Below are 72,089 nucleotides of genomic sequence, written 5' to 3'. Positions count from 1 at the left end.
TCAGCAAAACTGGCCGGATCACTTTACGCAGCAGTTCACTACTTCCATCTCCACACCTCTTCTCAACAGGCCGACTCAACAATTCAATAATGAATATGAAATGTCTCATAATTGGCGGCTGAAAATATGGGGCTATTGGACATGTGCTTGACTTGATTAAGTTTTTGTTTCACGTTAAAAAAAGAAAATCTCTGATCAGCAGTAGCAAAGCCGGTCCTGATCGAATTAGCTTTGCACTAAGAGCTCCATTGATCTTGGCACTCATCTGTGCAGATGAGACCCGGAAAGGCATCTGGTAATCCAATAGCAGGGATGGGAAGTGCTTCAAGGACTCTGCTGTGTTTACCCACCTATTTCCTACACAAAGAGGCAAGATGTTAGAGCACGCCACTCACTGGACTGATTGGAAGGTACGGGGCCTTGGGAGCTCCAGTGAAATGAGTAAGAGTCGCAGTGTGACCAAAAGCAAGGTACTTGAATGCTGAAAGTAATTGCTTTTGCCATAGCTATCATGTAATGAGTAAACAGGATGAATCAAGCAGAGCCAAGATCAGTGTTTAAATGAGCTGTGCGGTAGCATTCAAATCCTAATACAGGCTTCACTTCGTAATCCGAGCCAGAAATCTAAAAGCAAGGCTGACATCAGTTTAAAGGTTCTATTCACTCGAGTGTGAAAGTGTACGTTTTGAAGAATAAATGTCGGGGAAATCTTTCTTAACACCGTGATAACTTCATTGCAGCGAGCATTTATGCAAGACTTCGCAATCAATTTTGCATGACATGAATGACATCAAACAAGAACCCAGAGGGCAGGGAGCATGGGAAATGAAACAGAGCAAGACTAAGGTAGTAAAGGGCAAAGCATACAGCTGTTTTGCTTGTAGAAATAGTTCAAGTGAAGTGCGCCTCAATAGTATCGGTGCATTAGCGCCGTTTCTAACACACACGCAGCCGTAATCCATCAAGGGTTCACGAGTGAATGCCCAACAAACTGAGTGCGATTCTCTCTGTTGTATCACTGCAGTAACAAAAGAGTGAGAAGTCTTCAGCGAGCCAGAGACACACCACAAACACACACTCCTCTCATACCACACTAATAACCTTGGGCTGTCTACCAATGCCACAACTTTATGGAACAGTATGGGCTCTAAATAGAAGCTCCATTTCTCACCAGCAGCCAGTAACAGCTCTATTTCAGCCACCCGGTCATTAAATATTTATCTTAGCAGAGTTGCCGATCATACCAAGGTGATAACCATTAAATAAATCTAAACCGGGGGCTTCTGTCTGCCCCTCACCCAGCTCCACCACTGCCACAATAAAGACCCCTTTTTCAAAAGGATTATCTACAAGTGTCCCTTTAATCAGCGCATGGCAGGACTATATCCCTCAACAACAGTCTCAGAGGAATACCTTTCTCTGAAGCCCTATCTGGCCAAGGATCTCCTTCCCTGACAGCAGACTGAGTGAGTGGGAGCGGATGAAAAGATGTGCTGCTACCTTGCTATGATGTCCTCTCCAACCACCTCAGAACAAAGGCCTCCATTTTGAAGTGGAGTTATGATGGCACAGCGCTCTTAAGGCCCTCTGTTGCCGTGTGTCCTATCGCTTTCTATTCTCTTTGTTAGGCCGGTGTTTGTTATGCTAGTGAGATAAGCCACTGTTGTGGGTGGCTGGGTGTACTACAGCAACCGGTGTACTGCTTGAGTGCCAAAGCCGACAGTCTGTGGGAGGGATTGTGGGCGTTATAGATCACTAGGAGACAGATGTCCAGTCTTGCCCCGGCGCTGACTCAAGCACTAACCCCAAAAAACGTGTGTTTGCAAACTGCTTCCTGGTGGGTTTTCAGTTGATCTCTATCTGGCCAATAGAGTTAGCTTTCTTTATCGGAGCAACCTTCCTCCTTTACTGGCACAGGGCTGAGCGGCGTTGTTCTTTATGAAACATAAGAGGTGGAAGTGTACTCTGCATCAGCCTGATAAACATTACAAGCTGTCTTGCAAACAAGCAACCTGATTCTGAAAAAAAGAAAAACACAACACCAGGCTCAAGCAAACAAAGAAATGTGAGGTTTGAGTGAATGCAAAAAAAAAAAACATTAAGTGGATATTGCAAATGCCTCTGGAGAAACAAATGACTGACAGGGCATTGGCAAGACACAGCATCATTGTCTACCATGAACGCAATGAGATTCTCTTCTGCACTACATACGTGTCATGCTCCAATAAGCAGAATCAAACCCTTTGAGCATCTGTTGTCTTTAACTTGCCCTCTCTTTGTTTTATGGTGCGCCGTCACAGTTCATGATTTCGCCAAGATTTTTCACATATGATTTACATAGTTTGAGTTGCAAAATTGAGCAGACACAAGTCGGTAAAGCAAATTGAATCCAAATTGAAAGGAAGGAGTGTCTCGGCAGAGCTTGAGAATTTAAACTCAAACGCAAGGTTGATCGGACAAGGTATCAGCATATTGCCTTTAAGTATCCTCTGGTTTACATATCTGGATTGTGCAGTCATCCCTTCCAGCGAGAACCACCGCCAGCAAAAACAATTATACGCCCCCACCATCCCCACCCCACCCGAGCACAAGCCTCTCACTGACTGCCTCTGCTCAACTTGACAATCAAGCCCATTAGATGATTCTGTGAATTAAAGCTAGTTAACGAAAAGCACTGACATACATCAAGAATAGTCATTAGCCTGTCTTTTTAGCATTAAAAACAGGAATGATTTGCCGGTTCAGAGAGATCATCTCCCTACATGCAGCCTGGGGCAGCCCTTACAGTCTACCTCATTATTTTTGGAAGAACAAGGCCACTGATGAATCCTGTTGGGTTAAATGTAAGGTGCTCTCTATGACCGGGCCCACACGGAGCAGCAGACTGCTTTAAGCTGCTCGTCTTACAGACAAAAGAAAATGGAGTAACTCGCCAACACTGTAAATACGGATAAATCTCACTCAACTAAGCTGTAAAATCAAAGTAGAATTGTTGGAGTACATCCCTCCCACGCAGCTGCAGTGAGAAAGCTGTCAAATGTTGGCTTTTTGTGGATACTAGCTGAGCTGACAAGTGCCAATGATACAACGTGAGTGATAAAGACATTCATTCCTGCTTAGAGAGAGAGAGAGAGAGAGAGAGAGAGAGAGAGAGAGAGAGAGAGAGAGAGAGAGAGAGAGAGAGAGAGAGAGAGAGAGAGAGAGAGAGAGAGAGGTTTTCCAGATGTGATGCCTGCAATGCTCCAGTGCTTCATTACTGGATAGAAAGAGGCTGTTGCTATTTTCCCATTTGCGTTGCCAGGGTGACAAATGAAAAGCAGAATCACCCGCACAACTAATCAAATGAGTGAGTGACAACAAGTCAATATTTTCTCATTGTGTGGACAAGCACTATATCTGCACAAGAACGGGCTGTGCTTCGAGGCTTAGGCAAAGCTAGACTCACAGCATTATACGGATAATGTGCCAATAATCTGGCTCCGTGCCACTGTTAAGACCAGTGCCAATAAAGACGAGGTATCAAAAGACAACCTTTACCGAATATGGGCTAAATTAGCAACTCACCAGACATTGTCTAGACTCTGTACTTCAAACAAATATACTCTGCAGTGTAATGGCCATAAGCCAACTAAGACAAAACTGTAATTGGACATTGATCTGTCGAGGTCTAAGGATAAATAACTCATCCTGAAAGCAGCCACGAAGAAAGCAGTATGTAAACACACCAACCGTACCGAGATGTTAGAGACAAGGGGCAAATTGACAAGTACTCAGTAGTACGCGCTTGGAGAATCCAGATTGTATCCATTTTGCTTGAATTCCTTGGGGCTCATTTGTCATTTTTTAAAGAAATCTTATTTTATTTTTTAAACTGACAATTAGCTTGCTTTTGATTACATCCTTTACAAAAAAGAATCCCTCCCTTAACACAAAATGGAGCAAACATCATCTGTGCAAGCCTGGTTAAACACAAGCAAGATCAATGGGTAAATGTATCAGCAAATATTACCATTCGCTGAGGCATGGCATTGATGCATTATTCATTGGCTAATGTATAATTCAGACTTAACAGCAGATTCTATGCATAAATAAAGCTGTGATACATTTAAGCACATTAAATGTTTACTTGCTAAAATAGGATATGAATGTGCGGCATGAGTGCTTCCCTGCTGCTGTCACTCGAGTGTCTACGACCGTTGCTGAGGATGCAGAGATCTATGGTGGATACTGCAACATGGAGCCTGACAGCCCACTCATCATTACACATAAACGTAATGGACACATACTACCGATATTTTTACATAGAGCGTGTGTGTGTGTGTGTGCGGGGGGGCTGTTACTGTATAGGAGATTGTTTAAATTGCATAGAGTGTCTTGTTTCTTTGTTGTACTAAGTAAATGAAAATCAGGATTGATCCGTAAAACCACACATCACAGTCTTACATTATACACAATTGTATTTTCTGGCACAGCAGGGTGCATGTGCAGTTACTTCATCTCCCTCTGACGTCGGCATGTGTGTTTAAACATCACAGTGGGATTGTGAGGCTGTTCTCGTTGAAGTGTCAGAGCTGGTGTCAGAGGGACAGTCAACAGGGAGGACACACAGACTCCATCTGACGACGTTCAGAGCAGGCGGCACTGCGGGGACCGCCATTCCACTTTACCATGCACTGAATTAACGAGACCAGATGTCCCCCCCCCCACTTAACATGTGTGAAAGTGCCCTCCGATGGGCTCAGCTGCTTTAAGGATGTACAGACAGGGTGGGGGGAGTTGAGACACGGGACTATTTTCAATTATACCAATTTTTCACTCGTCGTTGGTTCCCAAGGTTTATGCTAATTAGAGATATTGGCCCTTCCTCTGTGCACACAACAAATTAGATGACATTTTCTATGAACATTCAAAGTACCTCTCCATATCATTACTACCCATTTCAGTAGTCACCCACCAGAGGGTACTACCTCCTTCGCTGTGCTACCACTGTTTCATGCGTATTGTGTCAATCCGTGGCCAATATATTCTAAATACGTCACTGGTAAAGCACTCTCTGCAAAGACAGTAGGTCAGGAAGTGGCGAGTTGGCTCGTTCCATTTATAAAAATAAGACCCATCTAAAGAATCACCCAGACCTGAAGAGATTTATCATCGCTCCTCAAAACCATGAGTCTGCTTTGTGTAGGGGGGTGGAAATGATAATAACAATGGTATGGAAGCCACGACTCCTCATTGATTTTACGCCTGGCTTTATGACAGGGCGGCTGTTGCATTTCTGTGTTGTTGAGGTCAAAAGTAAGAGCGTAAGTGTGAGACGAACCTTTTATGTGGCTGAGATATATGCAGTGGAGTCACATTCACACAACCAAAAGGGCAGTTGTAATTTACCTTCATTTATTTGATCAGCATCTTACATTCAGTTTTTCAGGGGTCAAACATCACATCTGTTTTCATTTATGTAGCTTATTATAATAACAATTGGGTCATTTCTTTGTAATTACAATGGATACAGTTGAGTCATTCAAACCATTACCCGAATGGAAAAGATATCAAGACCCCAGCTGACTTACTCATTAGAAAGACAATTAGAGGCCCGCCAACACCGCATCAATTACATTTTATTCCGATTCTGTATGCATTACATCACGCTGTTAAAAAAACAAACGGACAACCTCGGAGTGTGTTTTTCGACCAGCAAACAACCGCCATCATCCTGATACGGGGAGGGAAAAAGGGGGCAGAGACGCAGCGTGGTGCAACCCCAGTGAGGGCCATCATGCGAGCAGATTAAATAACGTTTTTCCAATGCCCTGTCAAACATCCAGTCGCCTCTGAGCAGCTAGACAGCCGTTACAGCCTCACTCTATGAAGCATCTCTCTCTCTGTATGGTCGGAAACAGCCTCTTTGATCCGGATATCGCCCCTCAGATTCCTCAGAGGTGACACTCGTACACACGCTTGTATGTGAGCTGAATGTTTACTAGCTCTCTGTACCTCGTCAGTGTTGAGACTTGTGTTTATGAAAGGAGGTGACTCACACCGCTACTATGATTCCCGTGGTTCACATGAATCAACAACGCAGACTGCGGACTCAGATCAAATTGCACATTAGAATTAATTTTCTACAAAAAGTGGTATGAAACACTGTAAATAGAGAGGATGTGAACCGATACCAAACGCGGTATGGTAGTGTGCATAATTAGGATTATGACTATTTTCTCATCTGATAGCAGTCTCACCATGAAACCCTCCGTACTCTCTTCCCAAACAAATCCCAGAGTGCAGAACAACTAGGCCTCCAATAAGAGGTCTGACCACTTCCTCTTTCATACACTCCACAAGTAGTGAAACTAAATGCCTATGCCAACCTCAGGGGAAGTGATGAAGATGTCATTTATAAATGTGCTCAGAAAGATACGCTATGCAAGTTTTCCCACACGATAGTGCACGTTGCGCATATAATCAAAATAATGTATTTCTCACTGACGGATATCATTTCAGAGATCACTCGATTCAATGACAACCAAACAGAAAAAAAAATAAAAAATGTGTATGGTCTTTAAAGCTCAACCAGAACCAGCCACAGACAGCCTTTCACCTATATGACTGGACTGGTCAACCCCATCTTTTTCACACCGCCATATTGTAAGCTAATACTTGTGGCAAGTGACGGCTCCTGAACGCTATCAATATAAAAGGGAAGCAAAGCGTGTTGTCTGTAAAATCATCACACTATCTGTTAATGATGTCTAAATCAAAAGATCACACGAGGTTAGAGCACCAGCTTGAAGTTCAGCATAGTGAACTATATATAGGAACATTGACAAACACAACCACTGTTAACTTTTTAACCATTGCTGGCCCTCATGACTTATAAAATATCTCACATTTGCGTGACATGAAAACAAACCATGTTTAGGTGGAGCAAATTTCCTTTTTGTTCCAACAACCAGTCACTATCTGCAGTGCTTTAGCCCCACGTTAGCTCATGCAGTGTCGTCTCACTCAAGTGGATTAATCACATCTAAATCATTAAGCTAGAGGTCACTTCTCAGCGAGCAGGGGGGCAAAAAAAATGCCACAGGAAGCTGGGCATGGTGGAGATTAGCTCCTCACAATTAGCAATGCAACATCTTGAGTCCATGTAATAGCTCAGTGAAAAATGCAGCAGCAGGGGGAGGATTTCAGGAAGGGATTGTTTTTATGTGGCGGAGATTGAAGGCAATCACTGCTTCCCCCTTCCTCAATTTGTATCTTGTTTCAGGGCTGAAGCTTTCTTTGAGCTCATGTGGTCACATAAGCAGTGGATTCGACTTCTGACTGGAGTCACATGAAGACTTACTATGGCCAATTTTACAGTGATTTAAGTAAACAAGCCCTCCCCCCTTCTACTATAACTAGAAAACATTAGATAAGCTGCCTTTCAGACAAATAACTGTAGTCTGCTTTCAAATCTAAAGCTGCCCCCTTCTAAAACACACACACACACACACACACACACACACACACACACACACACACACACACACACACACACACACACACCACCCCCCTTGCTCTTTTTAACAACAGGCACAGATCCCCCTCCCACAGTGAGAGCTGTATGTGCTTGGGCCAGAGTTCATAGCCTCTGGGGTGCTCTGAAGGGTGGAGGGGGGGTCAAGTTAATTTGATGGTACTTCAACAGTTTGCTGGTTCAGCCGGTCTCCCGCACACGGCTTTTGATTTTGTTTAACTTATTTCCCTCATTACAATCCAATAATCAATGTATTACACAAAACAAGGCTGTAAACCCAACAGCCAATACTCCTAATGTGGAACTTGGGGAAATCCCTCTCAAAATGTATGTGCCACTGACTCATTGGGATCCATAAAAATACAAAAAAGTCCCCATCTAAAGGCAACTCTTCTTTCCTCAAACTAAATGGATTGCTCGAATACACACTAATGTTTTCTGTACATCTTGGATGCATGTTTCCTGGGCAGCAATGTGACAATGTGTTAACTTTAATATTCTAACTTTAAACCCCATTAGCTGCTGAAGCCCTGTTACAGGCCGGCCAGGTCATGGGTTGCCTCAGGATCTGCTCCACAGTCCAGAGAGAGCCAAGTTTTACAACAATGCAGCCAACTTTCAGCACTCAAAAACATTTGACTCGAGGTCACACACGCTTCCTACTTCGGGTAAACACAAAATCAGGACACTTTTGGCTCAAAGTCTAATTGCCACCCGCTTTATTCATCACTCTGTCCCAAATTCCGCTTCTTTAGCAGCCACACATTGTTCACCCCCCACCTCCACCAACCACAACCGTCCTGCTTTTTTCTTTTTTTCTGAATGCAACTACTCACCCGCCAGTCTGGTGATTCTTGGGAGTCCCAGAGACTACTGCAAACAAGTTCAAAATGTGATCCGTGCCCAAGTTGACCCGCAGAACTTACGCACGCTGGGACAAATCCATGACCCGAGACGAGACGAGCACGGACACTTTTTACCCCCTCGTTCCTCTTTTTCTCCCTCTCTCTCCTTAAACCCGCACGGAGGGGCTCGGGCGAGCACTTGCTTCAACAAAAGACGGTTTCACTTTACTGGTTTACTGTTCGCGTCCGAAACCTGCGAGCGAAAGAAAGGCAGCGTAACGTGTCCTCGTGCCCCTCGGAAACAAATCCCGTATTCCCTTTGGCCGTGTTGTTGTTGCTGTCGATGATAGTGTCCACATGAAAAGTAACACCGCGCGCGTTAGTTGTTTCGAGGGGTAGGAAACCAGCGAGTTCGCCGTTTACAGGCTCCGCTTCCTTTTTCCACACACACACCACGCGCACACACACATACACGCGCTCTCTCTCTCTCCCTCCTCCCTCCTCTCTCTTTCCTATGCACACACTCTCCACGCTCTCCCTATCGCTCCCTGCGTCTCTGTAACCCCCCCTCCCTTCTTCTTCTCCTCCCCTCCTCCTCCTCCTCCTCCTCCTCTTCAGCTGTTCAACAGACGCATCCACATGGCTGACCTAGTCTTTCTTTATCCAGACACTAGTGAAGGAGAATTACCCCGGCCACACTCAAAAAAGAGAAAGAAAAAAAAAATCCGAGCGAAACAAAAACATGGACTGGATTCAAACAATCGTCAGGGACAAAAGGGTGGTGGTGGTGTGGTTGGGGGTGTGTGTGTGTGTGTGTGTGTGTGTGTGTGTGTGTGTGTGTGTGTGTGCGTGTGTGTGTGTGTATATGGGGGGGAAGCCAATGGGGCTGTTGATTGATGGCAGCCCCGTAGAGAAAACTGTGTGTGTGTGTGTGTGTGTGTGTGTGTGTGTGTGTGTGTGTGTGTGTGTGTGTGTGTGTGTGTGTTTACAACTGCATCGGGGAGCTTGATGCACAGCAGCCAAAGTGGCCCGACCTACTACCACATCAACCGATCAATGGTAACGCTTATGGGAATGTGACTGAAACACTAAAGGAGACAATGAAAAGCCCTGAAAGCTAGTAGTAGTGCCTTGTTAATAATGGCTTAATAGCACACAGCATGCTTCTTCTTCTCTCTCTGCGAAGGAAAAACGCGTACAATGGCACGTTTTAATAACGAACACACAAATAAATGATGTTCTTAAATACAGGTGCCTGATTTATATATCGTAAAACATTAGCATCTGCGGGGAAAAATACATACGAGGGAAGCTACCGAATGCTGATCAGGTTTGTGGACCTCATTTGCATTTTGGGATAATGAATTAATTAGTCACCCCAACCATTAAAAAGGCAGAAACAAGCGAGGATGATAATGTGAATAGCCCATTAGCAATATTTGGGGGTCTGATTTTAATGGCGAGCCGGCACATCACATCTAATATGATCCTGGTTATTTTTTACGGCCTCAGAACTCATTTTGTGGTACAAAATACACATTACGGTTTGTTCCCTCTTTATCTCAATGCGACCAATGACCTCACACACGAGAGGAGTGTGAAAAACAAAAACGGACTGCATTAAGCTGTAAATGAATATGAAGATTTTCATTTCACAGAGCAAGTAGCGTGACACATTTCCACTGCTTTAAACATGATATTAGATCACTGTCAAAATCCAATTAACTTAAGTAAATTGTTTGAGCATCGGGCTCTTTTAGCACTAAAGCCAAACACGGGCAGCAGGAGAGACAGGCAGTAAGGATCAATAGCAATTGAGTTGAGGGTGGTGTGCAGGGGGTCTTTCATTGTGCTACAAACCATGTTGGTTGTCTTCGTTTCAATAGCAGAGGGATGGGGGGGTAAACCCTTTCCAGCTCCTGAGGCAACTGTCCTGACAAGTCGTACTCCCCCTCCACATAGTAACCGAACACCACAAGCAGCCACAGCTCCTCCCTTATCACAGTATGTATACATTTCACAAGGTCAATGTTTATGATATTTACACACAGTCTGCACTATTTCCTGAGTTACTCAAACAAGAGGATTCAGGATAAGGTGAAAGAAATGCACTCCTCCCGCCAAATCTGACGCTCAATCAAAGCGTGAAAAAAAAGAAGAAGGACCACAACACTATATATCAGGCTTCAAAAGTGATTCTAATACGTGCTACACAAGAAGAAAGCAGCCAACGTTCTCAGTGGGTTTGTGGGGCTTAAGTTGGGCCAACACAGCAGTGACGGCTGAGTGCAGTGAATCCTCTCTGAAGGCAGCGCAGAGCAAAGCTGGATTGGCTGGCGGGGCAGGCTCCCCTCCCCGGCAGATGAGATCCCATTATCAGGCAGACGAGAACTCCACCTCCAGGATTTCACAGCTCCTCTGTTTATCACATGGCTCTGTCAAGTTGGGCACCATTAACCGATAATGAAAGGAGACAACCGGTGCAGTTACAAGCAAAGCACTCCACATTCTACAGGCCGAAGCATGTATCTGGGAAGCCGACTGTGTCTATTCAATTCTGTTCAGCATTCAAACGGCCCATCACAATACCTTTTCCCTGAGCACACCCTTCTCCAGCTACAGTGCCTTCGATCCCGACAGAACAAAAAGCGGTTACTTGGGGCCTCTTTATGAATTCAGAAGAAATGAAATCTAACAGAGCTGCGCGCTGCTCGAAAGAGCAAATGAGGCTTTTCTGTAACAGTCTTTTTTTCCTAAAGATCATTAAAAGAGAACAATTCCATGTCAGAGCTAACAAAATCAGAAGGGTGTGCGAGGAAGAGAACGGCACAATAAAGCAACACAAAACTATCTTTTTGAAATCTGTTTTCTTCCATCCACAAACATAATTATTATTAGTGTTACTAAAGAAAGACTGCAAGACAGCCACTGAATAAAAAGACCAACATGGCCCCATCCTCACCCCTCCCCAGTCTGACCATTCCATTTATGGTTTGTAGGATTCTGTAGCCACTTACGCTCATTAAAAATGAATACTTAACAAAAGCTGTGCCTAACACACTGTTTGCTTTAGCCTGATTTCTCCAAGCTGGAGGAAAAACAAGTCACTCGGAGGCAGCAAACACAGAGAGAAAGAGAGAAAGTGCTCGGCAATACAAGCCAGTAGTTGAAACAACAGAAAAAAGTGACATGGATGACTGAGCCAAGCCTGTGAGAGACTTGGCAAGCCTCAGAGGCCCTGGCCTCTTAAGCACTCATATCTAGTAACTTCATTTAATACATTCACCAGGGATGAGCAGACAAGTTGAAGGAAAAAGGGATTGAGAGAAGAAAACAGACTTGTAAACCAAAAGGAGGGTTAGGTTGTGGCGCTGGTGGGGGTGTACTTCAGAAGCTCGACTTTAACACATGACTAAATCTCTACGGTGTAACAAGCTAACTTCCCTGCTGCCAAAACATAATACAAGGAGGAGGAGGAAGAAAAAAAACGGATGTGCTCGATTGAACCTTGAGATCATTTTACCAATCTCGGGTAGGTATTATCTACAGGAGCGGTTCCTCTCATATTAAAAAACGCAAACAGTGCTTTTCCAGATGGGGCTTTAAAGCAACGATTCTCTCTTCGCCACACGTACTAAATCCATGAAGAACAAAGACTCTGTGTGACTGCTGCTTGAAGTTACTGTTCCTCATACTGACGGCAAGTGCTGATAGGCCTCCCCCTTCATTGCTGGCAGGCAGGCAGGACAAAAAAGAAAGAAAAAAAGAAAGCTGACTTCAAATCATTCATTGCTCCTTTTAGCCTTCATGGCTTCTTAAGAGAGCACTTTACAAGTTGGGGGAATCCAAAGGGAAAATAGGGTCTTACACGACTAATTAAAACACAGACTTTGCCTGGAGGGGGTTGAGAGAAGGGGAAGCAATAAAACAATCCTCTCCAATCACCCAACAAAGTAACTCAAGGAAATTACTCAACTAAATATGGTTAACTATGCTTGTGGATAAGCGTGGATTCAAGGAATATTGCTATTTAGCTGAAAAGAACAATATTCAACAGAGTTAAAAACGCCTTTAAAGAAAAGAGAAATCATGTTTCTCTATATGAGCAAACAGACCTGTTATGGTGACAAAAGACTAACTGAAAATCAAGATGTCCTCTGGAGGCAATGCAGCTAGACAGCTAGTAATTAACCTGCTACCTAGCAAGGCTTTATTTGCGATAATTAACACAGTTGTAAAGATGTGAAAGAAGCCACGGAAGGTTATTTCACTTTAGGCAATCATTGCAAGGTCTAGCCTCACATAGCTATCTTGTTTACATAGCTATTCACAGTTGCATTTGGCAGCCTCGCAACACTCTGAAAACCAAGACACTTGTAGGCTACATATGTCTAATCTCTTTGCCAAGCTACACAAGCTACTCAAGAGAGTGAAACTTGCTTGCAGCAGACATTTGGTAAAACTTTTTTTTTTTTTTTTTAAATGAACGCAAGTAAACCTTATTCCAGATGGAGGTATCTGCCACCTGGCAGACAAATTGATAAAATGTTAGTGAGAGGAATCACAGCATTTATAGTACAGCAAAACCTGAGTGCTCATTTGCCGGCTTTGATATATTATATGAGCAAAACAAACAACTGCTTTTAATAGAAGCGTTAGATCACAGCTTGCTGTAATGAAGACTGAAGCTTCGGGGAAAGAAGGGCAGCGTGTGAAATGCTTATGAACCAGAAAGAAAAAAAACTTATACATATAGAAAGTGAAAACAAAGTGCACATATGTAATAACTTAGATGCGATTTCACTAAGCCCCCGATTCTTCACAGACATTCTTCAAACTTGCACATGGACCATCTGTGTCCGTCTGATTCTCCAGGCTAAACAGGGCCTCATTCATCTGAATAAAAGAGCAGTTCAGCCTGCCGTGGCTGCACCGAGAACAGACTCGGAGGAGTGAGACTTTATTTCCGAGAGGTAGACACAGAGAGACAGAGTGCAGGCTGTGGCGAAAAGAGGAAGTTTACATTCCAGGCAAATCCTTTTGTGAACAAAAACTCAGCAAGATAAACAAATAGTACGTGTTTGAAGCTGAGCTCTGGAAGCAGTTAGCACAATTCTATTCCTGCTGAAAATGTGTTTAAAAGTCATCAGCAGTCAGCCAAGCCAACGGGGTCCATGATCGTGAAAGCAAAAGAGAGAGTGGCGGTTGGGGTGTGTGATTCCTGTGTGGTTACTGTCTCAAAGCTAATCTGCTCAAATAGCCAGTGACTGCTCCATTTCACACAGTGCACATGGCTGTCTCACCTCCGTACACTGCCACCATATGGACAGAGAGCGGAGGTGCAGCTCTACGCTGTTGCTGTGCTAAAGGAGGCGGTGGATTGGGGAAGCAGAGGCCCATAATGTGTCAAAAATAAAAATTAACTCCCTACACTATAATTCATGACATGCGTAGTAAAATGCTCATAATGACGCAATAGCCCACAAAGCTGGATCCTTTTTCCCCTCCAGCACCAATGCTTATTCAGAAATCAATTACTCTCCTCTGGTCACACTCGGCTGCTCTCAGTGTGTGCTAATGATTCTGCCATCTAGTTTACAGATACATAGTGATAACTAGAATAAGCACATCCATTATAGGTCAAAGATTCTCAAGCCAGTCAAGCTAATTTTTCCATTTCGCATTTGCTAACATTCATTTTCTTCTCCAATTTGGCATGAATTACAGCAGAGACGTAATGTCAACGGCAAATGTACTGTCAGCATGTCAACACGGTGCGGCGAGAAAAGGATGTGTTGTTCAAAAAGACAGCACGCAGACAGGGCGTTGAGGCTATGTTATGAGATTAGACTGTTTTTGTGGGAGCGAATGGGTAAAATCTGTCTGTGTGCAGTCGGAGCAGACAGTTGGGAGATCAGTGCTGAGGTCAAGAGGAGCTACTTAGCTGTGCTTTGGCCTTCCAACCTCGACAGCGTTCAGAATCAACCGCTCAACTGTGGGAGTAGATAAAAAGCTTGGCAGCACTCTTGCAACTACAGACGTCTACTAATGCATGCAGGCTTTATTTATGGCGTTTTAAAAGGTACAAAATGGAAATTAATGGGAATAGGTAGGAAGGTGGGAAGCTTGCTCATTAGCCAGAATATATATTAGGTTAGCCTCACTCGTGCAGATCCCCAAAGGCACTAAATCTAGAGGCTTGCTATAAACAAACAAAGCAATAAACAATCCACACTAAAAATGGCACCTCTCAACTCCAACTAAATCGTGAAGGTCATAGATTTATTTTTCTCCCAACTATTATCACTATAATTTGAGAAGTGATTTAATGAGATTCAAACCAGATTTGCTGCTTTTTTTCCCTCCCTAACGCACATTATTACAACAGCAATGAGACAAGAATAATAGTGGTTCCTTTGATGTCTCTGGTGAAGAGATAATGTGCTGAAATCTGAGAATTATATGTTAGGTGTCATTTATGATTACATGGCAAGCCCACTACTCTTTGTTTTTATTGTTTGAACTTATGAATCAACCGAGCATGGAAATGTGTTTCTCATTATGCTGTTGTGGACACACAGAGAATTACTACTTAGAAGTGGTGAGCTGGAAATTCAGCAAATTGCTTGTTTGGATGCACATATTCTGCATAATGCATGGCGAGCATCTGTGTGTGTGTGTGTGTGTGTGTGTGTGTGTGTGTGTGTGTGTGTGTGTGTGCGTGCGTGACGGGCCAACACAGTTGATATTCGACATTGAGCAGAGTGGAAAGCTAACATGCAGCATGCTAACTGTCTCTTTATGAAAGGAGCAGTGGAGAATAGACAGAGGAGGCTCGTTGCAACATTAGCTCCTTGTGGAAGAGGAATATGGATGAAGGGAAAGATGGATGGAAGGAAAGACTCAGCGAGGGAGGGAGTGCAATCCAGAGCACTCTCCCTGCTCCTGCATACATCAGCAGCAGGAGGGCAGGGATGCGCGGAGGCCACAGCAAGCCAATTACCAAAACTCATTAAGTAACCTGCTAGTCGGCTTTGAACTGCAGCCCCCCCCCCCCTCTATATCGTTTGCTGTTCTGGAAATTCAGATAGTCGCTGCTTTCACTCTTATTTTTGTTCTTTCTTTAAAAGCATAAATGGCAAAACAGTAATCACATTTTCACATGCCTTTATTGGAATTACAAGCGCAACACAGAAGTGAAACAGCAGTGAAGATGATTGGTAGATTGGCGGCTTAAAGACATCCCGTGGACAAAGACAGCATTGCACTGGTTGCAAAGGAAGGAGAGAGTGTGCGTATGGGTAACACTAAAACATAGGAAATAATGCATCCCGACACAAACACAGGGGTGGGTTAGCAGTTGAGGGATAAATGAGTGCTGACAGGCTTGAGCTGTTCTCTCCACTGGAACAGAAAGTAGTGGGAAAGATGGCTGCGATGGGGATGAGGAAGAGGACAGTGAGGACAGAGAAGACGGAGCACAATGAGGGGGAGGATGATGATGATGATGGTGATGATGATGATGAGGAGAGAAATAAGGCTGAGAGCACCAAGGGCAGGTGGAGAACATGATCAAGGTCCAGTGGGTGGGGAATAGAAACATTTTGGGGGAAGGAGAGTGGGGTTAGGGCAGAGCAGAAAAGCACTGTTAGTCAGCGCTGCAGTGTCACGAAGAATTGTTGACTAACCTTGACTGCATTCATCTCCTAGCTCACACTGCCTCTCAACAAGTATTGACACAACGACAATCTGCAAGAGAAAAACTGAAGGGGAGGAACACACACACAGACACACACACACACACACACACACACACACAGAGACAGACACAGACGGAGGACAGGGGGATAAAAAAAAAAACATAAATGATGTGCAAATGGAACAAACAAGGTGATAACAGCTTGACAGTAAGAGGTGTATGCATGGGTAAAGACAGCAGCCATATTTGGCATCATGTTGAACACATGGTGAACGTAGCCACTGAAAGAAGGCGCACACAAAATAATAACACTCTTCACAGTGCAGTTAACATTTTCTATGAGGAGATTGTGAGCATTTATTCTAAGCCAGTATTCATTTCCCTCTTCTCAATAAACCTCCCTGGATACACACAGATCTCGGCATTCGTACCTGCTGTACACACTGTCAAACATACACACACACACACACACACGAACCTCCCCCATTATCCCATGAGCCCTCTCTTCTCTGCCTTGCTTGACAAGAGCTTGGAAATAAAAACATCACAGCTCTGCCTCGCAGCACCTGTTCAATAACATTGACATTTCACATTCAGCATCCGCACACCGGGAGATTCTCTGCATTTACTCTCTTTAACACCCAGAAACGCAACGTGCACGCGCACACACTATCAATTTGCTACATTTCAATGCGAGCACTGTAGACTGAGGAGGTGTATAATATGTGTGCATTTATGTCTTGCATGTGCCTGCAGTCGTATACAGGGTGCAACAATCCAAACTAATTGAAATCATCCTTTTCATTAAAACTGCTTATTGCAGTTAATTATCATCAATCAATTACTCAAGATATGCATGTGATTCAATGGTTTACCACTTATTGGTTGTCTGCAAAACCAAATTAATAGTACAGCCTATGTGGTTGTTTTATGTCATAATATTTAGCTCTGAATATTATGAGCATGAGAAAATTAAGGGTATCTTATAGACAAGATAAAATGATGAGCGACTAATGAATATGTAAGGCACCGCAGAGGAACATGTGTCGGATTTGTCTGAGCTATTTTTCTTATAAGGAGGTTGCGGCTGGTTTCCTAATCAATTATTTCTTCATGGCAAAACTGCTACAAAACAACATGCCATGATATTTGCCAGATGTACACAATAAAACTGTAACTTGTTATTATTCATTCCCTGCTTCTGATGCAATATGCCTCCTGAATTCAGCCCGCATTTTGAAGTGAAATGGTCTGTCCCCTTTTTGGATTTGGAGAGAACACCAGGTGTGCAGTGAATAAAATCAAGCATTTCTGTCCATGCAGTCTCAGCACTGTTCAACAGCACAGCAAGCAGAGTATACTGTCAAAAATACACGACAATCATCCAGAAAAGCACATAAAATGTATACTCACGCCGTGATCAAATTCAACCAAAGAGGATTTTGGGGTCATAGATATTTTATGTTAACGTTTGGCTCAATTTTCTCTCAGATGCACCGTGACGCTATAATAAATGTTTTCATGTGATAGTTGGCACTTGGGGAAAAGATGAAATTTGCAGTGGGCCACCTAGTGCCAGGGCTCAATGGTGTCACCAGGTGTGTCCTAACCTGGGTGGCTGAGCAGGGGCATCTGTTTGACGGCATTAGAGCCATCAAGAGCCTGCCATAACCACAGATTAAATGGCAGTAAATCTGAGGATTAGATCCGCATATGAATAGCTCACATTGATTTTCAAATCCCTTCAGTAACTCTGAAATTTCCACAGGGACAGACAATGTGGCCATCAAACACCCATACACAGGACTCATCTGTCTCCCAGTTGTTGTTTTAAATCAGTCTGTGACAAACCCATCTTCATTTTAATCTGCTCATATCTCGGCCTAGAAGCTGTATCCAAATAGCAAAAGGCATGCACCATCATATATCAAACTACCCATCCATCCAGTCTCTCCCACAAGTCACCGCAGAGCAACTGAAACTCGCTCAACAGGCCTAGAAATGTCCATTCCTATATTCTAGTGTGTGTGCTCATGTGAGAACAAAATCACTTCCATGCTCTGCGAGTCAAGGGTTATTATATGTGAACACTTTAGGGTGATGTGGATGATGACAAGGACAAACTGGCCTTTCCTTCTTCAGCTGCCTGGTCCCTTATGTGAATATGCATGCGCTCAAACACGCTCGGCCCCCAGAGAGACCTTTCTGACACGACAATCCCCAAATCTCGCGCTGAAACCTCAATCCCCTTCCGACCACCATGGCCCTCCGGAAGCTGGCTGACATCAAAGACGAGCGCTACACTTTCATGACTTCGGCCCGCCTCTCAGTCTGTCAGTGTCTCTGGCTGTCCACCACATGCACGTCAGAAAAGCCACTATTTTAACACCAGCCCCATGCTAACCACTTCAAACACCTCAATAACACAACACGGACAAACTAAAGATAGCTTTTGCCGCATCTTCACTATTTCCACAGTGTAAGAGATGGGTAATAAGTGTGTTATGATATTAGAAATGACTACATATTCTTTTAAATAGAAAACAAATACTGCAACTAGAAATTTTGTCCAAAACAAATTACTTTATAGCAACCCGATTCCCTCATTGATAAGTGCTGCATTGGTCATCTTAGCTGACCTTAATTGCCACATATTAAGTGATTACCTGGTGATTAGTGTGCATTGTGAGGAGGCTCCATTAACCTTTGAGTCCCAGTGTGGAGGCTGCAGTGTCTAGCCAAGTGGAATGCTCCCCTTACTACCTCAGAAAAAAAAGACTGTCTCTCTCTCTCTGTCTCTGTCTCTCTGTCTCACTCACCTCAGCAGAGAGAGCTACTGAGAGAGATATTGAGAAACTCAGTGTGACAGTAGAGCAGCTCCTGTTAGGTAAGCACATTGAGCCGTCAGGCCGGCACATTCATCAACACACAGCAGCACCAGCAGGCTTGCTGCCTCTCTGCCACGGTACTGTTTCTGTGATGAGGTGGGGAGGGAGGTAGAGTGACAGGGAGGCATTAGCAAAGCAGTTTTGGACCATTCACCCCAGAATTTGGCAGTGCAAATGTTCCTATGTATGGTTTGGGTGGTTTTTAACTCGCATTTTCAATGCACTAATAGATCGGCCATGGGATATCATTATCATACGTGCACTGTAATAGTCTGGATGCAGAGCGCGCCAAGATCAATGGACAGCAAAATCTGGATCAATTGATTAGCCCGACGCTGTGAAGCTGCTAAAGCATATTTTGCACACAGTCAATGTGTTGTTGAATAGGCTGTGAATGAATTGGGTCCTTGCCTGCTTTCAGAGTGCAGCATCCAGACACGGGGTTCTGTGAGTGGATCTGTGCCATATGAGAAGTGAGCCCAATTGGCAGGGCTGATGCGCTCATCTTAATGTCAACCAAACCCACTACCATTACACACAAAGCTCCAAATTAGGGCTAAAATGACTATTTAACGTTCCTGACAAAGTGAAAACAAATGAACACTTGTGTATCATTTCTATTATCCCTTTGTCATTGTGCAAAGTCACGCCGCCACAATGTTGAAGTGGTTTTGTTTGGAAAACAATGTCTCCAGCAACAAGCCTACGAGGAGAGAAAATGTGTTTTAACTTACGTGTTGTGCAAAGGCAGATTGGATTCAGATTTGGTTCAACATGCACAGCAAAGTATTTGAAGGCAATACATCCTTGTGTGGAAGATGGAAAAGTATCATAGTAAATAAGACGGCATGCATTTTGCATTAGGATTGCAGGACATAGTGATATCTAAATTTAGTAAGTGAGTAAATGCTGTAAATGCTTATTTACAGTATGACATTTTAAACTTTACCGTGCAAGTAACCATACATGGTAATTTTCCACACAAAGTATTTAAATGAGTGCCAAGTAAAGGGCCACTCATGAAGCATACAACTAAATTAGATTATATATTTGCAACAAAGCTAGTTTGACTTGACATCAATGGGGACACTTGCATAGGATTACATTTTTTTAATAAGGTCCTGAAAATCCAATCAATTACATAGTTATGAGTAAAGAGAAGACCTGGTCATCATCAAACTTTGTTGTTCGTAAATTTAACAATTAGTTGATTGATAAAAAAACTAAACTGTATTCATTTTCACAATAGATTTTTCACAAATGGGAAACAATTCTGGTTTCAGCTTTTCAATTGTGAGGGTTTTTTGTTTTCTTACTCTGCTATGACAATAAACTGAATATGTTTGGGTATTGGACTGTTGGTTGAACAAAGCAAGACGTTTGTAAATGTCCCAATAGGGTCTGGGAACTTGTTATTAGGCCTTTTTACCAATTTACTGACATTTTAAGTCAACAATTCACTTGAATTAAAAGCTCTCTAATAAAATGCATCTTGAAAGCATCACAAAGGTGTCATTTATTTTGAGGGCTATTGTATTGGATTGCATTATGTTTTACAAATATGTATTTATTATGTGCACCTTCTGAAGAGCGTTCATGTTTGGATCATAAGCGCTCTCATCGTTTCCTGAGACCGAATTGGTCTCAATCATGACTGTAATTTGAGAGCAGGCTGATTGTGTTAGGAGGTAGCTGATTACGCTGATGAGCAGAGAGCCACCGAATAGAATATAAGGAAGTGGGCCATCCACACTGAAAGAATAATGACATCAATGACAGGCAGGGTGATACAAGGTTGTGAAAGAGACACTTTTTTCTTTTTCTTTTTTTCCATCAACGATTGCCCCGTCACTGCTTGACAAATGCAAACTGGCCAGAAACAATCCCGTTTAAATTAATCTCTAGTCCAACCTTGAGATAACAGCATTGACAACCGTAACCCTTTTGCAATGCAGCAACACCATCTAAATCACATTTAAGTGAGGCCAATCTATCCTGAGGGTTAAATCTATTTGTGGCTTTCGGCAGTATGATGCAACATATTCCAGTATACAAAGGCTAATGCAGGTAAATCACACCTCGTGGAGCTGAATGCTTGACACTAAGCTTCCTGGCATACTAGCTAGCTCAAGTGGGCGAGAAATGAACCCTGTTATGTGTCCTGACACTGGGCCCTGCTCCCCAGCAAATAAAAACATGCCTCTCACTTACTGGCTGCCTGCGCCCACAGCCCCATACATCAGCATTATAAAGGAGCTCGGCAGCCTCAAGGTCAGCTCAATTTCCTCCTGCCGTTATGAAGTATCAGAATCACAGCGAGAGAGGGCACCCACACACATGTTAAGAAATGATTTAGGGAGCGAGGGAGGGGAGGGAAAGAAAGAAAAGGAGGGGCGGTGTGTGTGGAGTGTAAAGGAGAGGTGGTGTGCAATACAATAGGGAACTGTGACAAATCACCAGGAGAGAACCAACCTCTTCTACAGTAAAGATGTGCGAGTGCGGGCATTTGTGAGAAAATGTAGAGAGCATTAAGCCTACTTGCTCATTTCGCACGCCAAGAGAATATAGTAGTCTGTAGTATAAGTAATGGGACTGAACAGTTTTTGTTTAACAAGCCGATTCCACTTATGTAATCGCTCAAGTGTTAAGTCTGTGAAACTACAAAGCAATTAGGCCTACTGAATTATTGTTTCAGAAAACGTGAATACGATGTTTACCATTTACTGTAATTAAATTCTAAGCTGTTACATGGGCATGACAGCGACCTAATGCAAACTAAATGTCTTTTTTCCTTTTGAGATCTGGGCCCATTCATCACATGCCCAAGCAATTTGATAAATTACACAGAAGCATGAAAGCTGATCATTTGCGTGGCAGAGAGTTTGGTGTGTGTGTTGCCTCTGCCTGAGCCGGCAGTCATCCTTGGCTGCCTCCCTGGCTGAGGTTTGACATCTTCAGCTAAGAGCCTGGGGAAATAACAGCAAATTCACTTAATGGCACTACCTCATCTATTCCTCATACAAGGAGAGAAGCGAGAGAGAGAGAGAGAGAGTTCCTTGAGGTGTTACAAAATGGCTGTGTGCTCTCGGCTGTGCTGCCATCTCTCCCATCCAGGGGGGTGCAGGTGTGTGGGTGAACACAGACTGCATTGAGATCCATCACCGGTCGTGGTCAGCCACCAGCTGTAATTTGCAGTCAACTCTGACTCGTTGCAGAAAGCCAGCCTGCCTGTGCTGTAGCTACAAAGCTTTTTGTGACAGTGTAATCTGGTTCTGTGTGTGTGTGTGTGTGTGTGTGTGTGTGTGTGTGTGTGTGTGTGTGTGTGTGTGTGTGGCTGCGGGTAAGTGCATGCATGTTTTGTGCAAGTGTATGTCAGCATGTGAGTGTATGTTTGCGTGTGCGTGTCTGCAGGGAGAGTAACAGAGCCAGAGGTGTACTGGCCCCACTCCATCTTTGCGTGAGGTTTTGCAGAACAATCCAAAAGCAGCTAGGATGGAGCTGTGCTGGCTTGCACTTGGATAACATCTCAGTGAAACAGCAGGTATGCCATCAGTGCAGCCCGAATCCCCTTAGGGCTATTCTCAGAGCCTCTGACCCCAGCGTGGTCGGCAATACACCCAAAAAGCATGCCGCTGCTTCCTCTCGGCTGCACAACATTTCATTCCAGCAGCTCTGCTATTATTCGTTTTACTAAAAAAAAGACTCAACGGCTCAGTGGCTGCAGTTTTTCTATACTTTACCCAATGGAGACAATTAATTATAAATGACCATGTAGACATACTTTCCTAATCACCCTAACCTGAATACGATCACATTCAGAGAAAGCATACCCACATGGAGACATGCATTCCAATTGCGTTATTCAACAGCATTTAAGATACATGTAAACCCTAATGGAGTGTTGAATCACGGTGAGAGCTTTGACAGGATTTTCAAGAAATCTACCTCCTGATAAAACAGGCTCTACCATCTGACTCAGCTTTCATGTCGCTGCAAGATGAATAGTACAAAGCACAGTGTTATTCCAGAATCCACACAAAGGCTTTAGAAGAGATGCAACGTGACAGAGAGATGTGGGATGAAGCTGATTACGGGAAGGGAACTGATGTTGCAACATAATGTGGAGGAGGCGTCTAATGATATTTATTGGGCATGTAAATGAAATCAGTAACTTACATAAACAGCTAATACAACTACGTATTTAGAATAAGGTAAATTGTAAATTTGCTGCATGTAAATGTTGATCACATCCCCAGCTGCAACTGTATGCAATTATTTTCATTATCAATTAATATAATATGCAATATTCTTTCTCAATTATTCAATGGTAAAAATCACCACTTCCTAGAGCTCGAGGTGACAGTCGAATAGTTTTTAAATCTATCCAACAGTCAAAACCCAAAGATACTCAGTATATATGGTAAGACAAGGAGATGACACAAAATATTGCATTTAAGAAGCTGGAGCCATCAAATATTGAGCAAATTTGCTCAAACAATACTTATTGATTAATCAATTATCAAGCAGACCGTTATTATTTAAAATGAGACCAAGATGCTGTTTTGTCTAGCTGACATGTTATAATTAAGGAAAGTGTTGGGACATAAATTAAATGTGCAAGACACGACATTGAGAGCATTTCTTTTGCTTCTCAACGGCTCGCAACATGAAGAGGGCGAGAGGGCGAGACAGAGAAAGTGCTGACAGAGCTAACCGTGTTTACCTGAGGCGACGACTTGTCAGTCCAGCTGGCATTATAAACTGTAGCCGCTATATGAGAGCAGTGCAGAGCGGGGCACGCTCACATACGCTAAAAAGACGTGCAGCCGGCCCGGCCGTGTCAACAAAAGAAAAGCTCAGTCAACAACATTCTCAATCACTGCTCAGGTATTACTCCACTATATCTTGATATAACAAATATTTGTTGCTGCTATTTTAAATGTTCAGAATGTTAAATACAGCTCATTTAACGAGACAAAAGGGGACAACTCACTCTCCAAGTCCTGCAGCAACAAAACCTTGTCTGAACAAAAAGAATCCCACCATTCACAGTGCAAAGATCAATTGCTGTTTTACCACTGAGGCCCCACTGTGGTATTTGCATACATTTCCAGCAGTGGCGTCTGTTAATAGACCAGCTGATAACAGCTGAATAATATGTATCAGTGAGTGCAGTGGTGATGGAGCAGGGTGATGGATGCCTCCTGTGTGCTTTCCTCTTATATAAAGCTCTCACTCCTCTCCAATCTGAGTGAGTGGCTTCCCACTACTTGGCTCCCCACGGTTAGCTTGTCAGCAACCTCTCCATCTCTTTTCCCCGCACCTGTACCTGACACTGCGAGTGTTCTGTCACCCACCTCTCCTCACCCTCCTGGAGAAAATGTTCACCCCCACCCAGCTTGCTCCCAGCGGCCCCTGGGGCATGGGACAATTAAAAAACGAGGCAGGAGCTCAGTCGAGCTGTCATGCTGAGTCTCATATGGGACCTTGCTTGTAATGCTGCAGAGGAAGGGGGAGTTTGGTATTGGAGCCCAAAGAAAATAATACACCATGTCTGCTGTACTTGAGATCAACATTCACTGTAGTGCAAGGGGATGGCAGCATATCAACACACTGAAAGCAATGCAGTCAGGCTGGGGGGATATATTTGGCCTTACAGTATTCAGTCTATATTGTCTGACCACACACACACACAGCTACATTCTGGTGTCAGACAATTACAAGCTTGCCCTGACTGCCCTTGACTACACTCCCTCCACAATCCATGTCAAAACCCTCAGCACAGTTTTTTTCTTCCTTTTTTAGCCATTCTTGCTCCTCTCTTTCCTTCTTCTTCTTCTTTCACCTTTTTTTTTTACTCGTCTGTCTGAAATATTTAGCAGCCCCATCTAAATACACCTTCAGGCACAGAGTCAGAGTGTCTCCCTCCCCAGGTAAGTAGTAATGAGAAGGAGAGGGATAGGGAGACAGTGGAGGAAGGGCTGGTGTAATATCTCATCAACATTATGAAATCATTTCTCCCCTCGGCAGTCCCTGGGTGGTCTCGGGTTGTGTTATTTCGCAGTCAGGGTTCAGTGGCCTCAGCTCCTAAGGTTGAGTTTGGCCGCTTTGCAAGCCTAGTGCCGTGCTAAGCAGGTGTCAGGGGAGTTTCCCCTCAATTAAGCAAAGGTAAAGTAATGCCTCTCACCATGGCGGCACCATGAATACATTAGTCTTGCTGTCACCACAGGCTAGAGCATCGAGACGCATGAAGAAGACAGACAGCTGGTTTGCTTGAAACGCTGCTGAAGCCGATTAAGCAAACTAGCACGAGGATTGTTTTGTGTTGTAACTAAAGGCTTATTTTAGGCCTCTGATACTAAGTAGATGAAATGGCCTACAAGATATGATCTGAAAAACTTAATTTCTGTGGATGTATACATCAACATAATCAATTCTAATATATACCAAAACAGAAAACAGTGTAATAACATTTTGTTTTAGAGTTGCTAGGAGTTAGGCTAATGAGTTTGTATTAGCTGTCTGAGTGAATGACACTGGAGGACACAGAATCCTTGTTGTGTTAATTAAAGCTCAATGAAATGATGTCAATGAAAAATTAGCATGACCCACAGCCTCAGTGAGAGATACTGCCAGGAAAATAGATCTCTCTGTTAAGTCATTGTCAAGGCAAGACTTGGAGCGAAAGCACTTTTTAGAAACTGAAATCAATTATCTGATTAACTAGAAGTTGCAAACATCTGGGAAATCAGTGACACACAAGATGAGAATAAGCTAAGAATAAGCATATCTCACTATATCTCTATAAATATATATGATTCTATCATTTATACAATTTTACTTGTTCATTTGAAGAAAAAAATTCTAAGCAACACCACCAATTATATCAATTCACACCATCTCAGTAAACAAACAACAAAGAAAACAAAGCTTTCTTGACATTTTTTGCCAGCACACCACAATCAACTTATTTTACTCCATCTAACAAAACCAACTGAAAAAAGAGGATTATAAATACGTCAACAGTAGCAATAATGCCTTCTTTTGTCAGTCCTTATGTGCGAGTATTACAGTGTGCTGGACAGGCGTATTGAACAGGGCTGATTGATGGCTTGGATTGGCTTCACATAGACTGTCTGTCCACCTCTTTCCCTGATGAGACATGTCAATGTAAAGACACATGAATGCAGCAGCCTGTCCTCCATTTTCTTCTCCTCTCCTCCTCCTCCCTTGTCAGAGGCAGGGAGAATGACGCAGTAAATACAGATGCTGTGTGCACCGTAATTCTGGGGCCCACTGCCTTTTATCTACCATGACAGCCTCTGCTGCTGTCGAAATCAAACACCCAGGCGCGAGGAAAAAGCTAGTATTCCCTTTAATAAACTGATAGGCAGAGCAGACTGCGAGTAGAAAGGGAGGCACTCAGCTCTGCCTTACACTGGCCAGGCTTGGCTAAGCAGCAGCTGAGGGGAGAGGAGAGATAGAAACAGGGAGAGCACTCCTTCAGGCATTAGCTGGTATTATGCATCCAGCATTGTTGCACTTACCAAGAGCCAATTGGTCAGCGGGGAGTGTTGGGCACTCTGCAAAGATATGCACACTGAGATGAGGCCGAGTGAACGAGATGGTGGGCAGCGCAGTCAGCACCTGCTCCCGGACTCCAACACAGCCCCTCTGAGCTGCCAGGGTCAATTAATTACATCCATCTCTTAACGCTCTCCATTAGGATAAACAGGAAAAACATGAAGAGCAGCCTGACAACGTGGAAACTTCCAACCCCCGGCAACACGACTGACCAGCACCTCCATCTGCTGATAAATCAATCAGTCATCTACAGAAATGATTTTACGGAAACTAGGACAACATGATTTATCGGATTAATCTTTAAATGGATAACGAAAAATATGATTTAGTTGCGGCCTTGTTCAGCAATGCAACTACTGTAGAATATACATATCTAATCTCCCCAAATTCTCCCAGTGACTCATTGTGTGTGTGTGTGTGTGTGTGTGTGTGTGTGTGTGTGTGTGTGTGTGTGTGTGTGTGTGTGTGTGTGTGTGTCAGGAGGAAGAGGAGCTGCTGCTGCTTTGGAAATAGACAGCTTTTTGTTCTGACCCCACAGCTGTCACTAGTATAAGAGAGCCAGTTACTGGCAGCACACATAAGCATTTTACTTTCTCTCACACACACGCACACGTACACATTCACCCCTGACATGCAGAGGGGCTGGGACAAGAGGGTTGGGCTTTAGGTGCCAATCACTAAATACCTGGTCCGTGTTTAGGATCCCGCTCCACCACAACAACGCCCCTAACACCATTAACGTCCTTCCTTATAATCCAATTATAAGCCATGTGTGTCCACATCAATCAGCCATTTTCATTTGAGCCTGTGGTCTTCTTTATCACCATTACTGCTGCAGTAATTGAGGCAGCGCTATAGAGAGGCTGTGCAGTTTACCTCCATCTGGGAGGTCAAGAGGAATGCAATTGGTTGACAATGATTATGCTCTAGCTGATTAGGCTACGGGCTACTGCTGAATATTTAGCACTGATTAGACTAAGCCCTGTAGGGAGCCATGAGGCTCACAGACAAAAGGGACAAGCCATAGGGCAGGGAGAGAAGGCTAGCAATCAGCACCGGCTAGTTCAAACAGGCTATCACAGAGCTGTAATGGATGGATCAATCCGATTAGCAATATTGTTTCTATGAAGATAATATTGAGCAGTTCTTGGGAAGTGAAGAAAAACAGTTGTGAATAAAAATAATTAGGTCTAACCAATACCCCATCAAAATGTAACACTCCTTAGAAGTAAGAATTTCACTGGAGTATTTATTAAAACTGTGAAACTTGACTGCTAAACTCTTCAAACAATTATAGGAGGTAAAAAAATGCTACAAATATATTTATATGTTTGCCTGTATGGCAGGAAACAATCCATACAGCTCAGTGGGAGATGGAGCGATGGACACATTAATAAGTTATACACAAAATGGCTCCTCTAATCCCCTTGTGGAGATGCCAGCATTTTTTCCTCATCGGTGATTGTGATATTTACACAGAAACTGAAGTGCACTCCTGATTGAAATAGGAGGAGAGGGCGGAGGAGCAAATGGGGGGAAAATGTAAACGCAGAGAAAGACAAGCGCAGTGAAAGAGGGGAGAGAGAAGGAGAGATGACCAGGAGAAATGACAGCAGGGAGCGCAAAGGAGGGTGAGAGAGAAGGGAAAACAGATGGAGGAAGGCAAGGAGACGTGCACTTATTTGCAAAAGCTTTAACCGTCTTGATCCTCAATAAGGAGGTGAAACTGATTAGGTTTATATCAAACGGCTGCTTGTAACACGGTGCCTGTCGCTGAGAGCACAAATCACAGTCAAGTCAGGTTTTCCTCTTTTCCATTTGAAAGAGCCAGCTCTCTCCTCACTTGTCTCTCACTTCGTCCTTTATTCAACAACGCACAGCCTCCTGAAGCACCAGCTTGTCAGAGTGACAGATGCAGACACGACCACTGACCTAAATCACTCTTTTCCAGCACATTAACCCCCGTCTCCCTACACTTTTTTTACCAAAACACCAACACCGTCCTCACGACACACTGCACAATGCGAACGACCCAAGAACCCCACTCTGTTGTATTATCACCCTCCTCCCTGAATGAAGGCTATTCTTGAAAAGCTTAAACATGCAGGGGGGAAGAAAAGAAAAAACACCGTCAGGCTAAATAAATCACCGTCTGCTGTTCCCAGAGAGACATTTTTCTATCCAGCATAGTGACAAAAAAAAGATGTTGTGTTAAGGGGAGGACAAAAAAACAAACATGTTTGTCCACCTTCGAGCCAACGTGGAAACGATCAATAATGCTTTAATTACTCCAGCCCATGTTTATGAAATGCAATAATCATTCATTAAAAGATGCAGACAGCGGCACGCAGGCGGCCGGCCGATAGGCCGGGCATCAAGGCTGCGTGCAAGGGTAGGAGAAGGGAGGGGAGGACTGGCGTAAATGATTCATGGTTTGATATCTCTCCTGTATAATGGGCTCCTCCGGGGAGCTGCTGGGGCTCCACTGCAGCGACTGACTGCCTGGCTCGCTCCGACTCTGCCCCGGCTGCTGCTGCCACCGCTGCCTGCTACCCAAGATTAAAAAGCCTTGCCTCCCATGTAAAGTGGCCCACTGAAAACAGAGAGCAGGAACGTGCACATACACGCATAAAAGGAAGCGGCTTGATTCAATATCGTCTGACAAAGTATCTGGGGGCATACAGGGGGGGAGTAAAGGAGGGGAGAGGGGAAAATCTAAAAATCCTTCTAGGGAGAAAACATTGGCTGCAGAGATACTGGGGATACTTGTAACAACCCCCCTTTCATCCTCCTTCACCAGCCTATCAACCCCCCCTCATATATGGAAAGAGATAGGGGGAAAAATGAAGAGATTAAGGTTGTAACGTGTTGGGCTAATCATAACATAGACAGTTTAGTGCCATCTCGCATAATTAAATGCTTTGCACTAACCACCTAATGCATACTAATTTGGAACAATCCACTCCTAGAGTTGGCAGACCATGAAGCTCCCTGCAAAGGAGGTGCCTGTTTCCCTCTCTGCATGTGCTTGTGTGTATCACACTCTCTCTCTCTCACACACACACACACACACACACACACACACACACACACACACACACACACACACACACACACCAAGGAGCAAGGTGCTAAAAGGTCAGGCCGTGGACTTGAAAGAAAAGGTCAAGCATTATTACAACATGACTAAATAAACTGGCTGTGCACAGCCCTCAGGAAAGCAACTGTGAGTGCTCGAAGTCTCTACCAGTACCTGCATGCCGTGCTACCTGCTGTCTGGCTGGTTCAGATTCAGTTTCATCCCTTGTCTTTATCCACATATCCCTCCAGCTCTAAGACGGCTGACATGAGGACTGTCATATCCTGCCTAGATTTTTATCCCTGCTGGCTTTATTGCCCTCTTCCTCCTGAGTCACAGACACAGACATACAAGCAAGAGAGAAAGGGAAGCAGGGCTGCTGGAGCGTGCTTTAAAGCACATTAATATTAATTGCAGCAGTAGCTGGAGTGATAACATAGATAAGATGCCCCTGTGAGGGAGCTGGGCGAAGGCAGCAGCACCAGCTTTTTGTTTGCAGTACTACTCATCCGTTGGATGGCCATGGTGAGGCTGCAGAATGATGAGCATTTCATCTTTGAATCGCTTGTTTTATATTAGAGGGGGCCTAACCTCCCTGGCGAGGGGAATTTGTGTTTGTGAGTAGTTACTGTGTGTGCGTGTGTGTGTGTATGAGCATAGACGTGCACTGGGTGATAAAAACTAGGCAAGGTGAATTATTAGGCTAGATCAACAGCAGTAGACATGTGCTTCAAATAACACAGAGTGCTTAAGCGATCCGGCTTTTATCTCTCCTACTACTCCTGGCTTGGCTACCTTTTATGTCCTCCACACTGAACTCAATATTCTGTGAGCAATGAGCTCTGCTGAAGATGTAAATAACCTGCTGTACTGGAGAGAGAACCAGCTTTTTCAGTATCGTGGAGTAAAAATACAAATCGAGTTGAAGCCCGGGTGCTGTGGCCGATCTCCACCTCCAAGCTTTTTTTTTTGTTCTCCCGCTGCAGGAAGAGAAGGGACTGTAGGCATCAACAGATGACAGCTATATCTACAGTCCTCCATTTTTACCTCACCTTCTCTTTTCCCTCTCTTTTGTCAATTGCCATTGAGAACCTGACGCAGTCTTTACTGCCGCCTCACAGTAGTGCATTTTTGCTGTATGGTTTTGTGCTTCTCTCCCGATTTCCCTCAAGTCTCATCAATGCCCCATTACCAAGTCAAATCAGGTGGTGCTGCAGAGATTTGCTGAGAACCAGGGATGCAAGCACAGACACAGACACACACATCTCTCTCACACACACACACACACAAAAAGCCTGGGAGGTTTTCAACCAGCTCCACGGGATCAGGAACAGGGCGAGGAGGTGAACAGAGGAGAAATCACTGCTGGCTAAATGCTCACGAGGGGTTTATGGCTCCGAGGGGCAGAGAGGGAGACGAGGATGTGGTAATGCATCTCTCTGACACTCCTTTAAGCGGCTGACCGGATTGTAATCTCCTGGGTCCGCTAGTCAAATATTATTGTTTCTCATTTCACGAGTCACAAACAATTAAAACCCGCCTGATGATTTCCATGACCCATGAGCTCTGTTACTCCTACAACCAAAATGCACACTAATTAAAAAAATTAAAAATAAAACCCTTCTATGACCACCCTCCCCCCATACACCCACACATACAACTGAATTCCTAAGCCAAATTCCCAGAGAAAGTCACACGTATTTCTCACTTTCATCATCTTTATCTCTCTGCAACAGCAAATACAAGGTGGACGAGCCCTGTGTAATGTAAGCAGCTGCTTACAGAGAAGTGAAAGGGAGGAGGGACGGGGGGTAAAGACGACATGTCCTTTTAGTTTTCTCCGCCTGTTGTCATTCTTTTCACAGCAGCAGCTGCACAGGCAAGACAAAAAAAACTCTGGGAAGAGGGAAAGAGAAAAAAGAAATGAAGCAGCACTGAGCTTTTTTTTGTTGAGATTTTCACAAGCCTGCCGTTGATTAGAGGAAAAGACTGAGTGCTAAATACAGAGGGAAACAAGGAGCAGAGAGGAGAGACTACTGGTTCTCCAAGGAGAGGTGAGGGCTGCCAGAGGTGGTGGTGAATCTCATCCCTGTGACAAAGTTGTCGCACCAAGGAGGGAAATTTAAACTCCTGCAGTCAGGAGAATTTATTTTGGCTTTCATTACACCGAGTGCATCTGAATGCATGTGCACACACGCCACCTTACTCTGCTTTCTACATCTAGGTTTTGCGGCGAGCGCTGGCTTTGTGCCGAGCAGATCATTTGATTTGTACCAAGAATAAAGGAAGAGACTGAAGCTCTGACAGCGCTCTCCTCACGCTCAATCACAGTCACGAAATCGGTGCACAAACAAAACATCCCCATCCTTGATGAGAGATTCATGCAATAGTGCCGCACTATCTCGCCTGCCAATCGTGTCGTTGAAAATAAACCGGAGCAAATCGAGATGGAACACTGCTCACTAGAGACCCTTCCACAAGCACTTAATCAAGTCGTCATCAGTAGCACCCCACTAATGTATAACTGAGGAGGCAAATAAATATATATTTGGGGGGCTAGACTGGAAGAAGCTCATCTGTACAGAGAACCAGGCCTCAGCAACGCTATGCCAAATAGCATTTTCTTCATTTGAGAAGGCGTTGAAATGGGGAGAGGAGGAGGAAGAGGAGGAGGAGGATTTGGCTTCCTAGTGCGCCGCTATACCCCAGCTCGGCTAAGTGACAGTGATTCCTACAGTGAGTCGATTTGCTGCTTTTGAGTGCCTGAAAACTTGTCTGGCAGAGTGCTCGCAAGGGAAAGAGATATATGGGAGAATGGGGGGACCGAGCCTCACCTCTCTCGGTGTCTTCTATTTGTTTGTTCATCCCTGGAGGCCTTTGGGCTGCTTGGTACAACAAAGAGGGGGAGAAGCGACAGAGAGCTCTGCGGGCATCCGCAGACAAAGCAAAAGCAGAAAGGACAAGTTTACAGGTAAATAGTGAGAAGCAGCTGGCTGGGAGCTGAGGACAACTCAGGTTTCAAACAATCAATCGACACTCACTCCACAACAACAAAGACAGGGCTTATTGCTCAGTATTCACTTCACTGAGCAGATCTTATTTTCTATTAAAGCTACTTTGCAGACCTGTGCATTTTAAGAGCTTTGGTTAACACCAAAGCAGTAATACATTATCAACCTGACCATGACATGTTCAAAGACTTGCGGTGTTTCTGCAAAGACACATTTACATTCAAATATCAAGTGTGCAAAGCGAGATTTAACTGACTTTCAACTCCACAAATGATCACACAATGCTGCTGGAATATGGGCGGCTGATGACAGGAGGAATTTACCACATCGCTGATTTGAAAAGGAGCACTTGAAGATGACACAGAAAGACAACTTTATTGTCATCTTAAAAAGGATCTATGAAATCAATGGGAGATCAATGCCGTCGCTCCCACTCTCTCGCAGCACTTTACATAAGCAGCAATAATCATCACAGAGGCCATCATCTCGCTCACCGATTTCCTATGCAGGACTCCCAGACACCTCCAGGCAACAAAGCTTCTCTCACTCCATCAGTGCAACAGTCACATCCATAACTTCACTCACAAGGAAGGAGGAAGAGGAGGAAGAGCAGCTGAGGGGGAGAAAATACCTCAGGCGAGCCAGAGCCAGATAGAGAGGGCAGGAAGGAAGGAAGAGAGAGAGACAGAGAGAGACAGAGAGAGACAGAGAGAGAGAGGTTGCGGGCGGCTAGCAGAGCGTCTTCATTAGAGGAGAGAAGCTAACTCTGGCACCGACTAGCCGAGCGCCGGAGTAAGAGCTGCTCATCCTCTCAGTTAATTAGGATTTCTGCTGCTTCATTTTGGGGCGAGGGACAGGATGTTGGAGGCTTGATTGCCTTTTATTTCCCAGCCTAACGGCTCGGCTGCCTCTGCCGCTTTATTAACAAGAGATCTTGCAGATTTACAGCTTCGCAGCAAACATCAATTTCAATAATTACAAGAAAACTGTTAGCGGGGACACAATGAAAAAGCTCACACACACGCTTCCTTTTTCTCTCCGACGCCCCTCCCCTCTTTCACAGGATCTAATTTCCATAGATGTGCCCTTTTCATGATTGCGTATTATAAAAAAACGTTAAAACACACACTGATTTTCCTCAGTCACACTTCAAACGCTTTACAACCCACCCTGGCCTGAAGGGCAAAGCAAATACTGTGAATGTCACATTTACATTCAAACCTTAGCGTTCGTGTCATCACTAAACAAAACGAAAGGCAATTTCTCTGCGGAGCAATTACAGCTGGCTAAATGTGGTACTGGTCAGAATAAGAGCAAAATACCTCCTTGAAAAATCATCATGTGAATTAATGGGATAAAACATCTTTGGAAATGTATGGGATTACAAGCGTAAGTCCTCTTTTTAGCTTCATCTTTATACATTGGCATTATGCCTAGAATTAGAGATTTTACCACTTGACAAAGTGCATGTGTGAGACGAAACTGAGTGCTGCTCTCCGACAAAAACAATTGGGAAAAGAAATAATAGAAACCATACTTTAAAGGCGCTAACATCAGATTCAGAACAGAGAACCAGAGATTTCATTTGAATAAAATCAATAATTGTGTTGACTGGCTGTGTTTTGCCTTCCTGTCGTCTCATCTTGCTCGCTAATGTTTCTTTCATGAGCCAACCCACTGCTGGTGACATTATAGCTACAGCACTTCCACAAGTCCCCAATGGATCAGGGAAAATGGTTGGCGTAAAACACAATTAGTATGGTCCATATGGCTGCTGGTGGAGGAGGAGCAGGAGAGGTCCCATGTGGTCCTTATAGAGGCTCGCTCTTTTGTTACCTTTAAGATCAAACTGTTGTCATAATAATGGGGCCATTTCGATTCTGCTGCTTGGTTTTCGTGAAGCAGCACTACTTCAACAGATCCTCACATTGTGGAATCACTCTTGGCAAATAAATTGACCAACCTTGGCTCATAGCCTTAATCAATGGCTCTTTCATCATGATTAATAGCTCATGTTGAATAATGGGGAAATTTAATGTGAGAGGAGCGTTACTTCCTCATTTCAGCGCTCAACCCTATCGTTTGGCTAGAAACCCTCTTTTTGGCCAATGGAATGTGCTGATAAGAGAGCGATGTGTTCGACCTATGTAAACTGAGCACAGAGAAAATGATTTACTGTGCTTTAGGCGCGTCTCATTCACTGATAGCTCTGTATGCCCTGCCTGACAAGCATTTTCTTGCCTGAGAAACGCAGACACCTTTTACTGAGTAGAAGCGAACAACAACAGCTTGAGGCAACAGATTTATTACAAATTGATCTATTAGATAGCACTGCTGTGCTTCGCTGTTTTCTCCCCCCCCCTCCCTCCTCCCCTCCCTCTCTCTGTCTCTGTCTCTGACAGCCTTCCCCTGATGGTAGCTAGAGTGTATAAGAGTTGAAGTGCTACAGTGGCAAATCTAAACCCAATCCTCAGAACTCATTTTCACTGTGCCGGCTGCAGGAACTGGGGTACACACAGAGACAAGATGTCCATCCTTAAATCTATGGTCGATTCAGCCGCAAGTCCCAGCACCTAAACTGAAGGCTCAGCAGGCTCAATAGGTGCGCCTCACCTGCAAGGGCAAGCAAGGACACAGTTTACTGGAGGCACCTCGTGAACAGGAGAGTGCCACAATGTCATCGGGGTCACTTCCTTACAGCTGCATGAACCCTGAGCTCGCCACTGGCTTGTGTGCCGTCTCTATTAAAACATCAGTCACAGGTCTGGGCTCTGCAAACAAACTGTGCTTCATGTGCAGTCACCACATCAGTGCAATACCCGTATTAGTCACAGAGGCCAAAGAGCACAACCAGCACGCTGTAAAAAGATGTATGTATGATTCGTCTCATCCACAGTGTTGAAAATCAATGTCCTACATACCCATACAGAGAAAAATACATCACAAGCCATTACAGACACTTTAATTAAAGACAAATATATATGTGTGTCTGGACAATAGACAGCTGGTATTGACACATCCATCTATAAAACAATCAATTAAATAAACTGCATCATTTAGACTTGCTAATCAAGGTGGCTCTCTGATTATTACAACAAAGTGACTACCTTAATCACTGTGCCAGGAAATACAATAGACCTTTACACTTCTTAACATTTTGTCTCAGGTACAACACTATGGAGCTCAGCTTGCATTATTTATCCATTATTAGCCAAGCTCAGGAATGAAATATCTTAACATTGCTGTGTATAATACAGTCCAAGGCACAATGCAGAATATGACGTGCACCCACATGCTTACGGTTCAGCTAAAACAGCAGAGGGTTTGTCAGGTTGTGTAGCCTATTTAACAACACAAAGCTGTGCAGAGAAACACTACCGTCAATAGGAACAATACGCGCTGATAGAAAGCCGCACAGACTCTATTGTGCTCCTTGCCTTTAATCACCTCCATCTTTCATCTGTGCTATAGAAGAAAGAAGAGCGCAGGGAGAAAAGAGCTATTGGCTTCCTGGATAGTTCATGTTTGTGTCGCTGAAAACAGGGCATCATCTAAAGATGTTGAAATATTCTAGGGAGAGAGTATATGTCTATATAAACATCTTCAGGCAGGCAGCTGCAGGGGGTGTGCACAGTAAAACACTGGTATGCATTGTTTGTGTTTCTGCACCACTAGCGCCATGCCGTGTCATTACATGAGGCAATCTATTACCTAATCAGCACTGACACACACAGCGGCAAAGCACTCCTACTCCTCCTCATCTCTCTCTCCCCCTTTCTCTCCCTCTCCTCAGGGGCCAGCCAGCTGATCCTACACCATTTCATTTTCCTCCTTTACTGAGATGGCAAATGGCTGACTGTTATTTTTGAACACTTTCAATTCATGCTTTTTGGCACTGTAATTGACTAAGTGCTATTATAAGCCCATCTTGCCCAAATGCTGAAAAGAATATGCTTTCATCTGATATGGTGTGTTCTAATATATTATTAGTGAGACGCATGGGACATCTAACAATGTGTCAGACTCCCGGATATTGGAGACAAAAGATAATCAGCTTTGCAGTCAATTTCATCACAACTTCTAAATGTATTCATTGCTCTATGTTTGCTGTTCACAACGCTTACTAACGTTAGCACAGCCTCCAATTCTAGTTTCCACACACTCCACTGTACAACCCCTCATGTACGTAAATCACAGAAGACTGAAATGTGATGAGTTGCGACACTCTGCAGTTTCAGAGCCACATACAAAATTTAACAAGGAAAATATGCAGATTTATTTTGCTGTACCTAGGACCTGCCAAGAGGCTGGCAACAACACAAAAACACAATGTGCCTAATCAGTCAAGATGTGAATCCTTCCCAAGCCGGCCCAATAAGACACAGGCGGCATTTGCAGGATGAAGAAAGACCGACTTCACCATGGCTGAGCTCACAGAAAAAGCAGATTTGATCACATCTAGTACATCAAATACCACCAGCAGTATGTAGCAAGACAGCTCGCAATTGTTAACACGGATAGCGTTTGCCGATACTATCTCCTTGGCACAATTGTGGAGCGGCAGAGCTAGGCCTGAATCAAACAAAGATGAGATATGATGCAGCATGCTTGGATCTCCTCTTATGAGAGGTGAAGGGAAGCTGTCAAAGAACACAAAACACATCCAGCATCTTGCCTCCTCTGACTTGCTGGGATAAGCCAGGAGGAGGAGGAGGAGGAAGGGGTTTGCTTGCCTCATTTCTGCCAGTGTGCCCTGTGCGTGTCAGTCCAATATCTTAAAACAACACATGCAAGGCTTTGCTACAGCCAATTACCCAGCTCTTGGCACGGGAACTGAAAAACATCTTCGGAGAACAATAAAGGGAGCTTGGCTTGTTGTGCGTGCTGTCAGTAAGTGCTGACAGATTGTTATTTTTAATGAATATACAGCACTTGAATGGCCCATCAAGAGGTCTTTGAGCGAACATTGCTCCTTTGTTCAGAGCATTAATTTTCTATGTAATAGCCAGATATCTTGCAATGGAACTGATATCTGTAAAGGAAAAAGCCAAATCAGTGTATCCACTTGCTTCCCTATTATGTTGTCTTTGCAGACGCTATGCCTGGTCACTAGAATCTAAATACAAGGCAACACACTTTCTTAACTACAAATCTGAAGATGCTCGATTATATATAATATCCTGTTTTGGCTCTGTCAAGCAGACATTTCACTGCTTTCCTGCCAACATCATTTCATACTGAATATAACATTCTTGAGCAAAAGTCACAATAAATCCACCTAATCACCTTTATTTGAAACAGAATAGCCCCGCAGAGAGTAAAAGGCCCCTTTTCAAAAACAGGCTTGCCACACCGATGACAGGTTATAGCACTATCTCGTACTGCAACACAATGCCACAATGCCTCAGTATACAGCATTTGAAGTAGTTCGGAGACTAGACCGAGGCATTATTATGGGGAATCATCTTTCATGACAATTCATGGCAAAGTAAAGATCCAGTGACAGCATCTTGGTGAATCACAGCAAGATGCCATTTGAGCGCAGCATGTAAACAGTGAATTCCCGAACATGTGTATTGACAAATCATCCGACAAAGAGGTGTCAGAGTGCAGTGAAAAGGGATTTTCCTTCACATTATCTGGCCCTCCATTTGCCAAATAATATTACTCATAGAGAGCCGCCATAACTCAAACACACATTAGTCAATAAGGGGAAATAGCGGGGTTATTACACTTCTCTTATCATTATTCTGCTGCTATACGGCCACCCAGCTAGATTAACATTCGATAGATGGGGTGTGTCATTGAATATGTGAGTCAAAGTAATTTTACCCACTGCTGCTCTTGAGATCCCATTCAAATTGAAACACTATAAAACACCCTGACCGCTTCTGACCCCTGAACTACAAGATAACCAGATAATGCGGATTTAAAAAAGGACTTTACACAGTCATATGCAAAAAAAAAATATACCACAAACGTTACATTTTAAGCTTTTTTAAATGATCCTCTTGGCTGAACTTGAAAGTGTATTCCTCTTCCTACAAAAATTATAAACCAAACATCTAGGTGCTTTTCTGTCAGCGTTGTGCTAAAGTAGTAATCAACGTATAGCCTATAATGGCAGACCTCTGTAACCTAACCCAGCAAGTTTACAGTCTAAGTGGTAGTTTAAGAAAATCTAAAATCACTACCAGTAAGCATCTGGCAGCAGGAAAAGCCCACAAAAAACATCAGATGTGCCATATGCACAACGTATGGAGCTAATAAGGTGTATGAAGGAGCCGCTTTCGTCACAACTGCAATGACTTGACACAGGATGTCCAGCAAAAATTAAAGCGGATTGAATACATTTTGGTTCAACAGTTGTATTTGTTCAACGTAAGAAAGAAATATAACCTGTTGTTATTCTTTTATCAACACATTGTGTAAAAATAAGCAGTATTCCTGTCAAAAACATGCCTGACCATATGGGTGTATGCGTATGTTTGTTTACCTAACCCTTTACTGCTAAACAATAGTGTGTACAACAGACATTACATGATGCGTTTATGAACCGTTCTCAGTTCAGTGACCTCTCTATTACACAGTCATGTCATTATCAGGAGGCCTGAGCAGGTGGCAATGACTGGATAGCTAAAGTTGTGGTGCAGTTGACTGCAAAATAACAAAACCTGTCTGTGTTAGGTTGCTTACAGTCAATAAACATAATGTGGTTTTGAGCACGTTTATGTTTCACAATGCCGTGCTATCAGGTTATCAAATAATGTATTAAAGATTTTCTTATAATCAGCCTAATGTTGTGGCACTTTGACAAGTAAGGAAATGCAGGCTTTGATGTAAACACTAAATTACATTCTTTCAACTAAAAGACTGAAAATAGCTTGGCATTTATGGAGCAAATAATATGTTTCACGCCTTTGATCATTGTGAACGGTGCATATTCATTAGGTATGGTGAAGTCTACAATTGTGCAGGGCTATGGCGCCTGTAAGGCACAAGTCACAAGTCAGGAGTGAGTCATAAGCCCTCAATAAATATAAATCACTGGCTATTAATGGCTCTGCCTCAAGTTACAAATATTAACATGAATAGAAACCATCTTTGGAATCTTGTTTATAGGACAGATTATGCATGGTGTGTATGACTGGAGTGTATGTGCCAACTATTTTCAAACTTACAATTCATAATAACTTGGACTAACCTCACGCAAAAAACTCACTGATAAAAGCATAGCCCAGGCAAATATCACCATCCCTGTACCCTTAATGGTCTCTAATGTTACTACTCAGACGTTTTGAACTACTCAGCCTACCAGAGGTGGAAAGTGTCTGCTGAATCTATTTGTTGACAAATCTCTCCTATGAAGATGTCACAAGCCTTGCATCTTTGTTTCCAAAAGTCAGCATGAGAGTGTCGTTATCCAGTGATAGCTTTATTTTAAAACCACCCCAGACCAAGCTCGTAAATAACCACAAACAACGACCTAGATAACAATAATTGAGAACATAAGTCAGCCACACAAAGACAGCAAGTTAGCTTCTCCAGCTAACGTATCCAAAAGCTAATGACAATAGCTGAAACGGGCTCAGGCTACTCCCTGGTACAGAGCTACTAGTGGGGAATTCAAAACGGGAAAACGTTTGCTGTGAGGTAACGAAGTGCACATTTAACCCACAGTGCGTTTAATAAAACAAAGTCATGTTCTGTGTGTTGTGCACTGTGCTAACCGGTGTCAACGAGCTGTTGGTATCCAGACATTACTCTGCTCCTGGCTGGCATTCCCAATCAGTGCTCGTCAGTGCGCTAGCCGCTAACGTCGGTTCGTGGTAACCAGCAGCAACAGTAACCGGGGCAAACAAGTGCACCAGCTAACGAGCTAGCTCATGCTAATGGGCAAATTAGCCAAATAGCTAGCAAGCGAGGGTTAACAGCTCAACGTCCACTAACTGCTCCTTTATGTGTGTCAGTTCTTGCTCGTTTGGCTGGTGGACCTTACAGGCAAAGAAGACGGCTGGTTGAAGCTCAGAGCACTTACCTTAAAGGGCTTGATCTACAACATCTGTGGTGTGTTTGATGAGAGACTGCAACAACAAACAATAGCAGCAGCAGCAGCGGCAGCGGCAGCAGCAGCGGGGGCAATTAGCCAACGTTAGTTAGCCAAGTGTCGCCACTAACGTTGCACAGAGTAGCACAGCAGCTGCAGTGCCACCTGTATATCTTCTCTCATGCACGTTGGCTGCAACGGAACCGACCACGTTTGATGTAATGCTGTCATAAATGATGGACTTGAGAATAAAGAGGGAGTAATCGTTGCTCGGAATGCTCTGACTAGTGTGTGTGAGGGGCACTCAGCATGACAGCATCCTTCTTCATCTTGGGGTGAGAACAGTTGGGGGGTTCTCAAAGTTCAACCGGTGAAATATCGTCACCCACTGGCCAAAACGGGGAACATCCACACGGAGAGGGAGAGGGTGGCGGCGTGGGAGTCCTCGGGGTGTCTATTCTGTAGCAACACTTGGTCTATCTTCATCCTTATAAACCTGTGATACTGCCAGACTATATTTAGACTGTCAGTGAGCCAAGAAGAATAGAATACAATCGAATAGAATCTCTCTCGGGAGATTTGAGTGGACTGCCTTATTGAATATACAGTAAATATACAGAATGTGTTACCTTTTACGGTATGCAGTAAACAAATAACATAATTAGTGGGAACAATATGACACAATTGAAAAATATCTCATTCCTTCATATGGAATTAAATGCACCTGGACATCAGATTTTAACACCTGGCACAAGACAACGCTGCAAAATTGAAATAAGGGTGTAATAACACAATTGTATGAACAACAATATGATGATAACAGAATACAATTGAATAGATTATAATCTCTATTGGGAGATTTCAGTTAATTGTAGTATTGAATATACAGAAAATTGCATATATTTACATGAAAAGGTCTACTGTAAACAAATAACAGAGTTGGAAGACAACAATATGACACACTACTTTATCACAAAATAGATTAGAATAGATCGAGTTTAATGCCTTATACTATAGAGCAATAACAATGCAATAGGAAATAAGGTTAGACTGTTAAATAATAACATATTAAAAGAAAACAAAATGGAAATACTAGAATAAATAAAAATATAATAATAAAAGAGAATTCATTGTATAAGTTGTGTATATTTTTGTATCACACATGAGATGAAATAGTTGCAAATGTAAATCTTATCACAGAATAGATTAGAATAGAATAGTTTTATGAAAAGCAGCAGCAACCTACTTGCAGGACTGTTCATTCAAACAAATGTGTTATAACAGCAGAAACAGTCGTGCTCTTCACTGGCAATTGGGTGCTGGCCTTTATTTTTTAAATTGTTTATGAAAAATTGTCCACGTTTGAATAATTCCAACGCCTTCTAATAGACGATAACGTATTGTATTGGCATACAGGGATTAGACATTATCTTCTTTATTAATTTGTTTGTTTTGTGGCCAATTAAGCTGCAATTGAAGATAGCAGCACTTATATTCCTGACAAAAGACACAATATGTGTTTTTTCAACTGAAACTGTTGCATTTTGTAAATGTCTTATCTCGTCATTTGTGTTTTTAGGACAAATCTCTTTTGGTTGAAAAGATTTAGTTTAATAGGCCTTTTTGACACAGCAAAAAGGATAGATTGTATAGTTTAGTTAAATGGTTTTATTGTTTTCCTCTTTGGTACGTGGAGGCCTCATTTCAGCACCAGGAGCTGTCTTTTAGTATGGCCTGATCAGTAGTCAAATAAGTATCTGTTTGCTGATTCTAGGTGGCAAACTGGTGTCACCTTGACTGGCTTTATATTTATATTTCTAACATTCCAATATGTTTTGATGGAGCCCGATAAAATCATATTTAAATATCATTTTGGTAGCCTGTCTTCTTTTTTATTGTCTGCAAGGAGCAAGTCAGTGAAGTATACTGCATAGATCTGACCACTAGATGGCGCAGGTATCAAGGAATCAAAATCAAGCATTGCAGTTTCATAGAAAGTCATGTATTTAAGGCTGTGATATCAATTAAGTAACAAGATTTACTTTCTTGCTCTTTTTTTAACTTTCTGTAAAAACATAATTATTGGTCTATTGAAGTGAGAGGAGGTGTTGCTCTGGGAAATCTGCAGCAGATGATCGTCACAGGATACTTATAGACTGTTACATATGCTTGTTAGTTTCTTTGTACTAGTGATTTGTAATACATCTCCATGGTGATGACTAAACAATGGAGGCAGGTTCAGACAGGGCTCACAAAGTGAATTGGTGTGGCACAGACCCAGCTGGAAATCCCCCCTGGTACCATACCACTGGTGAATAGATCCTCATTTATCTTGGCAAGGATCAGTACAAAAAGAGCTTGCGGAGAGCTTCTGGATTCTTTTACCTAGGGGGACAGAAATGGCGTCCCCAAGCACCGAGCTCATGTTTCTGCCTCTCTGTGGCACTCAGATTACATCACACACACACACACACTGACAAGAGCAATTACTGAGAAGGCCCTTTACTCCAGATCATTTGCTCTGGAAGAAAGCTCTGAATCCTCTGTTGTCTTTTTTTTAAATATTTATCTTGTTTATTGTATACAATATGTATATATGTACAATGAGAGCTATGTAAAACTGGAGTCAAATTCATGTATGTGTAGACACACATGGCAAATAAAGCCGATTCTGATTTGTGATTATGACCTTGTTTAAATTGATAGCAATATAACTTGTGTCGGGATAATAATCTCTCCTTGAACGCAGTCAAGACTAAGGAGATGATTATTGAACCAAGGAGGAAGAGGGTGCAGCACGCACCACTTCACATAGGTGGGACAGAGGTGGAAAGGGTGAAAACCTTTAAATTCCTCAGAACACAGCCAGGACCTCACCTTGTCTCATAACACACCGCAGAACATCAAAAAGGCCCAGCAGCGACTGTATTTCTTAAGAAGGATGAGGAAATTTGGCATGCCACCCAAGATTCTCAGCAACTTCTACCGATGTGCGGTCGAGAGCGTCCTTACCAACTCAATCACAGTATGGTATGGAAACTGCACTGCCCAGGAAGGCACTCCAGCGTGTGATAAAAACTGCACAGTACATCTCAGTAGCTTCCCCTCTCTTCAAGACATTTACTCCAGAGTAACCAGGAGAACACACCTGTGTCTGAAGTCCAGAACCACGAGACTGACAAACAGTTTCTACCCGCAGGCCATCAAGCTGGTGAATCACCCACCCACTTTGTTTTGTGCAATACTGTCTCAATATTTTATTGAGACAGTATTTTATTTTTTCCTTAAGTTTATTTAACTTTTTTTCCTTAAAGTTTATTGTAATTCTGTGTTAGGAGGACCCAGCAACATAAGCTTTTCATTGTACAGAATAACTGCCTGTTATCTGTGCACATGACAATAAACATTTCGTGAATCGGTAGTCATCATTATCTATGAAGCTCTGCAGCAGTCCCAGGATTTCAGATAACACCTGAACATGTGGATGAGTTAGAAATCACCAAAATGTTTCAACCTATGTTGTTTATTACATATTTCTGCCAACACTTACAGCAACACAAGACCTTGTCAGATGCGACACATTGCACATATGGTACTGTTGCCACTGCTCGAGGCAGAGCCGTACTACAGTTACAGTAGCTCAAACACTCAGTAAAGGACACAAAAATCACTACAACTCACAAGAAGCTGAACAAAACCTTCACCCAGTTACACAGACAAACATAGGGACCAACACTATTCAGGAGCTAAAGCATAGTTTGAGGATGAGCTGAGCTGTGGTTGTACTAGGATGTACTGTGTAGCTTCTCCACGCCACAGACCAGACTTGGACCTTGGATTTCAGCAGTAATCTCTCCATCTTCTCTCCAGACAGGGCAGGCAACCTAGTGTGGCGTATACAGGGATTATTTATGAGCAGTGAACACACGGAAGCCCATGGAGGTAGGCCAGCTCAGATGGGGTGCCTGAAGTTCTGGCCGGCAAAACGGGCCTTGTCGCCGAGCTCCTCTTCAATCCTAGGATAGAGTGATGACAGTTTGTTAAAGTGGATGGATTGATAGTCGGAGAAAATGTGCAACGTAGTGCCTCTAAGGAGCGTGGAGCCCATAACTCATACTGTTAATAAAGTTCAGTTTAACTAGAGGCGAACGTTTTTGGACCGGACTCACCTGAGCAGCTGGTTGTACTTGGCCAAGCGCTCAGATCGGCAAGGTGCACCCGTCTTGATCTGGAAAAGGAATTACATGAAATGTAAAACTCAGTCTGTAACGTTAAAGCTACACCTATTGTACAGTTTGAATAGTCAGCTTTAAAAAAACTCAACAGTAGAGATGCTACGCCAATTAATGTCACGATTAGAAGCTGAGGTTTTACCTGTCCGGTGCAGAGACCGACCACCAGGTCAGCGATGAAGGTGTCCTCTGTCTCTCCAGAGCGATGGCTGACCATCACACCCCAGCCGTTGCTCTGGGCCATCTTGCAGCTAAAAAGAAAAGACACATATTTTAGCCAAGTTAGCCAGCTTACACCTTATTTACTTTCTTTGATTTTGGTGAAGAAGTTTGATCACACGGTTGTCGACACTCACGCCTGCAGGGACTCTGTGACGGAGCCGATCTGGTTGACTTTAAGCAGCAGGCAGTTGCAGGACTTTTCAGCCACACCCTTGGCGATACGTTTGGGGTTGGTGACTGTGAGGTCATCACCCACCACCTGGATGTCGGTGCTGGCCGTGAATTTTGCCCACGCCTCCCAGTCATCCTGGTCAAAGGGGTCCTCAATGGACACCACTGTTAGGATAGCAAGTAGGTGAGGGTAATGTTACGACCATTCATAAATCCAACACGTCAGCATTGAGAAAGTAGCAATAGCTATCATCTACAATCCCCTTAAACCTGCAGTAGTTGATGCTATTGACCACTTAGTGGCAGCAGAAACACACTGCTAAATGCTCAATTATGTTCACTAGCTAGCTTCTAACTTTGACAGAAGTGAACAGTGGTGTTCTTTAGGAGTTTTTGCTGAAAACAGCTGGCAATGAGTGAACCAAAACAGAAACATGTGCAGACACAAAATGCATATCGACAAACTGGTCTATTATTCTCTATTGCATTGACTTAGATGATGTTTGTAGATGCGCTCACATTATTTGGTTCACTTGTGCTTAGAATTATCTTGTTGTATTAAATCCCTATAATACCCTTAAAACGTTGCATCTTTGAGAGCACTGAGCAGCAAGAGTTTTGTGGCTGTAAATAAGAGGATATGTGTTAAAAACCCACCGGGGTAATCTTTGACAAAGCTCCTGTAGAGGTCAGCCAACTTGTCAGGGGAGATGTAGCGGCTGGGGTCGTCAGGAGACTTGAAGTCCAGGTCGTACTTGCCAGCCTTGTAAAACTCAGAGGCAGCCACATCCATGCCAATCACGATCTTGTCGGTGTAGCCGGCCTTGGCGATGGCATTCTTCAGCAGGTCCAGAGCTGGGACAAAAACAACATACTATGGTTAAAAAAAATGTGACCAGAGAAAATCTAAACACTAATTTTTCACAAATGAGTCACCACTGAAGACTCTGCTCCAGTGGGGCATTTGCCATATCAGCACCTCAACCTGACACTGGAGTCAGAGGCTGGCAGCCCGAGTTGAGGCCTTAATTTAGAAACCTCCTGTCGACCTAAGAGTGACATGATAAGTGAAGTATTCCTTGAGGTCTAAGAATGGATTACTTTCAAGACACTCCCTTTTGAGTGGTGACACTAACAACTTTCTATGATCAACTCGCTCCTCAAAAATGAAAACAACCCTACAGTAGTGTCCAAAAATAACTAATAATGTATTCAGCTGGATATGAACTCTGTTTGCTTGTATTGAAACACTTATTGTTAAACAGTGGTTATGGCTCTGATTTCATGTTTCCTCTCACCTTCCTTGTTCTCCAGGATGTTGGGGGCGAAGCCTCCCTCGTCACCTACATTAGTGGCGTCTTGGCCGTATTTCTCCTTGATGACATTCTTCAGGTTGTGGTAGACCTCGGCACCAATACGCATGGCCTCCTTAAAGCTGCTGGCTCCCACAGGCAGGATCATGAACTCCTGCATGGCCAGCTTGTTGCCTGCATGGGAGCCGCCGTTGATGACATTGAAAGCCTGATCGGAGGCAGAGAGAATTGGCTTTTAGCTTAATGGAGTCACGACTGAATTTATCATTCTCTGGATCAATCATTAACGCTGCATGTCTTTCAGGTTTATTGGCATTAAGAGCCTTGACAAAGTCTGGGGAACACAACGTAGGTGATTGAACTACAATACTCACAGGGACAGGGAGGATGACTTCAGGGTTTCCAGCCAGGTCAGCGATGTGGCGGTAGAGGGGAACGCCCTTCTCTGCTGCACCAGCCTTGCACACAGCCAGGGAGACGCCCAGGATGGCATTAGCACCAAACTTAGCTGAGGGAGAGAAGACACAAATACCTCAATATATTGTCTGTAGAATACGTGTGCAAATATGGAACAGTCGTTTTCTGTAATCTAAATACTTCAGTGAATATTTTCTGGGCTAATTAGGCAAAAATCAGTAATGCATGACCTTGAGATAATTGTGTGTGAATCGACTTTTCTGTTGCAACGTACAAGTGCCTATTGATGTTTCTGTGTCACTCTTTGTTCATTCCTTCCTACAATATGGTAGTCAGCAGTCACTAAAGATATGGCACCTTCATGAGCAAGTTTATATCTTAAATCTATAAAATGATGTTATTGTAAATGTAAATTATGGGTACAATATAGTTTTCACACAGAATTCAGAAACTTAAGTAGAATGGCAGAGGGTGCAAATTGTGCTCTATAGAATGCGTGAGGGGGATTTCTCAAAACTATCTCAATATGGATAAAATCCTCTTTTACGAATATGACATTACATATCACAATATCAACATATATAAAGATATAGAACATTTCTGGAAAGTCTATAGATAAACTGTTTATGGATTAAATAACCAGAAGGTATTTTCATTTTGCCAAACCCTTTAGTAGTAGATAGATCTTTACAAATCCAAGCTCACAAAACTCTGCACCGACATAGTCAAGCCAGTTTTAGAACATGAAGTATCATCTTACACTTGTTTTCTGTGCCGTCCATGTCCAGCATCAGCTGGTCGATCTTGCCCTGATCTTTAACGTCCACATCCTGGAATAGACCAAACATGACAAATTATATTGTATGTTTGGAAATAAAGATTAACAAGGTTTATTTCCGACTCGTTAATTTAAAAGAACAAACTGAAATAATGATAGAATAATCACAGCATCTCAGAATTATATCACCGAAGCTCCGCTATTGCAATGGTTTATAGAACATTTTTGATATATCATTTTTATGAATGCAAACAACAACAACAAAAAATGAGGCCAATGTTAAATAGGAACAACAAACAACTGCAAAATCGTACAATTAGTACTTTGGAAACCGTCAGTATGCCAATGTTACTAATATTTTAGTATAATTATTACCATAATACGCATTAATAATTCATTCAACACAGTGATGCATTCATTTGAGGGCTTTGACACTAACACACAGTTATTAGTCAAACAATAAATGGTCCTACCTTGCTAACCAGTGCAGGTGCAATTTTTTTATTGATATTCTCAACAGCTTTTGAGACACCTGCAAGGGACAAGCAGACCATAACTGACCCAGACAGCAGAAGACCATGCAGAGCAGGCGAGACAGATGACCACAGTGCCTCTCATCCAATCTCAAGTGCAAGTAATTCTGACAGAAGTAAATTATTATTTAGGCATCAATGATTGTATTTTTTTATTATCTTTTTTTCATTTTAGATCTGTGAACATCTGTTTTCGCGCCCGTCGAGGTTAGTTTCCAAAAGGCAAAGCCATTCTTCATACTGCTATGCAGACCGATGTGTAAGCGTCGTCCTGTTATTTCACACTTTATTTACCTGGTTACACAATGCTGGGGCCAAGAACTCATTTACATATTTAACTGCTCTTTTGACTCCTAACAGGAGGAAGAGAGATGGAGGAAACAGAAATGAAGAAGGAAGCAACGAGGACAGACAACAGAATGTATAGTGGTGTTGAAATGACGCGAGATAGCAACAGAATAGAGGTAACCAGAGAGTTTAGAGAGAGAATCAGTAGAGACGGCTTACCTTTGCCCATGTAGCGAGTCTTGTCATTGTCACGGAGTTCCAGAGCCTCGTAGATGCCTGTGGAGGCACCACTGGGCACGGCAGCTCTGAAAAGACCTTGGAGACACAGAGGACATTTTGTTACAATCATAGCTTAAAATGCTAAGTCATGTCCAACAAGACGGCAATAGTCTGAATAAACTTAATTTTCCCTGTCAACCATGACTGCAAACTATGTGATATTTTTGACTGGGTAGACAGAAACATGTCTGATGGAGCATTAAGAGCAGGAGCGGCTGCTTGTTATTCAAGGAGCAAAAGGCAAATAAAAGACATTAGGGGAAGCAATCCAATCATCTAAACACATTTCCAATGTCTGTCGTTTTTCTGGCCACAGAGAGAACCAAAGCATGTGTGGAGGCAGTTGTATTGGTTGTGCGGCAGACGGCTGTGATGTAACAGGGAAAGACCGGGCATGTTCAGTGCATCTGTGGAGGGATGCGAAGCCACGCCCACACATAAAGAGGACATTTTGGATTCAACCAAGTGAGGAGAAATTGGGGATGAGCAAAAGTCTATTCAGTTTGCTCTGTGGATCGCCAAGCAGGGTGTGAGTCTGAGGGGATTTAGGGCTTAGGACAGGAGGCTTAGGCCATGAGTTCAGGCTTAGCAAATCATCTGCATCAAGAGATCACCTGGCTGCAGCAGGGGAGCTGGCAATATCCCCCAGGCTACAAACTGAGATGTCGTACCATCATATCATATTTTATCTGGATGAGAACCATGACCCAAATATAATAAAAACTACAGGATATAACAATAACAAGGATTGTATACGTCTCTATCATTACCAGAGTTACTGGACCTACAATATTCTAACGACAATCAGAGGAAGTTCTCTAGTTTGACCGTCTGTGACCGAGCAGCAAGCTGGTTACATAACACACCAACAGTAAAGACAAACTCTGGGTGCAGCACACTCGCTTTGGTATGTGCCGTTAATGATGCCAAAACATGCCCGGCAGACTTAAAAAGGAATCTTGTCAAGAAAAATAAATGAAGGTGCTATTTACAGTAAACTGGAGCGCTCAGCAAACATCCCAAACTAATGAAAAACAAGAGGGCTGCAGAATAAAACAGTTGATTTCCAGCCAATGCATTCAAGGCAGTTGTCGCCTGTTCCACTCTCTTCCATGTCAATGGTCATTCAGGTTGCTTCATTAAAATTCTCAGGGCATTTCATTTGGTTGAGCTGGTCTTTTGTTATAGCTTCCAGAACAGAACAGCTCGCCGGAAAACTAACTAATGGTCAGGCCATTAGGTAATTTAATGAATTGATCGAAACTGGAGGCAGACGTGTCAAACATCGCAGAGTTTAGATGTTTTATGCTCAGCAGCTTTATCATGTAATCAGGGATACAATTCGGTAAAGAGAAGCATCCTGTAGATGTATACAATATCACTGTATCAAGGATTCAACTCAACTCATGGGTTAGCTAGAAGTACATACTGTATGAGCTATCTGTGCTCCCGAACAGGAACCATTACAGTAACAGAGGGCTTGAAGGGCAGCGAGATGCATTACAGGAGCTATTTTCACACATTCACCAGGCAGGCAACCCTGCAGGGCAACACACTGACTTCACCATCCTAATCCACAACTGGACCAGCTTTCACTAGCTAGATAATTGGGCAATACACAAAATAAGTATACAACTTGGCTTCCAATATGATGTCCTTACAGCAGCGTTCCACATACTGGAAAATAATTTCATGTTTAGGATCATTTTAAATAACTGGTTAAACAAACGTGTAGAAGTTAAACAAGCACAAGTTTGATCTAGTTTTGCCAAACTTGACCACCTTTCTATAAACTCAATAAGTACATGAATACATATAATTATACAGTACCTTTCTTGGTGTACAGATCAACCTCCACAGTGGGGTTGCCACGGGAGTCAAAAATCTCACGAGCGTGAATCTTGAGGATGGACATGGTTCTGGATCTGCAGATGAAACGAGAGGGAGAAGATCAATATATTGCTGCTCCACAGGCTGAGAGATGGTTACACTGTCACGTACTGAATTAAAGATTCCAGTCAAAACAGTGAGTTGGCAATTATTGAAATGCTCAATGACATAAGCAGGACGAACAGTAATCTAATTTAAAGCTCAAGTCTGGAGACAGAACAATATCTAATGAATTATCCAACTAAACATGTGTGAAGTGACCACCTGAACCAACTGATGTAGGCGGGCCAGGAAAGAAAATATATTAGTCACAGGAAGGTGTGGCTTATGCAGCAAAAAGAAAAAAGAAATCTCTGCAAGTCTTTTCAGTTTACTTAATATAGCAGATTACAAAACCGCATTGCAAAACAGAGTTGAGAGCACTGCTCTCAAACAGGGACCTTGTGATAACAGTCGTGAAAGGTCAGTGTAAGTTACACTGTAACGAACAGTCGGTGAATGACTTGGCACAATCAAGGTTCAAGGTTTTTTTATTTGCCACAATACACATTTGGCTTCTTTTGGTCCAAGTTGTTCTGTACTGATAGGAGTTAAAAGGCCTGCTTAGTGGCGTAATCTCGCAGAGCCTTCGTTATCTTTCCAAAGTCCAGAAGTGGAGGACAGAGAAACTTTCTCTACCTCCCCTGAATGCATGAATGAACTTTGAGTACAGCCTCCAGAGTTGAACTAGAGCGTGTCTACAGCAGAATCAATGGAAAATCCTCTGTGTAAAAAGTCTGTGTAGAACCTAGCCTTTGGCTTCAGCCAAAAAGAAAAAAAAAAAAAAAAAAAAAAAAAAATCACACAAACTGACCTCTTTCTTAAACTAAATGGAAATATGTTATAGTTTACTGGGGCTGAGTAACACTAATAGTCCCTGGTTTAAATAAAATAATTTAACCAAGTTCAGGCTGTGAATTGTGTTGCGTTCAACCGGACTTAGAAAAACGTATCAAAAAAAGGTCAAGAATGGTATTGGACCCAACACTCAGAAGTTTCATCTGGTAACCTCAACTAAACTTCATCACCTTTACCGAATTGGTACAGAAACACCAACATAAGAGCAGAATATGTAATGAGATGAAACGATTAGAACCCATTAACCAACAACTATAATCCATTAATTGTTTAGACATTTTTCATGCAAAAATGGCTAAACAATGTTGAACTTCCAGAGATTGTGAGGATACATACCCTTACTTAATGAGATCATAAACTAAATATCTTTGAGCTTTGGACTGGTTGTTGAACAAAATAAGCTATTGAAGAACTGGAATGTATAATTTTCTGTATTTTCTGACATCTTAAAGGCGATTAATTGATTCATGGGTAAATTAGTCGGCAGATTGCTAAATAATGAAAATTATTGTTATTGGTTGTAAGTAGTATATACCCTTTAGTTCTGTTATAGATGTTTCACATGCAGGATTAGGTAAATGCATATTGCTTTTCTTATTTTTGCTCCCAGATTATTGCAAAAGTGGAGAGCAAGGAGCTCAACTGGCTGCACAAAATGGCACCCAAAGAAAAATAAATAATTGAGATTTGATACCCGATACGGTTGTACATTTGGCTTAATCCTCATTCAGACTACATTGGGATCTGACAGCCAGCCATAACGGAGTATTAAATTGTTAATAATCAGTTTAGTATGTTTTCAAAACTGCAGTAATAAAGTACTAAACAATCTATCTAACTAAAGGGACTTGTTAAAAGTATCTTCTTGGAGTCTGCAAAGTAGAGAAAAGACACAGAGACAAACTGAGTGGAATTTTACAACACAGTATTTTTCCTACAAACGGGGACACACCCCCACGGCTGCTGCAACGGGGAGCAACTGGTAGCGCCCTGCATGATCCGGCATGTGTAGCACACGACAGCCTCACGTCCTTCAAGTCCCTGAACTAAAAAGACTCGAGTGGTTCTTTAACACAGGGACTTGCAACTTGACGCCCTTTCCCCCCACACACCCTGCAGCTCTAAATGGAGTGACATGTCGCCAGCTGACGGTCTGGTTTTAAAAATAGACGGTGGGCTACAAACTACTCCATCCTGCAAGCCACGAAACCAACAACTGGGGAATTAACCGAGGCGTATATTCAACGATAATAAAGACGGTGTCAGCTCACACAAGGACGAGCCTTTGAGGTTACCGTCGAGGATAAGGAACAGCATTTACACATTTAAAAAACGAATCAAAGTGATTTATAACAACGCACTGTCTGAGAACAAGCTCTTTAAATCGCAAAATATGTTTGTCTTCACAAAAACGAGCCAAATAAAAAGGAGAAATAACGATATCAAAGTTACCTTTTCCGGGCCTAACTGTGTGCAAGGACGGTGCTGTCTCTCTCTCTCGCGCAGGCAGGCAAGAGAAGGCGCTCGTGACGCTCCGTGCTCTGTCATAAGTGGACGGAACCAGGAAGTAGCCGGCAGCGGAGCCACGCCATTGGCTGACACCGAGTCACGTGGCAGACCAGCGCGAGAAGGGATGCACGTTCACCAATATCTCATCCGGACAGACTTCACATCCCAAAGTGAGCACGAGAGGAATGCGGATGTTGTAAATCTTTGCAGAGCATCGCTTTTGATCATCACAAAATATACAAACATATGGAGATAAATAATGTTTTATTTGAGGTGAACTGTGGGAAATGTAGTATTTGTTTTCGCGTAAGGAAGAAAAGAGGCAGTATGCGGAAAGATGACGCATTTTGCGTACGTGCAGAGAAGCAGGCAGGGATCTCCGATGCAGTGGTTCGTCGTTGGTCACATGTCACTTGCGGTCACGTTTTTTGGCATTGACGTTTCTTTTCCCATTACGAATATTATGAAAAGGGGGTGTGCTTTCCTCATTCGATCAAACGATGAAACAATCACATGATGTGGTGGTTTACGGGTCAAAAGATGTCTAGACATTTAGAGTCAAACTGATTGAAAGATTAACTACAAGGTCTGTTTTTGTTTCAACGGCCTTTTAATAATCATACATAGCATGTCGTCTTTTACAGGACCTGTTGCGTTACAGTCAACTAAATGCTGTTGAAACACTAATGATTATGGGCTATACAACCTGTTTTTGGGCTTACATAGCCCATGCAAATGCATCCCAGATTCAGTCAAAATATAGATATTCAGATCTGCAGATCACCAGATAGTGATTAATTGAACAATTGTTGAAAGTCGTTGGGATCTGCCCATTTAAAAATATTACTGCTGAATATAAACATTTTATTTGTCAGTATTATTGTTAGTATTGGAACATTAATTAGCCTCATTGACACACAAAGGTTATTATGTATTTATTTTATGTATGAACATGGAAGTACTTGCATTTCTAGTATTATTTGCCCAATTTTAGTATTTCAAGAGTGAATGCACTGCTAGTGCATGTAGACATTGCAGTAATGAATCTCAAGTGAATAATGGGTTTCCCCTCCACGCATGTGTCTCATCTCTACAGGACACGGGGTTCATGCAGCTGCGCAGTGCAGTGGATGCAGCATCCGCGACAGATCGGCGCTGCCGGGCCTTCACTGTGATGAAAGCCTTCTGCAGTGACCTTGAGACTCTTGTCAGTGTTAAATCCAACTGCGCCATCTGCTGCCCACATGCTCTCATTAAAATGTCAACAAGTACTTCCAGAAGACATGTGCAAGTTTGAAAGTTTAAATGAATTATAGATATACTGTAAGAGACATAATAGACTTTAATAAGAAATGTTTAGTGATTTATAGAAGTGTGTTGAAATGCTCCTTCTAAGTTACGTTACTGACTAATTCAGAGCCTATATATCCCTCAGTTGAGGTTAATCAGTCTGCGGAGCAAGACAGTTTTTTGAGTGTTGTGCTAAGTTGAGCACTGAATGATTCTTGTATCTTTATTTTGTTAAGTAAACCTTTTAAAATGGAGTTACTGCCTCTGAAGATTCATTACGCGTCAAGCTCATTGCCCATACACAGACTGTAACAGTAGTGGTAATAGGGATTACCGGGCGGAGACAAGATTGCCGCTACATATACGATAGAGGAATCTATTGATGCAGTATTCCAGTGCCCCCCTATTAAAATGTATGTTTATTTAAAACATCAACTAAAAGTTGCAATAGAACATGATACAAATTACAAGTAAAAGTCCTGCATTGAAAATCAAAGTACAGAAGGATAGCATCATGTACTCCGCATGCAGGAGGGTCCCTTTCAGTGTTATTCATAGTGGATCATTATTAGTGATTTATTAATAAGGATTTATTTTTAGTAATGGCCTTCTTTTTTCCCAGCAGACATTATGACTTGTCATAGTAGGAAACGCACAGAATACCAATAATAACATTATTGCTAAATTGTATTCAGGTTTCCCAGTAAGCCATCACAGTGTGACAGTGAGCCAGTATGCAAATACCAGTACCCTGAACTGAAGCAGCTGAATGGAATTCAGCCATTATGGATTTTTTTTTTCCACCTGTGTTTTCCCTACAGTCAAAATGTCTTCTGTGAAAAAGGCCAGTGCTTGAAGAAAAAAGTGCCAGTTCTCTAAAAACCTACATTTTCTTACACTTCTCACATGCTTTATACCCTTATAGCTCTTTCCACGTCTCCTGGCTCTTTCTACTGGCTGTTAAATAATAATATGATTAATAATAACTTTGTTTATATAGCACCTTTAAAAACAGGGTGTACAAAGTGCTTTGACAGACAAGGCAGCAAAAGCAAGGCAATACAAGAACAGAAAGCTCAACAGTGAACAAGACTAAACAAACTAAGGTAGAGTTAACCCCTGATAAAACAGTACAACAGATGAAGTGATAAAACCAATCGATACAATACAAATAAAATAAGAAATAAAATAAATAAGATGGAAAATTGTCACACAAATAAACAACACAGAACCATGATACCATGAGTATTAATAACTTACTAACCTTTATTAGAAAGTGAGAACGAAAGAGTTAGACAAGAAGACTGATTAACACCCTCTTGGTTAGCTTAGCTTAGCACAAAGACTGAACACAGAGGGGAACAGTTAGCCTGGCTCAGCCCAAATGTAGAGCATTTTATTTGGCAAACATTTATATTTACAACACATATATGCATATTTCCCAAAATGTCACACGTTAAGTGATACATTTATCTTTGCTGAATTGTGCCTTCAGCATGTCAGCTGGTGGTTTCTGCCACCCGTGTGAAAGGCTATTTCTAGTCCTAACGTACCATCTACTTGTGAAAGCGTTGCCGGCAGCAGCACTGTCACTCTGCTAATCTGTTGGTCAACATTAGAAAGCTGCACCAGGATAAGAGGAAGGATAACAGAGTTACTGTAGCATATCGCTGTCAGTCAATTTAAAGTATTTTCCCATAACCGAAGCACCAGTCCTTATCCCTTTCTGGTGTCAGGCAGGCTGTGGAGGGAAAGAAGCCCAGCCAGAGCGAAAGCTGCTTTGCTGATTTGCTCGGCTCACTTTGCTGCATATTTTTTTGAGAATTTGGCTGAATATGAGCTCCTTCATCTATGCCCTCTGGCTCCAACAAATCTTCAGCTCAGGAGTTTACACCTGCGGTGGTATTGTCAGAAAATATGACATGCATATATTTCCACTGACTATGTGAAAGTCAATCATGTGGTTGTTTAATATTTAGACCATTCACATCAGCCTGCAAGCTTTATTTTCCAGAGAATTATACAGTTTGTACTTAAAAAAGGTCACTGCCACTGTGAAGCTGTAAGACTAATTTGCTCCAGTGGAGCTTCTCTGTGATTCAGTGTTTGTACTGGGCAGCTTCCAGCTGTGAATGTGTGCAAACAGAACGAGCAGGGCGTTCCTGGATAGAGACGTCATGCTCAATGGGCCATGCTTAAAAAAAAAAGGCAAATACAGACCTAAGCCCCATCAATTCAATTCTATCTAATCAATAGTCTTCAAGTCTTAATCCAGACGGCTCAACCAGCAACCACTATGTTTTCATACACATGTAAAATAACTTGAGTTAACATCAATAAGATAACACAACTTCCCCAGTTGTCGGAGTCATTTTGGTGATAGTTAATGTCTGCAAAACAATTCCAAGAAAATTCTTAATATCGCCACAGACAGAAGAAACATGACAACGTTAATTGTTTATCACTTAAATCAAGCGATATTACGCACAGTTTCAGATGCACCTTTGAAGCCATATGACTGTCATACAAGATGCACACTGTATTCATGTAAATACAATCACTCTAGGTCCTTTTGTTGCAAGGAAAGATGTGGCAACACCTTGCAGGGAAATTGTGTCAAAGCAGCAGAGAATTACAAAAAAACGTCTGAATAATATTATGTGTACGATATAGTGACATCAGATTTGAACTTGGAAAGATAAATAACAGCATTAACAGCATAAACATTTACGATAATATACAAAATACAAACATTTCACTTAAATACGTTTTTTTGTCTCAAGACAAGTTGTTAACGACAAAACAAAAAAAAAGATATGTCTTGCAGATGAAAGAAATGACTACAGCCAACATTGACTTTGAGCTGTTAAAAGTTGGTGTAAATGCAAATAAGCATGACATATTTATATAATAAGCACAGACATATTTTCTTTAGATGTGATATTTATTGTATTCAATGATTTTATGTTTTCTGTTCTATTGATCTTTTTTTTTTAAATACTCACTGATTTAATCATCACAGTCGACACAGTTTCCTCCGATCTCCCTGTTGAGTGTCAAACTGTGACTTCTTCTCATGGTTAATGGAAGTACCCACCTTCAGTCATATGGATTTAATTGGACTGTTCATCGTATTGCCATCACACATCATCAAAACTAAGTTATTGAGTAATGGGTTCTTGTTTCAGGTTAATGGGAGAAATTGAAAAAAAGTGTCCTTCAGTGTAATAAATTTTCATCTGACTCACAAAAATGCAAGAGGCCACTTTAAAGGTCACATTCAGGATCCCTGATGAGGTGTTGTATCTACTGGAGGGAGTTTGAGTGCTCACCTTTTGTAAATGTGATCCCGTACGTGAGCAGTACAAAGAACAATCTAGTTGTATTAACTTTCTGGACACAGAATGTAGCTTTTGTTTTGTTTATTTCTGAAATGGTTTTGTCTCCTTTTCACCAAGACCAGCACAAGACATTGTACATACAACCTGCAGCTAAATGATATATGTCAAGCTCACCATATGTGGGCTTTAAATTACTAGGCTTTCTCTCCAGTACAATCACACCATTTATGACACCAAGACCGTAAAAACTGTTATTGTCCTCAAGGCCAAGATACACCTAGTGATTTACTGAGAAAGAGGACAGCTTCGGTTCATTTGTAAGTGATGGTGTATGCAAGTTGAGTGCCGAGGGGACATCAAACCTGTGGTTTCTTAATGATCTTAAACTTTGTTTGTGTTGAAAGCGCTCTCCTCTCACCTCACCCATAATGGCCATCTGGGCTGGTTTAACATGGTTTTTAATCAGCCTGTGTGTCAATAGACAAACAGGAAAACAACTGGCATCAATCTAATGCAGGCCGCCAAGAGGCCGTAACTCCAGTCCAGAGGGAAAGGATGTGAGTGGAACAATGAGAGTCCTCATTCAAGGTGAGTCTTTTGATCATTTGTAATTCAATCAGAAAGTGAATGAGCATTTCCCACATGTTTAACTATTCCTTTAATATCCGGAACGAGATCACGCCTCTGAAGATAAAAACAAAAAACAGTTTCTCTTGTTTGTATCCCTTTGCTTTTCCTTTTCAAACTGCAAACCTCAGAGTTGAACAGCTATGGCATGTAAGTCGGAGAGGTATTGAACATGTTGCAACTTGTATGCATGAACAGATGATACATACATACCCTATTACTAAACATCCGCTCTCATGTTCTTGTTTTTTTTATCAGAACGACTTGCAACTTAAGGACAAAGTGACAGGAATAAGCTTGCATCATGGTTTCCTGAAGTGAAAAGTTGGTCAGCAGAAAGCTTTTAAGAAAGTGATAAAGTTATTTTTAAACAAAAGTAAAATGAAGATATGAAAATATGTTAGATGCTGAACAACATAGACTAAAGTAAAATATGAGACTATAACATTTGTCCTCAAAGACAAAAGTTATTGATTTATTTGGGGTATTAATGTTAGTGAATCTGTAATATGAGTAGAATAAGCTGCAGATAATGAACAGTTGTTTCACACTGAGGAATACAATTTGAACTAAGACCTTCATTATTAACATACAGATGAGACAGTCACTGTTGGGCTGCTGGGCAGAGCTCTGGGCGTACCAACACCTCCCTCCACGCGCAGTTTAAATGAAGAGAGAAGCCCTCTGAGATGCCAGAGTCCTGCGTGAAGGATCAGAAGCGCTGCGATGGACTTCTTCTCCCTGTTGGTCTCCGCTGTTTTGATCTCCGCTGTCAATGCCGAGATTCCCCATGATGGTATCCACTGGACATACACAGGTAAGCGGGTCTTAATATAAAAATGTTGTGTTATAATTTTATTTTTTTATCATTTAATTTGTTGCGCCTAAAAACCCAAAGTGGCAGAGAGTAGACGTAAAGGTGTTCGGTGCGTGTGAAGGCACGTGACAACCTGTCCTGTGAGTATTTTTTGGTGCCAAGTTGTTTCTTCTCTTCAACTTTAACTCGAGGCACTTGGCCGCTGGTTGACGCGCGCTGGATTGGCCAAATACCTTTCACCCACTGTCAGGCTACATCAAGGCACATGCTGAGGTTTTTACAGCGTGGCAGTAGACTATACTAAATAAGTAGGGAGTGAATACTAATGGCAAATGCACAATATATCCAGTTGAACCAGTCCTGTGCGTGCGTGTACAGACAACGACACTGGAACAGGTTCGACGCACGAACAGTGTGACAGCTGTCTCCCTAAATTCATCTGTCTGGATGATGTGATAATACTTTTGGGGGCTTGCTTTTCTTCCCACAGAGGGAGGTTTGGACCAGATGCACTGGTCGACCAAGTACCCTGAATGTGGCGGTAAGAAGCAGTCTCCAATAGACATCCAGCGGCGCAGCGTGAGGCACAACCCAGACATGCTGCATCTGGAGCTCAACGGATATGATGCTCAGAAAGGGAATTTTCTCATGTCCAATAACGGGCACACCGGTAAGAAAATATGTGTACATGACTCAAACTCAATATGAACTACAACTCAATATGAACTGCAACTAATATTAATGAATATTTATGAACTATAAACAAAATGTTATTGCTGACCATTTTAATGTCAAGAAATTAAAATGTTTGAAATATAGTTTAAGTTTCAGTTTGACACTGAATTAGCACATTATCAAAATATTTCTCAAATTGTGCAACCCATTACGGTGAATATATGAGTCAGTCTGCACATATTTCACTGTGAGAGGCACGCTCCATTCACTGTGGTGCATTACAGAACTCAAACAAATCAATGGTCGGTTGGAAAGAAGGAAACATATTTACAAATGGGAAACACCATAACAGTTATGTACAGTATTTGTGATTTGTAAACTACCTTTTGTGTTTTTTTTATTTAAAAAACAAACATAATCTGAATATCTTTATGTCTCCATCAGTTCAAATTGACCTGCCTCCCACTATGGCGATCACTAAGGGTCTCCCAGGGAAATACACAGCTGTCCAGATGCACCTGCACTGGGGCGGATCGGACCTTGAGGCCAGTGGAGCAGAGCACACCCTTGACGGCACCCGTTACATGGCAGAGGTTGGCTTAAAGAAAAGTTTAAAAATGAACGTTTGACTTGATGGACAAAAAGAGGTAGAAAGTATGCTACACACGCTGGTGCGCCACTGCAGTGGTGACGGGCCTTTAATAAACAAACATCAAATATTCAAGAAAGCCTTCAGTTTAATAAACAGTTTCTAAACAGACCTGTGCAGCTATGAAATTCACAAGTGAACAAGAGTTACAACAAAGCATGGAAACTGCATTTGTACATACATCATTACACTGCCTCTTCACCCCAGTCTGTAGAACAATTCATTATCATAACAGATCATCAACGTATGTAATTATCTGACCTCTTATCTGAGCCTGAGCTAATTAATTTGACAGAGATCTTTGTTTCCTTCTAAATATGACTCTGTATATAATCAATATCTTTGTTGCCTCATTAATTTGCTTGTTTTTTACTTAAAATTATAACACTAGAGATTTTTCCATTTGCAAAGCAGGTGATTGGTCATATTTTGGCACATAAACTGTTCTGCATTTCCATCTTGTCTTTCAGCTCCATGTTGTCCACTACAATTCTGACAAGTACAAGAGCTTTACTGAAGCCAGAGATAAGACGGACGGGCTGGCAGTACTCGCCTTTTTCTATGATGTACGTAAGCCACAAATACTTTTGTTCCCTTTCCTCTATTATCTGCTTTGTCTGACCACAAAGGTGTGGATGCCACCACTACTTATGATACATTATCTTCAGTTCAGCTATAGGAAGCTTACAAAAAAAGTATTGTTTTGTGAAAAATGATGATGTCCTTTGAAGTGTATGATACTTTGATTCAGTCATCCTGCTGGGTTAAAGGCTCTATTCAGTGTTAATATACATGTAGACGTATTGAATGAGTTTCAACATGTCGGCATGAGCTTGTCTGCAGAGGAATGCTCTGAGCGGCTCTCAGAGGTCATCGCTGCAGCAACACCACCGCTGGCATCCCCCTTGATAGCAGCAGAGAGTGTCTGAGACTTAGTGCTATTTGGACAAACTCATTTGTCAACAAATGATTCAGATTCACTGATGTGGAAGTTTGAAAGGGGATTCCAGTCAATTACATCTGGGAATGTCCCTCAAAAGAAGTCAAAATAGGCAACAAAGCACCAGCGGTCAGACGATGAGATGGGATGTAATGTATTGAAACATGGTGGAAGAGCAACATTATTAAGGAGGCGTACGTTATGAAAACATCCATCACAGTTTACAGACCGACATTCTGGTTTAACTTTGACCTTTTGTATCCAACACACTGTTTGCCTCTGCAATGAGGGATCATTATGGACCTTTTATGGTACCTCAAAACTTTTGCCTCTGGAAACTGTCCAATGTTTCTTGCCCTTTCCGACTTGTGCAATATTGCTGCATTCCCAGATCTTACAAATGACTTTTGTGTATACAGTATTATCAAAATATATATACAATGGCCAAACCAACGAAAACAACAAGCCACAAGTTCTAATAAACCAAAACAATCTTACCTCCTGTGCCTTTACACACACACACACACACACACACACACACACACACACACACACACACACACACACACACACACACACACACACACACACACATTTTTTGTTTAAGCTTCAGCTTTGGTTTATTTTCAGGACGGGCATTTTGAGAACACCTACTACAGTGATTTCATCTCCAATCTGGCCAAAATCAAATATGCAGGTGAGTTACTGCACACGTGAATTAACCAACCTTTGATGTTTGAGGTCTAATGTGATTTCAACGTGATCCTGACAGGTCAGTCCATGAACATATCGAGCATTGATGTGCGCTCCATGCTCCCCGAGAACATCAACCATTTCTTCCGATACCAGGGCTCCCTCACCACGCCGCCCTGCTACGAGAGCATCCTCTGGACTGTGTTTGATACTCCCATCACTCTCTCACACAATCAGGTACAGCCAGCAGGAAGCCCTTTCTTTGAAAAAAAAACTATGTGTTTGTATTATTACAGCTGACAAAAAAAGATAAAACATTAGACTATTTTGCTTGATATGGAACTAGACTTTCGCCATTTGAAGGAAATGTGCTTATTTTTTAACATTATGTGGTGCAAAGTCATAGTTTACTCTTCTTATCTGCTGTGTTCAGATCAGGAAACTGGAGAGTACACTGATGGACATGAACAACCAGACCCTGTGGAATGACTACCGCATCGCTCAGCCTCTCAACAGCCGCGTTGTGGAGTCTTCTTTCTTGCCACGCCTCGGGAAAGGAAGTATGTAGCTTGTTACGTCGGTGTGATTCCACAGTAGGGTGATATCATGTATTCCTCAGAATTGACTTGGGCAAGACTAAAGCCTGAGTCAGATCCTGCTCATTTTTCATTCAACTCTTTCTTTTCAGCATTTTGTCGGCAAGATGAGATTGAATCCAGGCTTCTGAAGATCGAGGGTCTGATAACGTCTCTTGGAAAGCATATGCATTTAGGTGAGTCGTGCAAACTGGTAAAGATGGCGAGATCTAAATGAAAGTGCCTGTACTTACTTTTTCAAACTATGCTTTTAAGGTGGACTTCGTAACTCAAGGCCTACCAGATATGGTGAGTCCCTCAGTTTCATTTTCATTTTAGATCCACCTGTGATTTCTGACTGTGGATGATTAAAAAGGTAAATGTCTGATTCAACATTTTTTTTTCATGTCTTCATCAGAACCTCGCGCTCTGTTTCCTTTGGTGCTGGACTTCCACGAGAAAAACTCTGGAAGTTATGCTTTGGCCCGCATCGGCCATCCCATGGAGCTGGACTCCTTCACCGTCTGCATGCATGTCCTGCCTCTGCAGCAGGGGGTCCACACCGTCATCTCCTACTCCAGTAACGGCAACGACAATGAGCTGATGATCTCCATCGCCGAGGACAGAGATACGAGAGAGGTCGGCCTCTGGATCGGCAATGAGTTCGTCAACCTGCCGCACAACTTCAAGTTCCACGACTGGGCCAACTTCTGCATCACCTGGTCGGCCCACACCGGCGGCGCAGACCTGTGGATCAACGGCATGGTGGGCGAGCAGCGGTATCTGAAAAGCGGTTACACAATCAGCCCTGGTGGTGTGTTCATCGTGGGAAAAGATCAGGATGGATTGCTGGGCATCTCCAATGGAGACGCCTTCGTGGGTAAGATGACGGATGTCAACGTGTGGGACTATGTGCTGTCCACATCAGATATCCGCGACCAGATGTCATGTGAGAGAAACAGCACCGTGGTGGGAAATGTGTTCAGCTGGGGAACAACCAAACTCAGTCTGTTTGGAGGGGTGCAGCTGGACAGCCAGTACAGATGCTCCTGAATGGACTCAGTTGCTTATGTTTGCATGTTTTTTTTAAATCTTATACAATAAAACAACATATTACTGCTGATGGTGGGAAATTTCAAATGTCTTTGATGAAGGAGACAACATCTTTCAGTCACCTGTACAATATGTAATACAAACTGTATCTTATAGCTTCAGCCATGTATTCATTATTTTCTGTTCAATAAAGGTTTACAAGTGACTTGTTGGTTTGTTTAATGATGCAAGGACCCATTTACAACTCTATGAGGCTGCATTTAGTGCACACATCAAGTTAAGATCTTATACACAGACAAACAATGCACAAAGCGATTATGTAAAGTGTCCCTGTGAAATAGAAAATAGAGGCTAAATTAAGACACTTCCAGTCCATTACAATCCTCCCTAGAGTGAAGACTTCCTCTCCTCTGAATGCTCTCATTTATCTTCAGAAGGCCGTGACCTTTCCTGCATCCTCCAGGCTTTCTTTGCTCTCTTTCAGCGGCAGATCCCCATCACCCAGTTTGATCTCCACTTTGTTCCTCTTGGCGAACATCTGGCATATCTCCAGGAAAGTTTTGTTCTTGGTCTCAGGGACCACCAGCCAGATGTAGATCAGCGTGACCAAACAGATGAAGGAAAAAATTAAAAAGCTGTAGGAGCCCAGACCTCTCTGAGGGGAGAAGGAGAGAGAAAGAAAGAGAGAAAGAGAGAGAGAGAGAGAGAGAGAAAAGGAAATGTGATCAGTGTGTCCTCAAGATGAAACGTTGTAAATAGGAACAGTTGGTTGGACATAAACAGCATCCAAGGTGAGGGGAAGTGTGATTTGCACGCTACTTTTGTTGGAATGTTCTTTTTTGGTTTCAGTAATTCAAACAAATTCCTTCGTTTTTTGTTGTTGTGGTTTGAAGATGAAGTCTTGATATGAAGTAAACATACCACAAGCATAATGGTGTTGTTTATCTCTGAGATTTCGCCACTCAGTCCTTTGGAGGTCTGATGAAAATGCTCCTAATAAACAGGGATGAATGCTACTTCTTCTAAAAGAACATCACACTTCAGTATTAAATGATTGGCCTGTCAACTTTATGTCACAAAATCATACTTGTACATCTAAGGGTTAACATGAGATTTGAGGTGAGTCGAGAAACTTCACAAGATAAATGTGAAAACAGCCTTCTAGCGTCAAACTCTGCACAGACGTCCTTCTGCACAGTGAAGGTCCATTGTAAGTGTTGTAACAATGATCAAAACACACTGGAACACTGACAAGTCAATCTCAATCTACTCAATTGTAAAAATATGGATTATAAAAATCCAATTGTTTGTTGAGATGCATTTCGAATGAAGTATCATTCGGGTTTCTTTATGAAGAGCATTTCCAGTTTGGATATGAGACTTGGATTGGTTGTCGGCCAATTCCTCTCCCTCCCATTTAAACTTATTTTATTGATAAAATTACTTATATTGCAACATATCAGGAGTATTTTCAAGGAATAGTTAGACAGTATTACGGGGCGACTGTGGCTCCGTGGTTAGCAGGTGCGCCCTTCGATCAGAGGATCGGCGGTTTGATCCTCGGCTTGATCCCCGGCTCAGCCCTGGTCGATGTGTCCGTGAGCAAGATATAGTGCATCCGGAAAGTATTCACAGTGCTTCACTTTTACCCCATTTTGTAATGTAACAGCCTTATTCCAAAATGGATTACATTCTTTTTCCCCCCTCAACATTTTACACACAACACCCCATAATGACAAAGTGAAAAAAGTTTTGGGGAAATTTTTTGCAAATCTATTAAAAATAAAGAACGAAAATATAACATGTACATGAATATTCCTTAAAGGAAAACTTTAAGTATTCCTTAAAGTAAAACTTTTTTAACTTTGTCATTATGGGGTGTTGTGTGTAGAATGTTGAGGAAAAAAATGAATCCATTAATTTAATCCATTTTGGAATAAGGCTGTAACATAACAAAATGTGGTAAAGGTTAAGTGCTGTGAATACTTTCTGGATGCACTGTACTTAACCCTGAATTTAGTAGCTGTGTCTACGGTGTATGAATGTGTTGTAAGTCACTTTGGAATGTAATATGGCAATGCTTATTAAATATTCAGTGGAGGAAACAGCTAGCCTGGCTCTGTACAAAGGGAGCAAAATTGTCCAATTTGCACCATAAAACTGCAATAATGTAATCTTAATAAAAAATGTAATATCTCTTTAGTTTATTTACTAAAAACAAATGTACAAATTACAATCAGTGGCTATGAGTGAGACAGTGGTGTAAGGTTGCTACCTGCAGCTCATGCTGTTTTGACAGCTTACTGCCTCTTTGACTGTTTGAAAGGCTTGACGATCGCTCGGCTTGCAGATGTGCTCAGTTTGTTGGGCTGGAGCGATTTTGTGCCTGGACTATAGCTACTTAAGTTATCACTTTGTCGTATGATGGAAGAGAAACTTGACTTTTGACAACATCAATGTACATATTACCCAGCAGTTATCAATGCATGAGTATGACAAAAATACCAAAGGAATTTATAAAAATATGAATTTAATTTTTCGTTTTTAGTTTATTATATACAAATATATATATACATATATATATATATATATATATATATATATATATATATATATATATATATATATATATATATATATATATATATATATATATATATATATATATTATTTATATTTAAGGTAAAATAAGAGTATTGTTTTGTTCAAGATTGCGAAAAAAAACGGGGAAAAAAGGGCAAATATAGCAAATGGCATCCTTTGCTATAAGTGCTTCCTAAACTATACTTCTCTCTTGATCTTAATCTCTGCCCATTACAATGTTGGAGGTCTTGTCTTGTTTTCTCTACAAGATCCCCATCCCATGGGCCCCAGGTCTGTGGCCCCGAACGTAGACAGACAGTGCCATAGTGGGGTTTCCTGGCAACCTCATGGTGAAGGACCAGATTGTATCAATAGTCATGTAATACATTTTATCATCTATCTCTTGGGGGAAAAGCTAATAAGTGAATTTCACAAAAATGTCTTCAAGATACATTGTTTTTTTCACTTTAAATATGTTTATTATCAATTATTGATGGTGTATTTGTCTCCTGTTCGATTGGCTGTTGCAGTCTGTGTGACAATGATATTGTTTCATCGTGTGAGTTCAATGCTTGTTACCGAAACTTTGCATTTTCCATCAGCTCTGTGCTAGGGGTGTTCAGGAATTCAAACTTTATTTTATTTTTGTTAAATTAAAAGTCTGCAATTCGTAAGACATTCAGAAGTGATTCAAAACAAAGTAGGAATGATCATGTCAGGCTGTGACTTGAATTGCCTTGTTGTTCCCACTTAAAACAACATCTGTAAATAATTACATTTCCAAATAGTAATCTTTCATTCCCCTGATGTAAGAGTTCTGAGAAATGGTGTAACTGACCTCTAGGAAGGGGAAGACGAGGCCAACAGTGAAGTTGCAGAGCCAGTGGATGGAGCCTGCGACCATGAAGGCAGCGGGCCTGGCCGCCTGCCTGAACATCTCAGTGGTCACCACATAAGGAATGGAACCTGGAGAGCCCAGATGTGGTTAACCACAACAAAAACACTCGAGACACGTCATTACTCTCCAGGGTCACAGTGTGCAGATTTACAACATATACCATTACATGTCTAGGCACATCCAAACAACACTTCGGCTAATGGAGCACCCTGTCGTAATCATGTGTATGTGTAAATAACCATGGGGTCAGACTCACTGGGTCCTATGGCGTGTCCTATGATGTAGATGATGATACAGGAGATGCTGATGTAGGGCATCCACGTCACGCTCTCCTGTCAACATAAAACAAAAGCTGCTGTTATCATTAACCTGACATGCTGATGCTTTCAAAAAAGGAACACACGGAACAACATCTCCATACTGGCTGCACTGTGTGGGAACATTCAAACCCACTGGGCTGTTGAAAGGAATGTCTGTCTGAAGAGGTTGGATCCAGGTGAGATTACATGGTTTCTGGGGGCAACACTGGTACTGTGGTTGTCTAATGGCCTGTGTTTTCTCATACTTTAGTGGTGGGAGACTCTGTTTTTGTGTCTCAAAGTTCTCATGACCCCAGCAAATATAGATGTCAAGTCATCACTGTCAGCACAGTGACACATTTCCTGTTGTTTTGACTTTGTAAACCAGCACACAAGACCACCAGGTTAAAGTGCTTACGATCAGCTTTAAAGCGCTGGTTCTCTCTGTCACGATAGCCTATTCATGATCTTTTTTTTTGGTCACTTTCTATCGATCACTACCTTTTTGTGTACTTCCCAGGTTTTCTTTTACCATCGCCAGTCTCCACATACACATGCACATCTGCTCCCAATTCCTCCATAAGCTCCTCAGTATTTATACCTCCCCCTTATGCCTTGGTCATGTTATATCGGCGTTGTCACAAGTTTTTGTCAACATCCAATTATGGCTAGGAAACGTAAAAACTATGTGCACAAAGGTACCTGAAAATCAAGCAAATATTGACCCCTTACATCAGCCAAAGATCAGCCTTAACCCAAATGTAATGGATATGATGTTATAAGGTTGAAGATGCAGTATCAAGCCCGTCATAATAGCGTGCATGGGGCCTGTCGTAACTACCATACACTCTGTTGCTGGTCACAATAGTTTAATTTATAAACTTGTTTCTATTCTGTTTTTAGTACGTATACAACAAAAACGATCTTATGGGCAGGTAATCCCAACAGCCTTCAATTTGATGAGAAGAGACAGCTGCTGATAGAGCCTCAGTTTGGCCTTGAATTAGCATGAAAATGCATTTATACTTCATTTTCTCTGTGTCAGCAATACTGGTAGTAAATATGAAAACTACCTCTATAAGTTTGCAAGACTATAAGCCTTTTTTTACTATAAGGTATATAGTATATATATCATGGATATTTTTTGTCTCAAAATAGAAAAACGGCTAGACATTTCATTAGAAAAACATGTGTAAAACATGAATTTTCTGTGATATTGTTTTCTGCTTTTTACTTAGACTAGAAAAGGCTTCAGGCCATTGTGTTTTCCAGTCCATAAGTCCCATTTATAGTCATCTACAGGCATCTATTTCACTTAAAGTGATTCTGACTATTGAGGGAAAACAACTTCAGATTGTTACCTTTCAAAAGAGACCAAGACCATGCATTTACTCCAAATAGTTCAAGTACAGCTTCCAATTTGGGTATACTTTGGGTATACCTGGATAGGCGTTATTCATCAAATTTGACAGGAACGCTAAGAGTTATCCAACCTACAAGGTGTCCAAATTGCACCCTAATTCATCACGTCACTCCTTAAGGTCGCCAATATTACAACCACCAAAAGCAAAGTAGATTGGATAAACGGTTCTTGAGATATAAGGACTTACACACATACAGACAGAGATGTCTTGCTTTAAAGTTAGATGTCTGCACTTTCATCTCATTGTCTCAAATACAACTGTGAGCCACAGCGACAAAGAATATCACCTGTCTTAAAAATCTCCCATGACTCAGTCTCCATAACCAATCTCCTGACCTCCAAGTTGAGACACTCTTGACATAAAACAGCAGAGTAATTGTAGATACTGAACCACTAGAGGGCAGCAGAGTCACATGTTGAGGGTGTGAGACGCACTGAAGCGTTCACATGGTACCTGGAACTCGAGTGCGACAGTGAGCAGCACACAGGCTACACAGCAGATCCCAAACCCACAGAGGAGGAGCAACCGTCGTCCCGAGGCCTCCACGATGAAGACCTGGTGAAACAAACACCCTGTTCAGAGCTATCGTCTCCTGCTGACATGATCAAACAACAGAGTGTAGATATCAACAGCACCTACAGCAGCTATGGTCATGAAGACATTCACTGCACCTGTTCCCACAGTGACGTACTGGATATCACTCTGCTCGACTCCTGCAGTGGCATATATGCTATCTGCATAGTAGTAGATCTGACGAGGGATAGATATGCGTTATGAATAAATAATTAGCTCAGAGTTGAAGAACATAGCTAAAACACAAGAAGGATGCAACAGTAGTTGAAAAAGACCGAACAGAGGACAATGTTGTTTAAGCAATGCATCCTTATCTGTTGTTTAATCTGAACCAGGCAGTGTGGCCATCAGTGGGTCAGGGATGAGGACAACAGGCCAGGCTCACCGCGTTGACCCCCGACAGCTGCTGGCCCATGTTCATGATGATGATGGAGATCAGCTGCCAGCGAAGGGAGCGTTGGGACAGCAGGCTGAGCACCGACAGGCGACCCTCGGCCCTCTCCGACTGGTCCTCCAGACGCATCTCTGAAAGCTCTGCGTCCACGTCTTCCATGCCACGCAGACGCTGTAGCGCTTTCTTTGCCGTCTTCTCATCTCCTCTCTGGATGAGCATGTACCTGGGGCTCTCTGGGAAGAAGGGCAGCAGCAGGAGCTCTATCAGGGCAGGAATACCGGTCACACCCAGCATGAGGGTCCAACCTGGATACAGAGGGCACGTTCCTGAAATCGTCTTCTCAAATCAGCTGTCAAGGATTGTGCTTCAACAACTAACCAAGGCTGATCATTTACCTGTGGTGTTTCCCAGTATGTGTCTGATGCCTATCACTTGTGCACTGAGGATGCCAATGGTGATGAAGAGCTGTGGGATGATGCCAAGAGCTCCCCTCAGGTTTTTGGGAGCGAGTTCTCCCAGATACATGGGAACCACGTTTGATGAGAGACCTGTAGACAGATCATTTAAGATACATTAGAATGACTTATGATATGTATAAATCCTGATCACTTGAACAGTATAAAATATCTGACCTGCACAGATGCCCACTATAAACCTAGCCACAATGATGATCTCATAGGACTTGGCAATCTCACTGACTCCCATCATCACAGCGGGGACGATGGAGAAGATGTTGTTGAAGAGGAGGGTGCCCTTCCTGACGCAGTTAAAGTCATGTTAGACCAACAAGGAGACACCTCTTATAGTGCATGATACATGTGACCTATTACCTCCCTAGTTTGTTGACCAGAGGGGCCACCATCAGGGAGCCAAAGAAGCCTCCTAGCGGGTACATGGACACAGAGAGAGACCACAGCAGAGTTAGGAAGTTCTCCTCCATCGGTCTGCCGTAACGCTCCATGTAGGTGGTGTTATAGAACTGCTGCATGAACTGAGAGAGCAGGACAACACTGATGGAAACACATCAACATACAAGTGGCCTCTATATCACTGCATGTTACAGTAAAGCTTGTGTTTCTCTGCTTAGGTTACCGGTGATGGAGAGTTGATCACAGCCACATTATAACCGTACTGGAATGATGAGCCAAATGCAGATATGAGCGTTGCCAACACCAGCACCACTGTTAATCTCTGTCGGGGGACATCAGCGCACTATGTGAAGCCTCTTTTTACAACACAAACATCATCCATCATGATTACACCACATTGTCACACCGTCAGAGAACAGACAAAACAAACTGCGATGTTATGGTGGTGATAATCACACCTGGTGTGTCACTCACCCCTCTCCGCTCCACAGGCTTTCCCGACTCCTCGTTTTCCGCCATGGTTGTGTTTGGACTCTCTTTCAGCAATAATAAGAGCACACTTTGTTATTACAGCAGCACTGCATTCTGTCTGCCCTTTGGACACCCGATCAGAGAGCGAAGCAGCGGTTTACGGCTACAGTTATCATTTTCACATTGCTGACTTTGCCCTCAGGTTCAGGAAGTTTTGGATTCAATACATTCAAGATATTTAATCCTTCCCTGGGCTGAATGTTAGTATCTGATGCTTTTATTGCACTGCACCCGCAACTAGATTGGTTCAATTGATGACATCTACAGCTGTCATTGTGGAGTTATGTTATCATCAAAATGATAAAGACATGAGCGTCAGTATTGCTTACCCATCTGCAGGCTGGATTACAGGAAAGATGTTTTTACAGAATGACGACACAATGCTGAAATCATAAACTGATGGACTTCAATGTTGATCCGTGTACAATTTGAGGGATTTATCTATTCTCACGCTAAAGACAGCTCATCTAACACTGATATATAATGAATAGATTCATTTTCTGCAGAAACACCACACCTGCAAATCTCTTTCAATGTTTACTTTGCCTTCAATTTGTCGTGTGCTGCTGCGATGCGTCTTATCTCTGAAGCGGAGGGTGTTTGTCAACACGACGGCCCTGAGGCTGTTTGCTCTTAAAGCTGGAACCAGGCTAATATAAT

At 42.5% G+C, this 72,089-nt stretch overlaps 3 protein-coding genes across 4 annotated transcripts; 1 reads left to right on the top strand and 2 right to left on the bottom strand.

Annotated features, from left to right (window-relative positions):
• Positions 1-44,172: 44,172 nt before the first annotated feature.
• eno1a (enolase 1a, (alpha)) lies at positions 44,173-53,209 on the bottom strand. 2 transcript variants are annotated; one of them, XM_079226767.1, is made up of 12 exons: positions 53,142-53,209; positions 50,733-50,827; positions 48,843-48,938; positions 48,630-48,688; positions 47,785-47,854; positions 46,982-47,115; positions 46,593-46,815; positions 45,952-46,149; positions 45,258-45,459; positions 45,044-45,152; positions 44,839-44,897; positions 44,173-44,685 (listed from the first exon to the last, which is right to left on the bottom strand). In XM_079226767.1, the coding sequence occupies exons 2-12, from the start codon at positions 50,815-50,817 to the stop codon at positions 44,622-44,624; spliced, it is 1,299 nt and encodes a 432-aa protein (XP_079082893.1). In that variant the 5' UTR covers positions 50,818-50,827; positions 53,142-53,209; the 3' UTR covers positions 44,173-44,621. The 2 variants fall into 2 exon arrangements, with proteins under 2 accessions (XP_079082893.1, XP_079082892.1); XM_079226766.1 differs by lacking the exon at positions 48,630-48,688 and adding an exon at positions 48,276-48,334.
• A 5,962-nt stretch (positions 53,210-59,171) lies between these two features.
• On the top strand, positions 59,172-64,063 carry ca6 (carbonic anhydrase VI). The gene is made up of 10 exons (XM_079226173.1): positions 59,172-59,273; positions 59,764-59,943; positions 60,393-60,541; positions 61,068-61,163; positions 62,168-62,234; positions 62,310-62,467; positions 62,664-62,790; positions 62,919-63,002; positions 63,082-63,114; positions 63,224-64,063. The coding sequence occupies exons 1-10, from the start codon at positions 59,183-59,185 to the stop codon at positions 63,856-63,858; spliced, it is 1,620 nt and encodes a 539-aa protein (XP_079082299.1). The 5' UTR covers positions 59,172-59,182; the 3' UTR covers positions 63,859-64,063.
• Positions 64,064-64,288: 225 nt separating this feature from the next.
• On the bottom strand, positions 64,289-71,417 carry slc2a5 (solute carrier family 2 member 5; the record flags this gene model as incomplete). Its single annotated transcript, XM_079226164.1, has 11 exons — positions 64,289-64,513; positions 67,280-67,407; positions 67,596-67,671; positions 69,516-69,617; positions 69,702-69,812; positions 70,021-70,334; positions 70,425-70,577; positions 70,662-70,786; positions 70,860-71,020; positions 71,122-71,220; positions 71,373-71,417. The coding sequence occupies 11 exons, from the start codon at positions 71,415-71,417 to the stop codon at positions 64,289-64,291; spliced, it is 1,539 nt and encodes a 512-aa protein (XP_079082290.1).
• Between the last annotated feature and the right edge of the window lie 672 nt (positions 71,418-72,089).

Source organism: Taurulus bubalis (assembly GCF_910589615.1).
Source record: "Taurulus bubalis genome assembly, chromosome: 11".
Classification (NCBI taxonomy): Eukaryota; Metazoa; Chordata; class Actinopteri; order Perciformes; family Cottidae; genus Taurulus; species Taurulus bubalis.
Note: the sequence above shows the minus strand (reverse complement) of the source record. Positions and strands in the feature narration are given on the sequence as shown.

Coding starts and splice junctions, on each gene's coding strand:
- eno1a (XM_079226767.1), bottom strand. CDS start 50,817: ATGTCCATCCTCAAGATTCACGCTCGTGAGATTTTTGACTCCCGTGGC. Junction 47,855..48,629: donor CCCCAGCATTGTGTAACCAG/GTAAATAAAGTG, acceptor GGTCTATTCCAG/GATGTGGACGTTAAAGATCA. Junction 45,460..45,951: donor CTTTGTCAAAGATTACCCCG/GTGGGTTTTTAA, acceptor CTATCCTAACAG/TGGTGTCCATTGAGGACCCC.
- ca6 (XM_079226173.1), top strand. CDS start 59,183: ATGGACTTCTTCTCCCTGTTGGTCTCCGCTGTTTTGATCTCCGCTGTC. Junction 61,164..62,167: donor TACTCGCCTTTTTCTATGAT/GTACGTAAGCCA, acceptor GTTTATTTTCAG/GACGGGCATTTTGAGAACAC. Junction 62,235..62,309: donor GGCCAAAATCAAATATGCAG/GTGAGTTACTGC, acceptor TGATCCTGACAG/GTCAGTCCATGAACATATCG.